Below are 72089 nucleotides of genomic sequence, written 5' to 3' on the forward strand. Positions count from 1 at the left end.
CATTTGATGCTCTAAACAGCCCTTGAGGAAGGGTTATTATCACCTTCATTGTCATGATGAAGAGAGAGAGATGAGAGCCTCCCCTTCCCAGCAGTTTGCAGACCACAGGAGAAGAACAAGGCCTTCTGGCTCACAGCCCAGGCCCAGGCCCATCCTAGATGCCTTCACCATTATATCACAGCTTCCTCCTCCTCCTCCTCCTCCTCCTCCTCCTCCTCCTCCTCCTTCCTAATGACACATACCATGATATAGTAACAACAGACATTTCTAAATTTCCCAGGAATTCATGAATAGCTAATATTTCAAAGTAATAGCAACATCTAAGAAAACACCCAAAGCTGTCAAAACCAGTTATCTCAATGAGGTTAAATATGTACTTTTGTTATTAACTGCTTGGGAAATATCAATCATCATCTCTAATCATCCTTTATTATAGGACACAAATGGTCCTCACTGTTTAGGGATTATAGTCATAGGAAATGATCCATTGGTAAATTGTGAATTAATAAGGTTTCAAAGCAACCTCCAGACAACTGAGTCACAAAGTTTTTAGAAGTATGTGTCACACACTTGATTCTCTGTTCTTTGGCAATATTAACACAAATTATTAAAGAAGTTATTTTAGTGACTTACTGCTAGAAATCATCAGTTTCCTAAATCTATGTGGCACCTGTTGTAAGGATGTTTTGGAAACATAAAACTATTAAACCAATATGTGTGTGTGTGTGTGTACATAAACACATATTTATTTATTTGACATATATGTATATGTGGGGTTTTTTTTGTGTGTGTGTGTGGGGGGGGGTACTTGGGATTGAACCCAGTGGCACTTAACCACTGATCCACATCCCTAGCCCGTTTTTTTATATTTTATTTAGAGAAAGGATCTCACAGAGTGGCTTAGGGCCTTGTTAAGTTGCTGAGGCTGGCTTTGAACTCACAATCCTCCTTCCTCAGCCTCATTAGCTACTGGGATTACAGGTGTGCCCCACCAAGCCCAGCTAAACTGACTTATATTTATTTCCCCAGTTAAACTTTGCTCCCTCCTGACTTCAGAATGGGGAGGCCTACTGCCCCTGAGGAAGGGGAGCTTGGGCCCTGCCTGGATCAAAGGGAATGAAAGAGCAAGAAGTCTCAGGGCATGCCTTGAGAGCCACATTTTGTTTACAGAGAAAGGGGTTCTTTAAATTCCATTGGCCCCATGTAGCACATGAAGACCCAGGCCTACTGGACTAGCTCTCAGGACAGTAGGTGAACTAAGGGAAGATGCTTAGAATGAAGCTGGTAGACTTGGAGCCTGAACTCCTCTCTCTGAGACTGGGGCGTAGACCAGAGGGGCTCTGAGAGACCCATCCAGAAAGCACATTTCCCAGTGACACTCATCCACCATGACAACACAGGACATGCTGGTGTTGGTTAGGGAGAGGGGCAGCGTCTGGCCTTTGAAACCTGCCTGTGCACAGAAGGCATTTAGAGATTTCCATAGCCAGGGGCGGGACTGTGGGAGGAGCCAACTGGGGTGACCAGCAGTCTTTCCAGGACATCAGGGAGAGGGACAGAAGCACCCTGCATCTGAGGGCTGCAGAGTGGCCTATTAGTCTAGACACAACAGGGGAGTGACAGCCACTTTAAGGGTAATGCAGTGCCCTTGGTTAAGCCAAGTGGTCAGTGGGGGCTACAAGCCTGAATCAAATCCAGTAAACTAGCCACATAACATCAGATATGTCCAGAGACCAGCTGGATAGGGACATCAGTGTGGAAATCAGAGGGGCCAGAAGGGCACAAGAACCTGCACAGGTAGATCCAGCACTCTTTCCCCTTTCAATTGCTATCTTGGTAAGGAGCAAAGGATTCTGAAAAACACTGAGTCATTCAACAGAGCCAGAGTTATCTCTCCAAAACTTGTTTAAATAATTGAATTGTCCCCACTAATTTGAGATGCCACAATTTTCAGCTAATAAAATCTAATATGTATTTGGGTCTGCTCCTGTTCTGTTCTTTTCATATTCCCACACCATAACCACTTTAATTTTTATAAAATCATGATATGTTTATTTTCTATTAAGAGTATCTTTCTCCATTCGTGATTATTTTTCTACAAAGTTCCTGGTTACTTTTGCTTATTTATTTCCCCACGTGAACTTGAGCCATCAACTTTCCCAAGATGTTAAAAAATTCCTGTGGGTAATTTTTTGGGATTACGTTGAATTTATAGTTTATTTTAGGGAGGGTGGATATGTTAATTCTTATACAAGAACATGATAGAGGCCTAGTTTTTTAAAAAATTCTGTTGCTACCATGACTCAGCTTGATTTTAGATTTGTAAATATTTGGTTTACCAAAGTATCTTGAAGCTGTTTTTGAAGGTTGTATATTCCTCTCTTGTCTTTAGGAGTTTGATTTTGTTTTTGTTTGCCCTTGTTACCAGTTGCTATATAACAATATCCCCCAAATAGTGGCCATAAACAACAACCAAATTGTTGTTTGCACACATTTCTGCAATGTGAGGTGAGCTTAGTTGGTCCTGTTTCCTTGATTTTTGGTCTGTTGGACTTAATGGTGGTCACCCATGTGGCTGCATGCAGTTGAGGTGGCTGGAAGTTGGGTTCTGCAGGGACCAGGGGATGGCTAAGCTTCCCTTCCTTTCTCTTTGCCTCAGGGCCTCTCCCCTTCCACCTGATTTCTTCAGCAGAGTAGCTGGACACCATGCACGATAGCTCAGGGATTTCAAAATGGCAAAAGCAGAACCTGCCAGGCCTCTTGTCTTAAGCTTGAACTTGGTACGTTGCTTCTACTATATACTTTTAATTCAGCAGATTGCAGCCAGCTCAAATTCAAGCAGGGCTGGGTAGGGGACATGCAAAGGACATGAATACTTAGAGGAATTGATGGGTCTACCACACAATTCCCAGTGCACTTTCAATGGGACGATATCTCCAGTACCTACCTAACACAATGTTTGGCTCATACGAGGGATGGGGGGGGGGGTCCCAGCAAACATTTGTTGACTGAATATTACTGAAGCATCTGGCTAATGCTGCCCATATAAAAAGCACCAGTGGAAATGTAGACGTTCAGGTTCTGAAGTCAAAGTTGAAGCAACTACCTGCAATGTCACACTTAGAGTGGCAGTCTTTGCTTCTCTGATATGATGGGTTCTTTCCATATCAAAGTAGATGCCATCCTACTTCTCAGAAGTCAACACCTAAAATCTTTTTTTTTTTTGAGAGTCTATTCAAAACACATATTGAACGAATAAATTGCAGAATTTATAAGAAATTCTCTGAGGGGAGTGGTTAGTGTGGAGGGAGGTCCTCTTGCAGTCTTCCTCTTCCAGAAGAGGCCGTTTCAGGAAACCTTTGAAAGATGGGAGAAGACAATGGTTGACTGGGAGTGCCATGGGCAAGCATTATGAGCTTTAAAAAATGTCAGAGGCACAAAAGGCAGATGAATGAGATGGGGGGGGGGGACAAAGAAAGGAGGGCCAATCTGGGCCAGTGTTTGAATGAGTAGCCCAGGCACTTCCTGCAAAAGTTTGGCAGTGCCTCTGCCAAGGTTGAGCCTTTGATGAGGAGCCTGAGCTCAGAAGAGCATTTCGGCACTGTCACTCCATGCCTAGGGTTCCCTCCCGCTCTGAGGCTTTCGGGTTAGGTTGAGTTTGAGGCATGGGGAGAACATGGCTGTATCTCTTAGGTTCCTGGGTACTCTGGTGCAACCGTGCACCATCTCAATGCCACCACATTTAAAAGTGGCTTCCTTGGGAAGAAACAAGGAAATGGGTAGCAATTTGGGTGATCCCCTACTACCTAGAGCTACCCAGTGGAGTAAAAGCAGTGCCTAAGAAGCCGAGTTCCTTGAAGTACACAGTCCCCAGGACGTATCCCACATAGGAGAACATACTGCCAGGGGCACTGGGCCCCTCATGCTGTTCTTTGTGGCCACCCCTTTCAAGATGTATGTGGGGAGAAGTGGATGGGAAATGGGCAGGAAGCCTCCATTCCTTTCCCCACTTGATCCACCACCACTGAGTAACAAGCAAATTCCTGGAACTGTCCTTACTGATTTTTTGTGGCTCTTATTAGGAACCCACTCTTGAGTCATACAACCAGTAAAGCTCACTAGATATTTGCCAAGTGCAGAATCCTAAGCCAGGTCCAGAGAGGAGGAACATCAAGTTCAGACCTGAAAGGAAGTCCCCCAAGCCAATCCGACTCAGCTCCTGGCTTTCAGGGAGATGGACTTTAAATAACCAAGGAAACTAGTTGTTAGGAAATAGGCCTTGCTCTCAGCCTCAAGGGCCGCTGGAAAAGGATGAAACAACTGGAAAATGAGAATTGAAGGCCAAGATAGACGCTCGGTTGACTGGCCCCTGGGAAGAGTGGGTTGAGATACACTGGTTCTGTAGGCGGAGGTGAGAGGCCACCGCTTCTTTGCCTCTGCTGGAGAGAGAATAAGAGGAAATGGGTTTGAAGAACAGCATGTGGGACCAAAAATAAACACAAAGAACTGCTGACCATCAGCACTATTAAGTTTGGAAAGCTGAAGGCATCTCAGAGTCTTTAACAAAACAAAAGTATCAGGTACGGTCCTGCCTAAACTCAGCATAAAAAGAGCAATCTCTCCAAAATCTCTCTGTAGGATCAGCAGTTATCTCTGGGTAAAGAGATTATGGGTGGTTACAGTGTATTTTAACTATTTGTTAATTGAATGTATCATAAATTGTTAATTATCAAGAATTATTATCATGGCTGCACGTGGTGGCACATGCCTGTAATCCTAGCAGATTGGGAGGCTAAGGCAGGAGGATTGCAAGTTCAAAGCCAGCCTTAGCAACTTAGTAAGACCTTGTCTCAAAATTTAAAAATAAAAATAAAAAGGGCTGGGGATGTGGCTCAGTGATTAAGTTCCCCTGGGTTTAATCCTCAGTGCCACTATATATATATATATATATATATATATATATATATATATATGGCTATTTTCTGTAGCTTTTTCTAATTTCCTATAATGCATTTAATTTAATTTATTTATTTATTTGGGTGCGGATACAGCGGATTGAACTCAGGGGCACTTGACCACTGAGCCACATCCCAGCCCTAGTTTGTGCTTTATTTAGAGACAGGGTCTCACTGAGTTGCTTAGCACCTCACTTTTGCTGAGATTGGCTTTGAACTTGCAGTCCTACTGCCTCAGCCTCCCAATCCACTGGGATTTCAGGCACGTGCCCTGCTGTGTTTCATTTTAATAGTAATTTAAGAATATTTATTTTTAAAACTCCCTTCTAGTCTTATACGGCTTCAAAATTTATAGTTCAGTTTTTAATCAAGTCATGCATCCATCACCTGCTTTCATAGTTAAGGATAATCACTTCCAGTGGGATAATCAAGAAAGCCTCCACAAAAGGGAGCATTTGAGACACATTTAGCACAAATAGGATTTTGGTTGACAAAGAGCATTTTAGGTAGAAGGTGTGTCATGGCCCAAAGTGTACAGGCAAGAACTGCTTAGCTGGGAAATAGCCAGGCACTGACATGGATGGATTCAGTCAATCAGAAGAATCCCAGTGAGGCCTTGAATGTTATGTTAAATTTTTAAAATTTTATGTGTCAGAAAATGAAGAGTAATTGAAGTTTTTGACCTCCTAAGTGTGTGTCTAATTGCTTGTGGCCCTGTGTCATGTGGAGATATACAAGGAGAATTATGCAGAGACATACCATGACTTCTCTATTCAGATGAATCAACAGAGGTCATCACATATGTGGAAATGAGAACAAAAACAAAACAAAAACAGAAACAAGAAAAAAAACTAAATTAGGGACTGGGGTTGTGGTTCAGTGGTAGAGCGCTTGCCTCGCACGTGCAAGGCCCTGGGTTCAATCCTCAGCACCACATATAAATAATAAATAAATAAATAAAATTTAAAAGGAAAAAAACTAAATTAGATGCCGGGTACAGTGGTGCATGCTTGTAACCCCAGGGACTTGGGAGGCTGAGGCAAGAGGATGGAGAGTTCAAAACCAGCCCAAGCAACTTCTCAAGGCCCTAAGGAATTAGCAAGATTCTGTTGCAAAATAAACAAATAAATAAATAAGAAGGACTGGGGATGTGGCTCAGTGGTTAAGTACCCCTGAGTTCAAACCCCAGCAGCAAAAACAACAGCGGCAACAACAAAAACCCCAAAACATTAGATTTGAATATTTGATAATGATTCAACTACAAGTTTTAAAACGTACAATTAGAGAGGAAAGAAAACATTTGATATGATGATTAATTTCACTAGAACTCAGGAAAATGCAAAGAGTAGGCTGACATTTTACACGTACTCTACTAGCAAAAATGAACATATCTCACAATGATAGAACAACTAGGCAAAAAGGCAGTGAGAATATAGAACTCAACACCATTAACTGACAGGATCAAGTCGATTTTACAGAACACTATACTCAGCAACAAAGGAACACACATTCATTTCAAGTGGCTGTGGAACATAAATTAAGATAGACTATATCCTGGGCTATAAAATAAACCTTAACAAGTTAAAAAGAATTAGAATTATCCCAATCATATTCTCTGATCACAATGGAATCATAATGAAATCAAATCAGTAACAGAAAGATAGCAGGAAAATCTCCAAACACTTAGACTAAGCACTCTTCTAAACAATTCATGGATAATATAGGTTTCAAGGAAAATTAAACAAACAAACAAACAAACAAACAAACAAAAAACCTTGAACAGAAAGTCTGGAAATAAAAACATAGTATGACTACATAGAAAATCCCAAGGAATCTACAAAAAAATCTCTTAGAACTAGTGAGTGCAGTAAGCTCACAGAATACAAGATAAACCTACAAAAATCAATTACATCTTTAGATGAAACACTGAAATTAAAAATAAAACACCGTTTGTAATCAGTGGAAAAAAATGATTAGTTGTGGGGCTGAGGTTGTGGCTCAGTTATAGAGTGAGCGCCTACTATGCTTGAGGCACTGAGTTCGATCCTCAGCACCATATAAATATAAAATAAAGACATTGTGTCCACTTAAAACTAAAAAAAAAAATAGTTGTAAACCTAATAAAATGAGAGTAGGACTTGTATGCTAAAAGCTATACAATGCTGACAAAGGAAATAAAAGAAATAAATAGAGACATCTATTGTGTTCATGAATTCGAAGACTCAACCTGGTCAGTTCTTCCCAGATTTATATACAGTCTGCATTGCTTAATGATCAGGGTATGTTCTGAGAAATTCAGTATTAAGTAATTTCATCATTGTGCAAACATCACAGAATGTACTTACACACACTTAGGAGGTCTAGCCTACTACACACATAGGGTACTTTATACACACACACACACACACACACACACACACACACACACACACCTCAAAGATCAAATAGCACATACACATGATTAAATCAACCATAACAGAAAATAATGTGATCAATACAAGATGTATAAGGCTGCTACTGTTAACACAGCACACTGTTATACTGTAAACTTTTTTAATAACTGGAAGAAATGCACTCTAAAATAATGATCAAAAAGTATAGTGTTCCCAGACATCCCACTCCTTGGTATTTTTCCCAACCATCTAACATCGGCATATTATAGCGGCACAGCCGTATCAGTGTTTATAGCAGCACAGTTCACAACAGCTAGATCATGGGATCAACCCAGATGCCGGTCAATACATCTATGGATTAAGAAATTGCGGTATATTCATACAATGAAGTTCTGCTCAGCCATTAAAGAGAAATGATGGCATTTGCTGGTAAATGAATGGAAATGGAGAATGTCACCATAAATGAAATTAGCCACACTCAGAAACTCAAAGGTCAAATGTTTTCTCTCATGAGCAGAAGCTAGAGAAAAACAAAGGAAGGAGGAAGAGAAGATAAGATAACATAAAGAACCAATCAAATGCAGATTAAATTAATTAATGCAAACTAATTAATAGGTCAAAAGGAAGTCTAGTAGAGTAGGGGAAGGAAAACGGGAGGGGGAAGGAGGACAGGAAGAAAAGAGGGAGAGAAAACGGGGGGGGGGGGGGAATCACAAACTAAAATCTATTTCCATGCATTTATGAGTTTGCCAGGATGAACCCAACTACTATGTATAACTATAAAGCTCTAATAATATCAATAGTATAGTGTTACCAAAACATGGCCATTTATTATCAAACATTATGTGCTACATATAATTGTATGTTGTACTTTTATACAACTAGAAGCACACTAGGTTTGTTTATACCAGATCAACACAGACACATGAGTAATGTCATATGCTGCCATATGATGGCCACAACTCAATAGGCGATCTTCTTATGCTAATTTCATTTTAATCTTAATATCTACATTTGAACGAGTTTTATTAAAGAAGGTCTCCCCGTGATATCATTCCTTATAATCTTACAGGACCACTGTCATATAATGCAGTCTGTTGTTGATCAAAACATCACTAAGTGGGCTGGAGATGTGGCTCAGCGGTAGCGCGCTCGCCTGGCATGCGTGCGACCCGGGTTCTATCCTCAGCACCACATACCAACAAAGATGTTGTGTCCGCCGAGAACTAAAAAATAAATGTTAAAAATTCTCTCTCTCTCTCTCTCTCCTCTCTCACTCTCTCTTAAAAAAAAAAAAAAAAAAAAAAACATCACTAAGTGGTACATGACTATCCATGTTAAACAAAATTCCTGTTAAAATCCCAGAAATATTTTCTGTAGGTATACACGATTGTCCTAAAATTTATATGAAAAGGCAAAGGAACTAGAAAAGCTAAAATAATCTTTTAAAAAGAAGAAATCAGACTATCCAATTTAAGCACATTATACAGCTATTGTAATAGAGATTGTAGAGTCTTGGCAGAGAAACAGGCACATCAATCAATCAATGAAACAGAATAGAAAACTCAGACTCCCACAAATTTGGACAACCTGGTTTTTGACAGTAGTGCCAAAGCAACTCAACAGAGGAAAATAGCCTTTCAACAAATGGTGCTTGAGTAATTTGACATTTATATGTAAAAGAAATAAACATCAACCTAATTACCCAGTTATAGAAAAATAAACTTAAAATGGACCTCACATTTAAGTATAAAGGGCAAAAATATAAACCTTTTAGAAGAAAAAAGGAACACACAAGATTTTGGCTTCAATTCCCAGCATCATTGGAAAAAACATCTTCAGGGTATAGTGCTAAGCAAAGAGTTCTTAGATTTGGTACCAAAAGTATAATCCATAAAAGGAAAAACTGATAAATTGTACTTCATCAAAATTAAAAATTTTACTCCATGAGAGACTTTGTTGAAAGGGTGAAAAGGGATGTTACAGAATGGGAAAAGGGCTGGGTTGTGGCTCAGCGGTAGAGCGCTCGCCTAGTACGTATGAGGCCCTGGGTTCAATCCTCAGCATCACATATAAATGAATATATAAAATAAAGGTATTGTGTCCACTACAACTAAAAAAAATTTTTTTAAAAACACAATGGGAGAAAATATTTGCAAACCATACATCTGACAAAGGACTGGTTCCTAGAATATATAAAGTACTCCTGAAACTCAATAATGAAACAACAACAACAAAAAAACCCCAACTACAAAATGTACAAAAGACAGAAGCATTTCATGAAAGAGCATATATGGATGGCAAAGATGAAAAGATATTCAACATCATTAACCACTTGGGAAATGCAAATTAAAACCTTGATGAGATATCACTAAACACCTATCAGAGTGACTAAAACTTTTTTTAAAAAGTGATAACATCAAATATTTGAGTGCATTCAGAGAAATGGAAATCACTCATACATTGCTGGTGAGAATTTAAACAGAGCCTGGAAAACGTGTTGGCAGTTTCTTTAAAAACTATACATTCAACTATTCTATGACCTAGACATTGCACTCCCAGGCATTTATTTCAGAGAAATAAATACTTATGTTTACACAAAATCCTGTATTACGAATGTTTGTAGCAGTTTTATTTGAAGTAGCCAAGAACTGGGAAACCATCCAAATGTCCTTAACAATAAATGATAAACTTTGTTACATTTATTGTATGGAGAAGTATTCTGAGTGTAAAGAAGCCAATCTCAAAAGGTGATTACATTTTATATGCAACATTTTTTTTTAAGAGAGAGTGAGAGAGGAGAGAGAGAGAGAGAGAGAGAGAGAGAGAGAGAGAGAGAATTTTTAATATTTATTTTTTAGTTCTCGGCGGACACAACATCTTTGTTTGTATGTGGTGCTGAGGGTCGAACCCGGGTCGCACGCATGCCAGGTGAGCGCGCTACCGCTTGAGCCACATCCCCAGCCCCGCAACATTCTTTTTTAAAATATTTTTTTAATTGTAGTTGGACACAATACCTTTTTTTTTTTTTTAATTTTTATGTGGTGGTGAGGATGGAACCTAATGTCTCACATGTGCTAGGCGAGTGCTCTACTGCTAAGCCACATGCAGCATTCTTGAAATGACAAAATTACAGAAAGGGAGCAACAGATTGGTGATTGCCCAGGGTTGAGGAATGGGTAGGGCAAGTATGGTTGGAAGTGGTTTTGCCTATTAGAGGGCCACATGAGTGCTCCTTAGGTGATGGAAGGTTCTGTATTTTCACTGTCGATATTCTTCCCAGTTTTGATACCAGGCTATAATATTGCAAGATTTTCTATTGGGGAAAAGTGAGTACAGGACTTACTATGTCTCAAGGCAAGAAAATCTATGGATATCCTAAAATCACAAAGTTTAATTTTTAAAAAGCAACAAAATGATAATGATGTAGATGTATATTTATTTTCGTTGGAAAGATATTTATGATGCTTTTAAGTGAAAAAGTAAGTTTGAGTATGATTCCATGCACATAAATACACACACATATGCACATGTGCATAGAAAAATGTGAGAAAGCAAGAAATGCCAAAAGATAAGTATTAACCTACTTATCTCTGTGTGGGTGATTGGATTATGGGAGTCTTTTTCTCCTATAATCTTTTCAATTGATTCTAAATACTATTATATATGACCAAATATCAAAAATATTAAAAATTATAAAATTAACTGACTAGTCAGCTAGCTAGCTATTGCCTTAAATGTCACTGACTGTTGAATAACAGGGATGGAATTATTTTTTTTTATTCTAAAAAAAAAGCCACAACAAATTACAAATTTTAAAAGATGGCAAGTCCCCCAAATTAAGAAAATTCTATATTATTATTAATTTCCATAATACTTTTCCTTGCATTTCTGAGCTACTTTTAGATCCTCTCTTTCTAGAAAGACTAAAAAGATAGACTTTTCACATAGTGAATGAAAATTAGAGTTTAAAAAATATTTGAGGGGACTGGGGTTGTGGCTCAGAGGTAGAGCTTGCCTTAGCATGCCTGAGGCAATGGGTTCAATCCTTAGCACCAAATAAATATAAAATAAAGACATTGTTTCCACCTATAACTAAAAATATATATATATGAGGGATGGAAATGTAGCTTAGTGGTAGAGTGCTTGCATGCATGAGGCCCTGATTTCAATCCCTAACCAATGCAAAAAAAAAAAAAATTCAGATAATTTTTTTCAGCCTTACTACATGTTATTTATTAGTAATATCATGTAATTTTCTTAGAGTTGTCAAATTTGGGGAAATCTATTATTTATTTATTTATTTATTTACTTACTTACTTACTTATATGTGGTGCTGAGGATCGAATCTAGTAGTGCCTTACATGTGCTAGGCAAGCACTCTACCACTAAGCCACAACCTCAGCCCCAAAATCTATTAACTTTTAAAAATACATGAGTTGGCATTTTTCAGGGCATTTTATGTCTTCTTTTCCAATAATTCATCTTAAATCTTATAAATGATAAAACTCATTAAACAATTTGTCACTGATACCCTCATTATAGTGGCTTATTATGAGCTTGGCATTATTGTTACCAATGTCAGTATTTATTTGTGCTTGTACAACCTCATTATTGGATCATCAAACCATTCAAACACCTGTGCACTGCTTCCAATTGATGTTTATCTTTTCCTCTGAATGAACTATTGCTTCAGGTATAGTCTGGGAAATTTGTTATTATAATTTGCCTATGAATGTCAGAAAACTTTCTCATTATTTCAATTGCTTATCCTTATCTGCTTTTCATATTTACTGAATTCTGTATATTTTTTTCAGTTCTTTGAATTTACAAATAAATATAGAGATAATAAAAAATGGTGTTATTCATCTGTGAACAAGTCTGTAATTCTATCTTGTTTATTGAGATGCTCTACAACATATTTTCAAATGGTAAAGTGTCAAATTCAAGCTTTATGAAATGTATCACTCCTGTTAACAAGAAAGAAAAAAATCCCTAAGTTACATTCATAATTGTATAAGCTGTATTGTTGATTTCATTCCTGAAAGAAGAGAATTCTGTTTTGATTAGATGTAAACAAGAACCGAATTCTCTGCTTACAATCCTACATGTGTGATGATGTGAAGAATTTCAAATGTACACCTGCTGGGACTGCACATTTCAAATGTGGTTTCTCCTTCACCACTCACATATTTCTGGCAGTATAGGATATTTTTATGTCTTAGTACAAAATATATTGTTGGCTGGGTGTGGTAGCGCATGCCTGTAATCCCAGCAACTGGGGAGGCTGAGGCAAGAGACCAGTCTGAGCAGTTGATTGGTGCCCTAAGCAACCTAGTGAAATGCTATCTCGAAATAAAAAATTTCTGAGGCTGGGGATATATAGCTCAGTTGGTAGAGTGCTTGCCTCACATGCACAAGGCCCTGGGTTCAATCCCCAGCACCACACACACACACACACAAAAGTGGGGAGGTGGATCGGGATGTGGCTCAGTGATTAAGTGCCCCTGAGTTCAATTCTCGGTACAAACAAATATATATATATATATATATATATATATATATATATATATATATATATATATATAGTGTTGGGTGGTTTAGCACGGTGAGTGGTGGGAATATTCCTGGAGGTCATATAACTAGCAAAAATGTGACTTCAGATAGACGGTACTGGAACCACATGCATATACCCTAATGTGCAAATATGTCTGATTAGCTCTCCTATGCAGGGTCCCCCAAATACCTATAGTGACTCCTACTGAGGAGACTGAGTGAGTGATGAGGTGAAAACAAACAGTAACCATAACCATGAAGGTTTAAATATCCCATTTTTGCAAATTTTATTAAAATTCATTACCCTGTGCACACATTGCTAGTTCCCTTCTGGGCCATGACAAGGACCTGTCCAAGTGAGACATCGTGAAACTGAAGCTCACTAACTTCCAGCAAATTTGCCTCAGCCTCTGCTCTTGCCAATATCGTCCGAACTTCATCCCCAGTCTCCTGGATTACTGCCATCACCTCCTGTGTCTTCCTTGCCCCTTTCAGTCTATTAACACTTAAACCAGATCATGTTATATGTCTGCTCAAAAGCCTCCAGTGTTTCTCATCTCACTCTAAGTAAAAGCCACGCAATCCAGAAGGCTCTGCATGACCTTGCCTCTTATTGTCATTCTGACCTCATTTCTTGGTATCCACACCTTCCTCGATCCACTGCAGACACATGAACCATGAACCTCCTGCAGTTTCCTGAATGGCCAGGCATGCTTCCACTGGGCTTTTGCATTTGCTGTAGGTGCAGCCTGGCCCACTTCTCCCTGATGTTCACCCTACCCCTAACCCCTAGTTCTTGTTCTGGTTTCATATTTCTCCATAAAACATATTTCCCAACCACCTAACACACTACATTTTTTTTTTTTTGGTCTGTATCCCTCTTCTACAATGTGGGCCTCCCGAAGCATGACTCTTTTCTTCACTATCATATTTTGGCACCTAGAACCACGGCCAACACACAGTGGCTGGCTTCTTTTCTAGTAAACACAGTGATCTCTGCCTTCAACTCTTATTCCTTAGCCACACCAGGAGCCGACAAGACCATCTTCTGAGAAAGACCAGTGAGAGTACAATTACCAAAAGGTCAATTTCCCTAAGAGAAAAGCAAAAGTGAACTAGTGACAGAATTTTCTAGCATATGAGTGACTTGCTTTCATAAAGAGCTGACTTCTTGTGAAGTGACTCACCACCAGTGGTATTGACCACTGAACTATAAACCTCCTGTACCTCCTTCTCCTGTCCCCAAAGATGTAATCCAGGGTCATTGTGGTATTAATAGAAAATTGCCAAATTGTATCATTTCTCTTCTAAGTGTAAGAAAAGAAATATAAATAAAAAAAGAAGTAAAAGAGACATTTGAATTTTTTTTCTTGTTTCTCTTTTCTTCTTTGTTTTCATTTTTCTTTCTCCTTCTGACTTAAGAGGGATGAAATGAACGAGAAAATATTGCAGAAAGGCAGGAAAACAGACTGGTAGGACATACTCTTCTTGATCAGAGAAGTGCTGGCATTCCCATGTGGTGAATGAGCGTAGTATCAGGGAAGGGAATAATATGAACATATGTGTATTACTTATGAATATGAAATGTTTGAAGAATGTGAACACAAAACAGTTTTCCAAAAAAGTTTAAAAGACATTACTTACTATTTCAAGAAGAATTCAAAAGAAATTACTTAATATTTCACTATCACAAGAAAAATGCTACCACCTTGGTATAGTTTCTTCCAATCTTTTTTCATATGCATAGATTTTTATACATATGAAAATTTATAAAAATGCTAGGTAAGTGCTCTACCACTGAGTCACAACTTCAGCCCCTTTCTGATTTTTGGTATCTTCATTTTTCCCCCTCTCTTTACCTCACTTCAAATGAATCTTCCATATAACAAATTTGTCTGCATTCTTGTAACTTTTAAGGGTATATTCTATACTGTGAGATAATTTGGTAAGCTATTCAACTATAATTGGACATTCATATTACTTACAAAATTTCACTCTTAAAATGTTATGAACTTTTAGTGAATAGAGTATTTTTCTCCTGAGTATATTCAATGATCTTCCTGGGATGATTTTACAGAAGTGGGAAAAGTGAGTCAAATGATGACTTTTATAGTTCTTAAAAGTTATCATACAATTGCTTTCTAATAGATTTGCACTGATTTATAATGATGCTGGCAACTATTTACTAATTTCTAGTAGGTGTTTTGCCAATTTAATATTTTAAAAGGATTCTTATTTTCACATGCATTTTCTTCTCTATTTTCCTTGATTATTTTCTCTGTTGGGAAATGCCAGTTCATTGTCACTGGTGCAATTTACCTTTGTGGGATTGTCTCAGTATTTTTCTGATTCCTTTTCTTTTTTTATTATTAAATGATGGGAATGACTGAGTATAAAGGCTTTTTTTTTTTAAGTCGTCAATGAACATTTATTTATTTATTTATGGTGCTGAGGATCGAACTCAGATGCCTCACACATGCTAGGCAATTGCTCTACCACTGAGCCACAACTTTAGCCCCTTTCTGATTTCTTTTTATGGGCTATATTTAATAGTTTAATCCTTGATCATAAGCACTATATGTTTCCAATTTGTTTTAAATTTCTAATTATGCTGCCACTGAAAACAGATTAACACTTTACATAGTTTAGATCTTACCAATGTTATTTCTCTATCAAGCATAGTTTTAGAAAATCCTCTCCTTGTCCTAATCCCAGGACATTAATATGGACTTATTTCTCCCTGATTTTTATTTCTATATCTATTTAATCCACTAATCCTGATGTATGATATGTATATCAAATTGATCTCTTCCATTAAGCATAACATAAGGAGTACCCTAATCCTATATGAAGAGTTCTTTTGTGCTGGGACATAGTCCCAGGAACCAGGGGGAGAGACATGGGAAGGAGTGGCTCCAAAGAACTTAGAATGTGGTGTTATTCAGCCGGAACAGAAAAGGTAATGGAATGAAGCATGGAAGTTCACTTAAATGTCCAATGGGTTTTTACCTTGCCCTTTCCTTTCATAACCAACACTGGGGAATGAAAGCACTTCTGAACATTATGAAATCTGCAACAGAGGTTTTCTTGTTTTTTTAGAGTCCTTTGAATTTTTCAAGAAAGGCGACTCTCAGTTGACTACTGCAAGCGCTTGTGTGCAGAGCGATGTGCTAGATACATTGTGTGTTCTGAGTGAGATGTAAAAGTAATATCCCAAGGCAACCGTGAGTTAAGTTCAGTGATGAAATAAAACGGAGATGAGAAAAGAAACCTAGGCAGAAAACCCGGGGTACAATGGCTCAGCCCTGCAACCTTGCTAGTGTTGTCTGCAGCACAATGTCTATAGTGCTGCGACCATTCTTTGTCCTCCCTCTGCCTCGCACCTCCTCCTCTGTCCTTGGTTGGCCGAAGCCCCTGTCAGAATCTCCACTAGCTTTCTTGCCAGCAGCCAAGCAGCCAAGTTCATGCAAGCTCCTCTGAAAGTTTTAGCAAAGGGAGGGTCTTAAATCCTGGCGGAGAGCCACGTACACTAGAAATCAGACAGGCCGCTCTACTATCCACACACTGCTGCTCCCAGGGCCAAAGTGACTACCACAGAAGGCACTTCTGAACTAGGTCCCACCGGTCCACCCAGATTCGAGGCTATCTTTATTTCCCGATGCTCACAGCAAGTAGAAGACAAACTTGTAACCACTAGTTTTCCTTTGCTGATTACAATCATCTTGGCTTCTTATTTTTAACAGGTAGGCAAGTGGAGGCAAACACTCCATACCTCTACCCGTGTCCAGTATGGCATGAGAGTGACATTCACACACCTAATCTTGCCACACCTGCCACCTTAATCTGAAAAAAAGATCTAGATCTAGTCCTTTCAAATTTAGCGTGGCGGGCCTACATCCCCGAATCTGTCAAGTGACGTCCAACGCGGCAGATTTGCTTTCAGAAAAGTCTGTCACCATTTCTGCCCCTGCTCACCCTCCACTCAGGGAATTCACCCAAGGTGCCGCCCCGCCGAGTTCTCTGGCCCAGTCGGGAGGGACGAGGTGAAAAAGGAGAGGTGCTCTCCGCAGAAAAGCCCTGGGACGCCCGTGGCTTTGGGGTGTGCAGTGGGACTCTGTGAAGCCGGCTGACCCCGCCTCCCGCCAGTGCCTCCCGGACTGCGGAAGGAGTGAGAGTGGCTCTCCCAGGTGACAGATCGCCCTGGAGAAAGTCCCCCCGAGGCTGTGACCCGCGCTAGGGGGTGGCGGGGAGGCGTGGCCCATGCGCAGGAAGATGTCGTGATGAGACTGGGGAAAAAAACCACCAACCCCAAATCCACCCACTTGAGTTTCCCAACTCGAGTTCCTCTAGAGCGTTCGAAGGACCCCAAAGGCTGCGCCGTGCCTCCCTGACCCCCACCCGCCCGGCGTCACCTCTTGTGGGTGGGCTTCGCGTTCCCCCCCTGGGTTTCAGAGCCACCACGTGACTTCCATGAAGCGAGGGGCCGCTGCGGAAAGCCGCGACAGGGGTGGGATTTGGGACCCCGAGGTGCCACAACTGGGCGGGGAGAGGAGGAAATCAGGCGGGGGTGGGAGACAGCGGGGGCGGGGCGGACTTGGGGACGGGAAGGACAGCCTGCTGGGCCTGGGGGAGGGGTGGGGTGGCCTCGCGATCGCGCGGTGCGCGGAGGAGCCGGGAGAGCGGGAAGCCGAGGGGGCGGGGCGGAGGGCCGACGGCCGGCAGGTGCCGGGGCGCGAGGATGCCGAGGGCGCGAGAGCACCGGTAGGCAGTGCCCCGCGTGCAGGGCGCCGCGGGCGGGGCGGGCGGCCGCTGCTCCGCCAGGCTGCTCCGCGGGGCGGGGCGGAGCAGAGGAGCGCCCGGCATGTCGCAAGGGCTCCTGACCGACAGTAGCGTCCTGCAGAGGAGCGTCGCGGCGCCTGGGAATCAGCCGCAGCCGCAGGTAGTGGACGAGGCGCGCAGGGAGGACCTCAGGGGCTCGAGGGCACTGATGCCTAGCTGGGCTAGGGGCGAGGGACGCCGCGGGGAAGCAGGAGGTGGGTGCTGGAGTTTCCGGGTGGTGACCGCTAAGGTGCGGGGGTGTAGGCGCATCCCCTAGCACCGGACAACCGAGAGTGGGGCGGGAGGTGGGGGAGGACTCTGGGGCCCCCGGATGTGTCCGGTCGCCCAACTCCAGCTCGGTGTCCGCGGCGCCTAGGATAGCTTCAGTGCCTCCGACCGTGAAGACCTGAGGGCGCCTATACCTACATGGGCCCGGCCACCTGCGCTCACCCGCACGTGGGGCATCTGGCGCAGCTCGGGGTCCTGCGTGGCGATCAGCTCCCACTCCACTTTTCACGTGCTTGGCTCTCACCGGTGGCTCCAGGAATGAGCTAGAGCGCCAGGTGGGGGAATTCGGTCCAAAGACTGAATTTGCGGTTCGTCCCCACGTCCCCACGTCTCCACGTCCCCACATCCAACCTCCTTGTTGCCGCGCATATGGGGAACAGGATGGTTCAGCTAGCAGTATGCGATAGGGACCCCTCCGAGAGCAGGTTTCACCCCAGAGCTGGTGAAAACCCCTTACGCCCATCTAGTCAGTCCTCTGCGTTGTCCCCAGCAACTTTTACAACTGCGCCAGACAGGAAACTGAAATCATGTTTCCCGCCGAGATGGCCATTAGGAGGCATTGCACCCAGCTGCTTTAGGATCTGGATAGAGTCTTTCATTCTTATGGCTGCCCCCTCCCAAGCACCTAGTGTCATCGAGTGACACTGGAATGTCACAGAGATCTGAGTTTGGGTCTCACCTTGGCCACTCAGGCTCAGTAATCTTGATAATTTGATGATTCCAAGCCACAGTTAACCCACCTATAAAAAATATAACAACATCTCAGGGTTTTTATGAGGTCTAAATGAGATATTGTTAACTTCCTGACTTTGCAAACCTTTCTGCCTTAATTAAATGTTCCTGTCAGGTTGGCAGGTGTGACCACATATGATAGGTGAGGGTTACCAGTTTAGAGGGTTAGCTCCCAGAGGGTAGGATGCATGTCAATCCTGTGTGTCCTATGCCTTTTTTTTATTATGGAGAATAGAAAGACATGATTTAGTGACAAGCACTGTCGGAGATTCAATTAAAAATAGCAACCTCAACAAAGACTAGTAACTGCTGGAGAGCATACTGTGTATAGGGAGTTTTAGGACAAAGTCTAATTGCATGGTACACTAGCCCCAAACCTCAGGCCTTTTGGCAGAAAGCAGCAGAGGTCAATGACCTGTTGTTCTGGGCTTGTATTTCTAGTGCCTAGGAGAATGCCTGGCACATGGTAGATGCTCAGTTATATTTATTGAAAGAATGAATGTATCACACTTAATGAGAAAATTGGAAATTCAGAAAATTTAAACCATTTACCCAAGGTCTTATTGATAATACAAAATTAGGATCAGTGAGATTGTAAAGTTTATGCTAAAGTTCCATATTCTACACCACATGTCCCTGCCCTGTGATTTTTACACCATCTCTGTACCCTGCAGCATTGTCTCCAGGCCACTTCTATTTATTATGTATGTTGTTTATTCTTCTCCTTTTATTTTTGCATATATTGGAAATTCTTACCTTCAGTAATTGGAGAGATGGTGTGTCTTATTCAGAATATAAGACTAAATAAAATGATAACTGAAAATATCATTATTAGGTGTTTTTGATATTTGCTTTCATTAATAGTAATAATTGAGGAGCTTTCTTTGATCTGTACCCCATTCACCTCTTGTTTTTTAAAACCCTTAAGGGTAATATTTTTTTTTCTCCCTTGATATCTTCTCATGGGGTTCTGGAAAGCAAATATTGCTGTTCTTTTTCGTGTTTCCTATAATGAATGAAGTGTCTTTACCATGGTAAGTGTGTTATTCTGCCTGCCTGTTTCACAGTACCTCTTGAAGGATTTGACTCCATTTGGCTGAATCTCATTGATAGCAAGGCTTTCAGGACATATCATGGATTTGATTTTTTATTTACTCTGACCTCCAAAGCAAAATATCAGTCAGGCATTGTTCAAATGAGCACATTGTTAGGGGTGTGCATTGGTAGAGTTATATAGTTGCAATCAGTTACAAGTATGTAACCATGATTTACCCATAGTATCAAAAGTACCTGCTAGTGTGTGATGGTGTAAGAGCTGACACATAGCAAGTTCCAGAGAGCAGATGGCCTCCAGTTTTCCCAGGCTCAGATGAGCAACACTTACACCACAACTCTTCCAGGCCTACGCCTTTGTGGGATAGAGGTTTGTGAACGTTGGTTTGGAGACCAACAGACCTGAGTTCCACTTCCCACTTACCCCCATACTAGCTGTGATACCTGGAGCAAGTTCCTTAACCTATCTGAGTTTCTTATTCCTCATCTTTCTTTTATAGAATCTAGGGCCTCACACATGCTAGGCAAGCCCTTTATTACTGAGCTACAGCTTCAGCCTGCAGCCCTTACCTTCCCCTACCCTAGTACTGAGGATTGAACCCGGGGCCTCACTCATGATAGCAAGCACTCTACCGCTGACCTGTATTCCTAACCTTTTGCAAATGTTATATTGAGACAGGATCTTGCTTAAATTGCCCAGGCTGGCCTTGAACTTGTAATCATCCTACTTCAGCCTTTCAGGTGTGCACCCCCACACTTAGCACCTCCAGCCCTCTTATTGCTCATCTTTTAAATGACAGCCACAGTACACATTTCTTAGGGCGGTCTTGGGGACTAACAGCTAAGCAGAGGCCCAGCATGCAGTGAGTGCCCCTTAAAAGCTATCATTAGCCCGCTGATGGAGCAACATCAGTAATAAAGGAAATGCTGGCGCTCGGTGAGTGACATTCAGAGTGAAGAAAGAGGGCAGAGAAAGGCAAGGCAAGGGGCATCGACATCATACTCCCCCCAAATGTCATCCCCCAGAGTCCTGAGGATGATGACAGGAAGGTCCGAAGGAGAGAAAAAAACCGAGTTGCTGCTCAGAGAAGTCGGAAGAAGCAGACCCAGAAGGCTGACAAACTCCACGAGGTGAGACTGTGTGGTGGGGCAGAACCACATGAGAGCCATGAGGAGGAGCCACGCTCTGCCCATAACACTGTCCTTGTCACTACTAAATTCTGCACACATCTGATTCTGCTGGGTCTTTCCAGCCCAGTGTTCTGATTCTTTGTTTGTGGACCTCTTCATCTCTCCCCAGTCCACTGGGTGCCTCTCACATTTAAGTTTCTTGCATTATAAAACAAGACAAAGTGCCCCCCCCCTTTTTTTAATATGTTGCTGAGGATTGAACCCAGGGCCTCTAACATGCCAGGCAAGTGCTCTACCACTGATCCACAACCCCAGCCCCCCAAAATTCCCCTTCTTGATTCTAATTGCCTTTCAAGTTCTTGCTCCATTTCTTTTCTTCCTTCACTTGTCTGTTTTTTTTTTTGGGGGGGGTTGTTTGTTTGTTTTTTTGGTACTGGGGATTGAACCAGGAGCACTCAACCACTGAGCCACATCCCAGCCCTATTTTGTATTTCATTTAGAGACAGGGTCTCACTGAGTTGCTCAGTGCCTCACTTTTGCTGAGGCTGGCTTTGAACTTGCAATCTTGCTGTCTCAGTCTCCTGAGCCGCTGGGATTACAGGTGTATGCCACCGCACCAAGCACACCTCTTCTTCTTAAAAACAGTATCCACTTTTAGCTGTGGGTGTAGATCAGTGGTAGAATGGGTAGAGTGCCTACTTCACACACATGCAAGTTCCTGGGTGCCATCTACAGTACTGAAGAAAAAAAAAAAAGAATAGCTTATGCTTGCTGTCTCTGTGCCTTTGGTTTCTATTGATTCCTCTTCTATGATTTCATTCCTGCTTCTCCTTTCTCTACCTAATGCATGTAGACACATATACCCCTGCAGAAGTTGCTGTCCTGGAGGCCAACAGGAGCTTCATCCTGTTTTTATCCTCCTTGATCTTGCTGAAACTTTTGACACCTTTCACTCATTCCTTCTTGAAGCTTTCTCCTCTTGCCTCTAATAGACTGCATTTCGTAGTTATCCTGATCCTCTTCATCTTTTTTTAAAAATTTCTTTGTTAACTTTTCTGTCTTTTTTTTCTTAAATGATGGTGTTGATCAGGGCTTCAGACCCTGCTGTTTCTTAATCTCACACTGGAAGATTCATTTATTTATCTACTAATCTGTTCTTCAGAACATCAGCTTCAAACATTAATAAATGCCCTAGACCCAAACCAGACCATTTGCTTAGATGTCTCCAGAGGGTCTGCTGCAGGCTCCTGGGATGAACCACATTCATAATGGAGTGCCAAGTCTGTTCACTCTGAGACTGTCTTCACAGGATCTTCACATTATAGTTAACCAGCTACTTTTCTTATCATTCATATCAGAAGCCTGGTTTCTGAGTCTGTTTTCTGTTGCTATAACTGACTGCCACAGGTTGGGTAATTTATAAAGAATAGTTTATTTGGCTCAAGTTCTAGAGTCTGGGATGTTCAAAAAGCAAGATGCCATCATTGCTTTGCATCTAGTGAGGGCCTTCTTGCTGCATTAAAACATGGCAGAGGGTATCACATGATGACAGGGCAAACAAACCAAAAGAATTTGTTTTATAAAAAGCCATTCTCATGATAACCCATTAAAAGATTAATCTTTTCACAGAAGCAAAACCTTCATGATCCTATCACTTCCCAAAGGTCTTACCTCCTAACACTACTGCATATAGGACCAAGTTTCCAATACATGACTTTTCAGTGGGCACATGCAGACCCCAGACTGGGATTTATCTTCAACTATTTCGTTTTCCTCAATCCTTAAGCATAAACCCATGGAATCCCATGGCTGGGAATGACAACTGTGCATACCAGGAACTGACCTCAGAAGCACTTGAGATCTATCCAAGGAATTTCCTGGCAGTCTCTGCATGGAGTAGATGTGCTTAATTAAAGATTTTAGTTTCATTATTTCCTGCCAAGCTTTCTCATCATAGATTGATTCAGCAAGAACATTCTGGAACATTGACAGCACAGACACTCATGTATAATTGAGAAGGAGAAGAAAATTTCTGAAAAAGTCTTCTAGCAGTGCACAGAGAACAAATTCTGAATGCACATATCCCAGAGAGACAAGACACACCAATGTAAATTTACAGTGTGGCAAAGTTATAGATGTCAGATTCTTTCCTGAGTAGGATAGCTGGCCCTATAAAGAGACTAGAGTGTCCAGACTAGAGTCAGGGAAGGCCTTTCCATCCTTTATTCTGTAAAATTTTTACAGAAGAATTGCAATACCCTTTGCCTCCTTTCTTCCTTCCCCCTTGCTCCTGAGACAATTGTGGTTCTAGCTTCTTGTTACCAAATATCCCCCAGAGGGGGCTTGTGGCTCACAGTTAGTGCATGGTCCTTCATTCAGACCATGTGTACTGGTCTTAACAGCTGGACAAGAGCCTTTGAGAAGTTTCTAGTCCAAGTCAGATGCATTATCAATTGTAAGTCCTGAGTGATTATGTATACAGTGGTGGCTAAGTGTCTTGAACAAGATCTTTCAGGGAGTAGATCAAGTAGATCTAGTCTACAAATATTTATTAAGCACTCCTGTGGGCAAAACATTACTTTTGGGTCACAAAAAGAAGAAGTTCTCATTCCTCTCCTTGGGAATCGCAAGATTTCCCACTGAAAGCATGTTAATTTTTTTACTGTTGCTGTAACAAATCCTTACAAATGTGGTGACTTAAAACAACAAATTTACTATCTTAGAGTTTTGGCAGTTGGACCTTTTGAGATGCCTGTCCCTGAGCTAAAAGCCAGATGTCATCAGGGCTGCATTCTTTCTGGAAGCTCTGGTGAAGATCTGTTTCCTTGCTTTTTCCAGCTTCTAGAGGCTTCCATGATCCTCAGGTTGTGATCCCCTTCCATCTTCAACTTTGACCCTCGTGATCACATGATACCTGCCTAGGTAATCCAGGACAATCTCTCACTTTACTCTGCTTAATTGCATCTGCAAAGTCCCCTCTGCTATGTGAGGCGACACAGACACAGGTTCCAGAGATCCAGATATGGACATCTTTGAGGGGCCATTATTCCATCTACCATAGAAGGTAGAATGAATATTCATAAAGCTTATTGGCTGGAGATGTAGCTCAGTGGTAGGACACTTGCCTAGCATTTGAGAGGCCCGGGTTCCATCTCCAGCACTGAAAAAAAGAAAGAAGAATATTCATTTGGCTCTATTACATTGTCAAAAAAAAGACCCCCCGATGAAGCACGGGCTCTCTCTCAATCTCTAACATTGTTGGATTTGATAATCAAGTGAACCAGGTGCCTGGGAACCACATTTACCCCTTTATATTCCCTCTTTTTTTAGTTCTTTAATTTAATTTTCTTATTTGTTTTAATTAGTTACACAGGACAGGAGAATGCCTTTATGCACTTTGATATATCATACATACATGGGATATAATTTCTCATTTTTCTGAGTGTACGTGTTGCAGAAGCATATTGGTCATGCATTCACATTTACACATAAAGTAATAATGTCTGTTTTATTCTACAATCCTTCTGTCCCCACATCCCCTCCCATCACTTCCCTCTACCTAATCTAAGGTAACTCTATTCTTTTCTAGTGCCACCCCATTGTGAATTAGCATCTTCATATTAGAGAAGACATTTGGCCTTTGGTTTTTTGGTATTGGCTTATTTCACTTAGCATAATATTTTCCAACTCCATCCATTTACTGGCAAATACCATAATTTTCATTCTTCTTTAAAGCTGAATAATCTTCCATTGAGTATATATACCACATTTTCTTTATCCATTCATCTACTGAAGGACACCTAGGTTGATTCCATAGTTTAGCTATTGTGAATTGAGCTGCTATTTTCTGGTCCCTCTTGAACCATGAGGCCTTCCATGGGCCCCCTTGCCTGTCCTCTTACCCAAAGACTCTGTTGCCTCACAGTATTGCTTCTGTCCTTTCCAGAACTGGTGTGGCTTGATCTGGAGCCCAGTCCCTACAGGAAAGAACACCCCCTTCTCCTCTTCCTCAGTGTGGCCGGAGGCATACGTCAGAATATACACCACTGGCCCATCACCTCAGCAAGGCAGCCCTGTTGAGAAACGCAGTGTCAAAGTCAGGACAGTGGCTCCCTCTATATACAGACCCCCAAACTACCCCTCACCTTACCTCAGTAGCTACACACAAAGAAGGTATCAGGGGGTAAGCAACTGGCTTAGGAAAGTAAAAATGCATCCCAAACTTTTTACAGAATGAGAGGAACATCACCTCTGGACCAACAGGTTCCTCATGAAAAAAAATCCCTTCCCTGAGGATTCCCGGCCTCCTACCAGGAAGGCTTCATGATTACAGGAATCTCTTTTCTGTACGGCCAGCAGTTTAGTGGTAGGACGGTAAATGACTAAATCTATATACTAGAGGTGCAGATGACTGTAGAAAGAATGTGGTAAAGAATTACTACGCTCCAGTGACCTGAGGGCAGAACACTTAGCACACTTCTGTGGGTCACAGCCGAAAGCCCCTGGAGACACCTGGGGCTCCCAGGTCACATCCAGGAAGGAGTCAATGAGAGCAAAACCCACCAGATCACTGGGAGGTTTTCAGGGGCTCAGGAAGCTGCTTGGTCCCTGCTAAAGATAGTAGTCCCGCAAAAGGACTTTCCTCATTGGCTCCCCTATCCCAGCACTGGGTGGAATTCCTAATGTCAAAGTAGCTCAGACTCTTCCCTTGCCTTTCTTGAATACCTCCACGGGTAATGATCAGAGCCTGCTTTGTTTAAAATTCCCACTTTTCTCTTCTGTTCACCTTACTCACACACCCAGTTATTTTTGAGCCCCTGTCACCTCTAGCCACCTGAAAACATTCCTTCGGCTTCCACTGTTTTGAGTTTCTTGGCCATTTCCCTCTGCTTCCAGTTCTCCATCTTGAAAGCCAGATGATTCCATCAAAGTGAGATAGGCCAGGGGAGCCCGGGGAGAGAAGAGTTGGGCTCACTTCTCAGAGTGTCCCCCAGGCCATGGGTCAGTGGCTGGCAGTTGGACTGTGGCAATGAGAAGCAGTTCCCAGCAGGTGTCTGTGACCCTCCCTGTTCACCGTTTTCAAATCATCCCTTCACGGCGCTTACGCCTCTCGTGGGCTTTTGACCTCCATGCATCTCTGAACATCTGGCGCACACCGGAATCCACATTCACAAGTGGAACCCAAGTGATGGGCCAGGCTCTCTGAGAGGAGCTGGAAGATGGCTCAGAAATGGGTCAGATTGGTTTGACCAGGCACCCAAACATGTCAGACTGAGAAAGGATTTTGAGTCAGAAAAGGAAGGCAGCAATGCCATCCTCAAGAGCCCTAAATGTCACAAAACTGACAAAGTACTTGGGCAATACCGTTGTGGTATGTGTTGCCATGGTTTTTTCAGACATTGCATGTTTTAAGAGAATGTTTCATGTCAGTACCCAGTTGGTTCAGAAACTGATTATGACACTAATTTGTACAGTCCTTGCTGATGACACAGCATCTGCTGGGAAGTGCATCAGCTTAAGGCTTGGAAAGGGGTAAATTGTAAAGTCCTGAAATCTCATGGCCTTTTACTTCTGGTAACCACCACAGGGGAATTCAGGCCCAGCTGCTGCCAACCAAGAGCAAAATTGCTGATGCTGCCTGAGAGTTGCAGTTGACCTGGACATAGGCATCTGATCCCAAGTCTATGTGACCTTGGACATGTCACTGTGCCTTGCAGAGCTTCAGTTGGCTCACTTATGAAAACTGGGTTTGTGTTTGGCTGTATCCTCCTGGTGGTCTTTTCCTACCCCTCCTTTCTTTCACACCAGAATTATCATCTTTGGTCCATGGTACTCACATCAGCTTCTCTACCAATCTCAATTCCATCTTCTTCCTTAGAAGACGGAACCCTGGCAACCCCCAGACAGTTCCCCACTCGACCTCTTTGAATGTTTTTCAGCCTCAATACTGTGGACATTTGGAGATAGACAATTTCTTGTTTGGGGGGCTGTCCTGTGCACCGTAGGACACGGAGCAACATCTGCCTCAACCCACTGGATGCATATCACCTCCCTCCCCTATCTGTGAAAAAACAAAACTGTCTGCAGACATCAGCAAATTTTCTCAGATGTCCTCAACTGGGGACTGCCAAAATTGCCCCAGCTGAGAACCACTGCCTTAGGCAGCTTAATTTCTGAGGCAGAACTGGGATTTGCAGTGATTTCACTGCCTCTAATTTTAGGTCTCTGCTCTGAAGCTATGACCTGGCAAATTCCCAGGGTGGCAGCACAGTGACCACAGGTCACCAGGATTCAAGCTAGACGGATCATCCCTTTGGAAATCACATGAGTTCAATGTTTTCTTCTCATTCCTTATTTATGTTAAATCTAGTCATCTCTTCTTTGCTGAAGCGGGTTTTCATTCTTTCCCTTTTCTTTCCGTTCAGTCTTCTCGGCCCCTTCTTCCTCCCTTTCTCAGCTTCTCTTCATTTTTATAGAACTGGTCTCACCTGAAGATTTTCACTGCTTCTCTCCTTATTCCCTCAGCTCCGTAAAAGTCCCTCAGCAGATTTATGAGTAAAACCTAAATCCCAGAAGAGAAAGTCCCTGTGGAGAAGGCAGACGAGGGGCCTGCTTGGTGGCTTGTGACAGGCAGCTCTGAAGACTTTCCGAGCAGAGGTTTGGGGAACGTAGTAGTGGTACCTCAGGAAGGTGTTAGGCCTCAGGGCTTCTTGTGGCTTCCAGAGACAAAGCTCAGAAACTCAGAGAAAAAAAAAATAACCGTAAAATGGCAGTTTTGAGATATTCTGCCTGAGGAAGAAAACTACCTGTTCTTTGGAATCTAGTTAAAATGTTATCTCATTGGAACCATTCAGATCTACCATCAACTTTACTTGAAGGTGAAGGGCAGTTCCAGTCACAGAGTAGAGTGTGTGTGACCTGTGTGTGTGTGAGTGTGTGGCATGTGTGTGTGTGTGAGTGTGTGGCATGTGTGTGTGTGTGTGTGTGTGGCATGTGTGTGTGTGTGTGTGTGTGTGTGTGTGTGTGTATGGGCATGTGCAACCTCTTTCATCTCTCTGATGCATGCAAGCTCCCCGTGATGCCACAGTCTCTGTTCCTGTCTTTTCATCCAGACCCTCCCCTTGCCCATGAAGGGCTTGTTGCTGAGTTTATAGACTGAATTCTGACTCCAGGTCTGGAGCTGGTCAGAGGTCAGAAAAGATCACAAAGAACTGGGGATGGTGGGCAAGGAGAGGGACTGAAGGCAGAATGGGCCCAATGTGCTAGTAAAGCCAAACTGACTCTGAGAAGCCTGGTTCAGGAGCAGGGAGAATGAAGCCTGCTGTCCTGGGCAGTATTTTGGAACACCCTACCAACCTTTCCATAATGGGCAGGAGGTGGAGGAGTGGCTGAGATGATCTCTGTGTGCCACTCTTCTGGGGCCCTGGTTCTGAAAGGGAGGCAGGTACTCAGTGGGGAGGAAGGGAGGGAAGGGCAAGAGAAGACAGAGGATAAGGTTTAAGGAGTTGCTGAGCTTCTAGATGCTGGCTCTGTGGTGCATGGAGTGGAGGTAGAGAAGAGGGTAGCAGAAGATCCTAGGTGTTAAGTATTTCTGATCTTTGAGGAGAGATTTTATTTACTATAAGAGAGATTGAAGATGATACCAGACCTGAATAGAACTCATAATAAAAGATGTAGGTTTTATAGAAGCTGCAATTAGAGAAACCTTCCTGGAGGTAGTGGGCCTCTATGGGAAAAAGAGGAAGGTGGTCCACTTGAGGAGAACCTCATGAGCAAAGGGGCAGGGATGAGAACTTGCAGGTTTCTTTAGGGGCTATCAGATAAGACTTCCTTAGTGATACTTTTCTTAAAGATCACTATCAAGAAAGAAGTGTGATGGGTAATAAGAGGGGGTCCCCAGCTCAGGATCTGCCTGGGGCAACAAAGCCTAATCATACAAATCAAGCTACATGTGAATGAAAACTACTTTGTAGCAAAATTTAAATACAGTTGTCAGCCTTGAGATAGTTGCTGTTAGCATGCTGGAGGGTTCTGTCATGAGTTGGTGTTGGAGAACTTATTGATGACTGGGATGAAGAAAAGAAAGAACTGCTTATCAAGTTATTGGATGGCTTAAAGTGGTCCACGAGATGAAACAATTATGATTCCAATAGATTTTGCTTGGCTCAAAGAAGCTCAAATGCACAGAATGAAATTCAGCGGAGAAAGATGTAAAGCTGTACCCTTCAGGTCCAGAATATCAATCATCACCCAAGTAGAGACAGAAAAACAGCACATGCTGACGGAGCTCTCTGCAAGCTCATGGAGAATCCCCATCATCTTAGGTCTGGTGCACAGGAGGCCTCTGCCAGGAATTTTCCCTTTGCATGATCCCCAGAATCATGCACTGCATTCAAGGAGTGATGTTTTCTCAGAGATTCTGGCAACTTGGAATGTGTGTCAGGGATGATGTCCAGGAGAGCAGAGGCATTGGTAGTCCTGCCACAAGAAACTCAGAGAACCTGAGACAGTTGGGCTCAGAGAATACCTAAGGGGAAGTGGTGTGGGGCTGTCCCTACCATTTCAAGAACTGCGATGTTGAAAAAAAGTATTAGATTTACTCTATGTGGTTCCATTAGGTGGAACCCAGCCCAATAGGTGGGTTTGAAGAAGAGGGAGATTTGGGATTGCTACAACAAACAGCTTTTTCTAATAGAGCTGCTCAGAAATGACAAGGGCTATCCTTTGAAGGTGGGACTGCCCAGCCCAAGATAGATGCTGGGGCTAGTTACCTATGGAAGGTTTCTACATTGTGTGGGTTGGTGCAAAGGGTACTCTTTGATTCCCTGCAGTTCTAAGCCTCTGTGAACTCTGATATGGTGGAAACAACAGAATAGTGCCGGAGCAAAGCCACATGCATTCATGCTTTGATTTGGGCAATCAGCAAACATTTGCTACCTTCTGAGTCGGTTCTGGGTGCTGGGGGTAGGTGCTGGGGGTGTAGTGCGAATCCAGCAAAGACCTTCAGAAAGCAGATCAGCCAGCCTTGGAGGGGACTGACACAAAAGGATCTAAGGGAACTTTCTGAAGTGGTGGAAATGTGTTATTGATCAACATGGGCATATACATTTGTCAACACTCATTGAAATACACCTTTAAAATAGATGCATTTTATTTTTTATGTTTCTTTGATGGGACTCAGTAGCTCCCCCTACAGTTCCAGTTATTCAGGAGGCCGAGGCAGGAGGATCGCTTGAGCCCAGGAGTTCACTACGGGCATCAGCAACAAGTTCCGCAGTGGAATCACCAGGTTGCCTAAGAAGGGGAGAACCCCTGCAGGTCAGGAGCAGAGCAAGCCAAATCTCCTTAACGGAGGAGTAGTGGGATGCTGGAACAACCCCGGCAACATAGTGAAACCCCTCTCTCAAAAACATGAAATAAAAAAATAACATAGTTAATTGATTGATTAAATGAATTATTCCTCACTAGAGTTGCTTGGAAAAAAAAAAAAAAGCTCTGATCCTTTCATCCTAGTAGGAGGAGAAGAAAACATAAGCCAACACACCGTAAGCCAATAAATGCGAGCGGTGGAGGGGACAGGGGTCCAGGATAAGGCTTTCTCCGGCAGGAGGTGAGCTTCGCGGTGCGCTTTAGAGCTGCTGGGAGGCCGGAGGAAGGGAATGCAGTCTCAGAACCCTGTTGCCTATTGCCTTTCCTCCACAGGAGTACGAGTGCCTGGAGCAGGAAAACACCATGCTGCGGAAGGAGATCGGGAAGCTGACGGAGGAGCTGCGGCACCTGAGCGAGGCGCTGAAGGAGCACGAGAAGATGTGCCCGCTGCTGCTCTGCCCCATGAACTTTGTGCAGGTGCCTCGGCCGGACCCAGTGGCCAGCTGTCTACCGCGATGAAGCCCGAGGACGCTCCTCCTCTGCTGGGCGAGGAGCCTTGATCATTTCCACACCTGGGGGAAGAGGTTCCCTCTGCGTCTGTGTGCAGGGTCACCTGTGGCCAGAAGCTCCAGGGCCAGTCGTGGCCTCCGCAGCCAGGCTCAGGGTGGCAACCTGTAGGCACCTGACTCTTCGTCCTGGAGCAGCAAGCAGAAAGGCCACCAGCTGAAAGTCCACCCTCAGGAGCCACTTCTCTGCTTTGGAGCCACTACTGCTTTGGCAGCTAGTAGGTTTCCGCAGGATCATTTCCTCTAGAATTGGGATAATAATAAAGTTGGATATAGTTTCTCCTTTCTCCAAGTTGTTGGAATTTAGGAGCACAGTACAATTCCTCTTTCTGGGGTGGTCATCTTCCCCGTGGCCTTTCATAGCTCATGGGTCTTGTTTCCCTCTCCCGTTCATCTCCTCCAAAGCCACATCCATGATAATTGGCCGAGGCACCCTTGTGGGGGCTGTGGCAAAGCATAAATGGGCAGGATTTCGCTGCACCCCTGCGTCTTCAGAAGTCATTGACCCAGCTGGCCCTACATCTTGACCAGCTCACACCCATGCTAGACTGTCATGTAAGATTTTCTATTCCAGGACTTTTTTTTCCCAACTGCTGTGTCTATTCCCAGGTCACCTTTCCCTTCTGTAAGTAGGTATAGGATCAGAGGACAAACTTACTTTATATTAGCCTGAATCCCTGGAAAAGGAAATCTGTCTCCTTATTTATGATGGGGAGGAATTTATGATGGGAGATGAGAAGAGGAATATTTTTTTTCTTTTTGATACTGGGGATTGAATCCAGGAGCACTTTACTACTGAGCAATCTCCTTAGTCCTTTTTTTTTTTTTTTTTTTTTTTTTTTAAATTTTGAGACAGAGTCTTGCTAAGTTGCTGAGTCTAACCTCATGTGATCCTCTGCCTCAGCCTCCTGGAGGAGCTGGGATTCCAGGAGTGTGCTACCATGCCAGGCAAGGAACAATTTTCTCTCATAAGTTCTGTCCAACTCTATTCTCTTAGGAAAGGTTAGAACCAAGCCAACCCAGAAAATCTGGGAAGGTGGTCCCCAACCTTCTTCAAGGGGGATGTGGAGGGTGGAGCTATCCTGTCATAACCAGAACAAGAAATGAGAACAGAAAGGAAAATGCTTTGTTATAAATGTAGGTGGTTACAAAAGTAGAAAGGGAGAAAAACACCTTGCAGACCCTCCCAAGGTAAAGGACTTGCTAGCTCCAGACATAGAGGTTATCAACACCCCCTCCTCTCCTGGGAGGCTCCCCCTTCTGGTGGAGGTCTGCCTGGTCGCCTTTAACTTGCATAAGCTCAAGGCTGCAAAATCCCCTCTTCAGGCATTGGAAGGCTGGTGCCAGAGAACAGGGCTAATGCTTACTGGAAGCACCAACCAAAACTTCCTGAATTCGACTGTTTCAGGTGCATGGTGCATGTTTTTAGTACAAGAGACACGAAAGTCATCCAGTCTATCCCTTCACTCTGCAGATGAGGGATTCAGGTGCATCGAGGGAAAGGGATTTGCTTAAGGCTGTTCGTGGAGAGCTGCAGAACCAGGCTGAGAACACCAGTGGTCTGATTGCTGAGCTAATAGAGTCAGGCTGAGTTGTGCAAAAAGGATGTGAGTCAGGGCGGATCCTGTTCTGCTGGTGTTCAAATGTGGCATGTGTTGGCTCAAGGCTGGCCAGGACCGTACAGTCCAGGTGAACGACCCATCTGGGTAGAGTGGACTCAGCCGGGTCCCCAGGGGCCAATGTGGCTGTGAGAATGGACACATAAAGCTAGCATTGTGCAGCAAGCATTTTGCTACTGCTGTTCCAACTCCAGCACTTGCAGGCCCTGCAGGAAGCACTGGCTGTCAACTTTGGTTGGTAGGATTTGCCTGTTCTTGAGGATCCCTCTAGCTGACCTGATTTCTAAAACTCATCTGTTCTGACTGCTGACCTGCTCTGATCCCTTCTGTCACTGCTGTTCGACTGGCTACTCTCCCACTTCACAGCTAACCCCAGGTGTCCATGCTCCCATGGGACTGATTTTTCTTGAGCCCTGTGACCTGTGTCCCCAAGACCTTGGAGTCTCCCCCCCAGCTCTTATATTTTGACTGGAGATTTAGGGAGGAGAGTGTGCACAGAGGATGGGTGAGGGCTGCATCCTGGAGGTGACAGTGCATGATTCTCCTCCCATGGCCACCACAGTCCACTGGCCAGAACTCAGTCACATGGAGTTTGGCTAAGTGTTAGGGGGCTGGGGGAAGGAACTGGTTTGGGTGATTCTCAGTCTCTGGCATAAGATCTAGCCTTCACTTCCACCATTTCCCAGAGATTCCCCACTTGGAGGTCACCAGTAAGCTCCGATTTCTAAGCCTAATGGCCATATCTCAACCTTTATCTCCTTCACTTCCCAACAGCCAATATGCTAGCCCGTCCTTCCTCTTTCTCCCCCTACTTCTTCTCAGGATAAAGGGGCTCCTTTTCTTTTACCCTCAGTCACTATCCCTATGCTGCTAACTGCTACCTCTGTACCCAGAACCCAGGTCTTTCTCCTAAGGACAGACTGTACATCCAGATCCCCAGGAAGTGCCTCTCACAGAATGTCTCACAGTGTGTCCTGCTCAGCATGTTCTAAGCTCTGACAGGGATTCACCATCTTCCCTTCAAAGATGCTTCTCAGGTTGTTTTTATATAACACAAGCCTCCTTCATCCAGCTGCTCAGAAATTGATTTATTCCTTCAGTCTCCAAATTAATCTACAAGCCCTGTCAATATCCCCCAAATCCACCCACTTAGCTCTAATATGCTAATTGCTTTGTCTGCTCTCAAGAACTTTACTCAAATTAGCTGCTGAACTTCGGTGACTTCCTCCCTCTCTGGCTGTGTTTTCATTGAAGTTGAACTTGAATTTAGGAAGGACCAAGACTGCCTCCACTTTTGATGTTAGAAGCGTACATTGAGAAGCAGTGAACCAAAAATAGATTAACCTAGGGTACTGGGGGTCAAGTGCCCTCCAAGATAACTGGAGATGGACAGACGTTTCAAAACCCAAATGTTCCCTGAAAAAGTAACAATTCCATATACACCTGAGAAACTATTTTCTAGGAGAGACAAGAGATGTGGACAAGTTGAAGGGAGGGAAGAAGGTAGTGGGGGACCCTTGTGCTGAGGGTTGTATTTTCTTGGTTCTATGCACACTGCTGCTTGTTCCAAACATCTGAATGAAGCCCCAGAGTGTCTGTCTGCTGTGCTGGGGTGAGGGGAGGCACTGAGACAGGTCCTCTCAGCATAGAAAGTGTCGCAGAGGGAGGAAGCCCCTCCTTCACGCCCACACAGCCACACCACTTCCTGTCCGCTGTCCTGCCCCGTTTTGCACCAGCCTAGCCTTGAAGCTTGGGGTTTCCATTACTAAACTGGGGCCCCAGATTTTGACCCCAAACCTTGGTTAAGAATGATGACTCTAACAGACTGGAAAACGAGAGACTGAAAGCCCCTCTCTTCTTTCCCATCACTGCTGGGGTCTCCACAAACCCATGTATATTTACTGACACCAGGCTGTGGGCTTTGCCCCAGAAAGAGCTAGAAGAAAAGGGGCAGCCCTAACTCTCACTGACAGGCCTTCCCTCCCTCAGTACCCAGGAAGTCCTGTCAGAGTCATCCCTTGTGCAAGAAGGAGGCTTGTAAGAGAGACCCAGGGAGCAAAAGCAAGAAGGGAGAATGGAAAGGAGGAAGGAAGGGTAACAGAAAGAGAAGATGGTAGTGGGGACCCTTGTGCTCTGAACCTCATCATCCCTTCTCCTGAAGATGTTATGCTGAATCAGGGGCGCTGTGTCGTAGGAAGCCCCCCAGTAATGAACTTTTCTAGATTGCCCATCCTGATGAAATTGTCCCACCCTATCTCTCTAGGTGGGGAGACGGGTGTGGTCACCACTGCCATCACAAACATCATCATCATTAGCGTGGCCCATACCAAACGTCTGCACTGAGCAGGTGGTGGTGTGCTTGGTGTGGACTCGCTTGACTGGCTCATACCCTGAGTCCTGGCTGTGTTCAGGAAAGCCTCTGCCCCTTGAGACAGTTCACCAGCACTTTGGGGTGTTCTAGCATGACCCTTTCTGGTACAATATTCTTCAGAAGATCAGAAATGTCATCACAGATCAGAACTGAAGACTACTAACCCAGAATTTTGACCACAGCCCTGAGGGAAAGTGCGAGGGAGAGTCCAGTGTTTGCATCCTGAAAGACCAGACATGCTCTTGGAAGTTCCCTGATTTCCCTGAACAATCTGCTACCTAATCTATCCATACGTTATCAAGATTTCTGGAACAGGTTTTGCAATTGCCTTGGATAGGGTCTATAACCTTCTCTGCTCTGAATTTGCCTGGTACCATCTGATCTGGGGAAGACTAGTTCTTGAGCACTGGAGCACTGGTTGCCCAGAAGCCTAGAAAGCAGGATCCGAATTTGTGAGAATTCACAGAGCTTCATAGAAGTCTTTCCTCCAGGCCAGTGGCAAGGCAAAAAAGAACCTTCCAGAATGTCGCAAACCCGCAGAAGCCTCAATTCACCAGGCAGTACTTTTTGAAATTGAGAAAGCAAGTAAGTTTGAGAAACACCGGTGATGGCCAGTGTCCTGAGGTTAGAGAATAGGAAGAACAAGTGAATGTACTTCACCCACAGCTCTTCAACGGTCCCAGCAAATACGTGAATGAACTATTAGTTAATGTCTAATAATCTTTATGGGCAACGCCCCATTCTAATAATTAATTTCTTAGGCAAAAAAAATGAATAGATTTTCATAAAAATAAATACTAAAATAACATTTCTAGATATAAACAAAATTAACTATTACTTATTTATAATTTTCAAATTAACTACCGGTCAAACAACTAGTGGTTAAATACCTATTGTGAGGAGGGGAGGGAGTAAGATCAGAAAGGGAAAAACACCCCCCCCCACACACACACACACCTTAAGGAGTCCCTTAGCAGAGAACTTCTGAACTCTCCACCCCCAGGTCTGTCTCAGTCTGAGCAGAGGAAATCTAATGATTTACTGTTAATGATTTACATGGTCCATTGTTCCTACCGTCCTTCATATGGGTCGGTGTGCCTGTTGTAAATTAGGAATTCCCATAAATCAGCGGTAAAGTTGCTTAAGAAAGGCCTCGTCGTCATCGTAATGATGAATGTGAAAATAGATCCTTCATGACGAAGGAGACGTGAGACCAAAAAATACAGGACACAAATCTCTACAGTTGTATTTTGAATTCCACTGAAATATTGTAAATACCGTTGCCACATTTTTATTTGTTCAACAACGATTACTATTTACATCTTTAATATTTACTTAGAACTACCTGATTTATTGTGTACACACAGAGGTGTTGGATACACAAATCATCAGTAGTCCTGGTCAGGGCAGGAATGGATGGACTTCAGAGAATTTGGTAGGTTGGCCTTGCAGGGGACAAGTTCAAGGGGAAACTCTGCTTGTCCAGAACACAGGTTATCTGATCATAGACTTTCAGTGTCCTTTAGCTATTGGATAACTCTGTAATTGCAACTGATTGATAACAATACAAAATAATTCTTATCTGTATACATGCAAATGATGTACTGCCCATAAACAGGTCAATTTACTCTCTTCCCTTCACCTTTCCCAGAAAAACCTACTTGTCTCCCTTTGCCCATTCATTTCTGCATACTAAGTGTGTAAATGTGCCTGTCCCTCAGATTCTCTTTTGAACTGGTTATAACTGCCTGGTTCCCTTGTTGATGAATGATCTTCAATAAATAAAAACATGGATACCTACACATTTTCTATCTGAAAAGAGCCAAGATTTTGCCTCCTTTTTTTCTTAAATTTATTTTTAAACCATGTCAAAATGATCTCAGTGACATTAGTAGATCATAATTTACTCCCATGTATAAAGAAACACCCAGAAAAAAAAAACACAGGCAGTGTTATTTTTATTTTTTTTTTTAAATTTTTTTGAGTACTAGGGATTGAACTCAGGGGCACTCAACCACTGAGCCACATCCCCAGCCCTATTTTGTATTTTATTTAGAGACAGGGTCTCACTGAGTTGCTTGGTGCCTCACTGTTGCTGAGGCTGGCTTTGAACTCTGTGATCCTCCTGCCTCAGCCTCCGAAGCTGCTGGGATTACAGGTGTGCAACACCTGGCTCAGGCAGTGTTATTGATGATGAGTGACATTTCCATGAGCAGAGGTCTCGGGGACAACTTACCTGTTCTGCTCTCCTGGGGAATGGTACCTTGAATCAGGTCCTCAAATGTGCTGTTCATCCCCCTCATTTTCTCTCCAACTCCTAAGTGTCCTTCAGGTCACAGGTTAAATGTTACTTTCACCAAAGGCTTCTTATCCCCTGGCAAATCTGATGAGAAGCTTTCCCCCTGTGCTTCCCACGACTCTGCCTGTGAGTCATGATGTGCATCCTATGTCATCCTATCCATTGTCATTGCTCATGAAAATGAATGCATACCAAAATAACTGGAGGGCCGGGGTTATGGCTCCGTGGTAGAGCGCTCGCCTAACACGTGTGAGGCACTGGGTTTGATCCTCAGCACCACATTAAAAACAAGTGAACAAAATAAAGGTTCGGTGTCCACCTACAACTAAAAAAGTGAAAGAAAGAAAATGACAGGCTCCCCATGTGGAAGATTCCATAGTACCTTGGGGCACCTGCTCTGTGGTCTGCTTCAGAAAACTTGGACTTAAAGGAAATCTTTGTGCAAATGTTTCCCTTTCTTCTTCTCCCAGGGACATAACACCTGTTCTCCTTATTATATATATTCCTTCTCACTAACCCCTGTCTCACCTTTTCTTTTTCTTAATTTTCTCTTTGTCTTGTTTCCCTCCTTTATTCTATCCTCTTTAATCAACTGCAGAACACATAACCGACCAGTATTCATGAACAAATCCTTCGAAGGCAGCAAGATCCCAACCTTTGGCTGCTTTTCCAGTGACCAGAGAGGATGCATGGCCCTCAAAAGGGAGCCAACAACTCCCAGAGGCCAACCTGAGGGTGACCCTGAAGCCAATGGGCATGCATCTTCTCTCCTCCAATGAAGATGGGCGTTTGCACTCTGCTGAGTCATCTGACCCCCCACAGAAAATTCAGAAAGTAAAAGCACAAGAGGTGCTCGGGGGCCCAGAGCAGACTGAGCAAATCTGTGCACTTACCCAGGCCAATTCTCTACATTTATAAGAAGAAAGATGATATATATCAGAAGTATCGGGACCCCCCTTTCAAACCTGGATTTCAGAATGGCTCTGCGGTACACCTCCCTTTCACCCCAGGTCCCTGCAAATGCGGTTGGTGGTTACTGACGGCCCTTTGCCTCCAGCTCATGGGGTGAGAAAATATGGAATCCTGTGTCTTTAAGAACTGAAACCATCTAGAAACAGGATTTGATACCCTGTAGGAGACAGGAGACTTCCCTTTTGCTGTTCAAGTTTCATCTTCAGTTATCAGGAACTGAGCGGGGGGCAACGGGACTCGGAGCTGCAGCAGTGCAGGCCTGCGAAGCTGCTGCTCTCTGGAGATGAATACACTCTTCTTTCTCTTTGAATGTACCTCACCACAGTGAAAAATACGTTTAAGAAAGTCCCTGGTTGACTCTGCACGTCCCATGGGTTCGCTAGAAGAGGGGAGCACCAGGTCTCATCCCAGATGCCTGCCCGTCCCGTCAATCTCTGGAGCTCCCCGTATCTGGAGCACCCTCTGTGTGCCTGGGGCCCAGTCCCAGTCTGTGCTGGGTGAGGGCAAGCTCACCGACGGCACAGTCGAGGACCCTCTATTGGAAGGATTTGCATTTCACATGGTTCAAGCTGTTCCTTTTATAGCTGGAGCAGTTGGGACCCAAGATGCCAGAGGTATGCCCCTCTGGACAGTCACTGTGCACAGGCTCAGGGATCCCAGGACCCTGACTGCCTGTGCTGTGGTTTTTCCTGCCATTCCATGCAGTCGCCCCAGGCACAGCTTGACACCAGGTGTTCCAGATGTGGTCCTGCTGGAGACCACACCCATCGTCCATTCTCTACCCTTCTCTTCCCATGTGCCTGCCCCTGATGGCTGGATTCCAAATGGCATTTGTGGGAGGCACCTGCAGGAGACTAGGAGGTGGAAGGAGGGAGCGGTCTGTAGGGTGTTTCTTGCTTTCCTTTCCCTGCCTGGCAGCGGCCACATTCTTCCAGGACCACGGCTTCTCCTGGAGCCCAGCCCGTTTCCATCGGCCCCAGGAATCCCATCCTCGCCCTCCGCCCCTCCAGGCCCACATGTGGTAATAGCTCCCGGCTGTTGACAGCCTCCTGTTCTCCACATCCCTTGTTGGGTCCCTAACTGGCCCACATCTCTCTAAATCATCCCTTCATCAAAACCTCTATCGTCCCCAGGTTCCCTGAGTACCACTGATGTTGACCTTCATCGGATCTTATTGGGAATACCTTCTTCCCTGGCCTCTCTCACCCTCTGGTCTCTCCACCCACCTCCAGATTATCTGTCTAGAAGTCAAATCTGATTGTGTCTCTCCCCTGCTTAAAAATCTTCTGTGGCTGTGGTGCTAAAAACCAACCCTGCCTGGCCAAAGAACCCCATCTGGTTCTAGTCTATCCTATTCTCCCAGCACAAATCTGGAAGACCAAGGGAATGAAGCCAACCGTGGGAGGAGACAAGACAGGATGGAGGCGTAAGGGGATGGGCATTCAGGATGTAGGGGTTCCTGCCGCTGAGTCCAGGAGGGGAGACTGACAATGCAAGCCCTCCTGGCCCAGGACCTGTGAGGTCCCACCCAGGGCTTCCATGAGACTCTCTCCTGAGCAGTTCCACAGGCAGGGACCTCGTCTGACTAAGTGGGATGTATTTTAGTTCCTTGTGATCAGCGAAGCCTGAGCAGTCAATCTCTTTCCTCAACATCTCCATCTGGTAAGTTCTTAGTCATCTTTGAACTTCCAGCTCAGACATTATCTCCTTTGAGGAGCTTCCCATGAGTCACCCAATCACAGCTCTCCTTTCTCCCTCTGTGTGTTGTAGAACCCTGTGTCTCTGTCACGGGCGTGGTCTCATTGTATTCTATTTTAGATTTACTGTACTCTTTCAAAAGTTCTACATAAATTTCACGTAGCTTGTCAACATCTAAAAATCCCTCTTTTTTAAAAACAGGATTACTTCTACAGATGAACTTGGGGAGAGATGATTATCTTGATGGGACTGAGTCTTCTGATCCAAGAACGTGATACCTCTGTTCATTTACTGAAATATTCTTTAGTTTGTTCAGTCATATTTTATAATACACAGAGTAGAGGTTTTCACAGATTTCATGAAATGTGTCCTTCAGTGTGTTATGCTTTTCTTGATGTTGTTGTAAATGGGATTTATAAAGTTTTAATTTTTCGCCTGTTCTTTGCTGGTATGTTTGTTGGTATTTGTCTATTTTCTGTTGCTATAACAAAGTACCTGACGCTAGGTACTTGATAGAGAAAAAAAAGATTTGGACTGGGTTGTAGCTCAGTGATAGAGTGTGTACTTAGCATGTGCAAGGTCCTAGGTTCAATCTCCAGCACCAAAAATGAAAAAGAGAGAGAGCCAGGCATGGCGGCACATGCTTATAATCCTAGTGGCTTGGGAGGCTGAGGAAGGAAGATCACAAGTTCAAAGCCAGTCTCAACAAGTTAGTGAGGCTCTCAGCAACCCAGTGAAACCCTGTGTCAAAATAAAACACAGGGGCTGGGGTTATGGCTCAGCAGTAGAGCCCTCGCCTCACACATGCAAGGTCCTGGGTTCATGGCACAGGCATCTGCTCTGACCAGAGCCCCCTGGCCCATGGCATGACAGTGGCAGGAGCACATGTAAGAGCAATCTCATGGCAAGATAAGAAGCTAGAGAGACTGAGGTGGGACCAGTATTGCTCTATTTTATAGCAACCCATTCTTGAGGGACCTAACTAGGGTCCTTCAAGATTTAGGCTGATTTCTTCCCAGGGCAGTTCCGCAGTGACCCAGTCACCTTTCCCCAGGCTCCCACTCTTCAGGGTCCTGCACCTCCCAGCATGGTCACTCTGAGGACCAGGCTTCCAACACAAGCCCTGGAGAGACACCTGCAAACCATGTCCTAATCAGAGCATTTTGTAGATGGGCCTCCTGTCCTTGAACCTGGCTAAAGTCACTTGTCAATGCTAGCAGGTCTGGGGTTCTTTCGTTCGTTTCTTAGATTCCATACGACTTTCTGTGTACAAAATGATGCTGCCTCGAGACAGAAAAAAAAGGTTTGCTTTTTTATTTCCAAACTGGAAGCATTTTATTTCCTTGTCTTGCCTCATATGTGGCTGGGTTCCAGTATAATATTTAGTAGATGGGCTGCTCTCTATCTTACAACGAAAAGCATCTGGTCGCTCACTGTTGATAACGTGCTTGATTATAGTTTTTTCCAGCATCACCTTTTATTGGTTGAAGAAGTTTTCTTTTATTCTTAGTTTATTGAGAGTTTTTTTTTTATCATGAAAGGAACATTGAATTCTGTATTTATTGAGATGATTATTTGATTTTATCCTTTACTCTATTAATGGGATGAATTACATTGATTTTTGAATGCAGAATCAATCTTCCTTACCTAGGATAAACTCCATTTGGTCATGCACTGTGTATCATTCTCTTTGATATTGCTGGATTCAATTTACCATTTTTTAAAAAAAAAAATTTGTTACAAGAGATTGTACCCAGGTAAAATTAACATGTTCCCAGCTTGTTTTTATTTTGAGACAATATCTCACTAAATTGTTTAGGGCCTTGCTAAATTGCTGAGGCTGCCTTTGAACTTGTGATCCTCTTACCTCAGCCTTCTGAGTTGCTGGGATTACAGGAGTGTGCCACAGCACCTGGCTCAATTTGCCAATATTTTGCTAAGAATTTCCACATCTATATTCTTCAAATTTTGGCGTGAAGGTTTTTAAAAGCTAAACTGGGATTCTTTTTTTTTTTTTTTTCTGGTGCTGGGGATTGAACCCAGGGCCTTATGCATGCAAAGCAAGTACTCTACCAACTGAGCCCCTTAAACTAATTCTTAATTAAATATATACATAATATATATAGATAGTGCTAGAAAGCTTATGGAACAATTGGATAAGTTTCAGCTATAAACAACAAAAATCCTCCCCTAAATATTTGTACATAAAACAAGATATATAATTTTTCTTATAAAAGCAACCTAGGAGGTTGGAAGTCAAGCCGGCAGGGCCATTCCACTGTGTCATTAGAAACCAGACTCATTTTATTTTTCTGTTTATTCTTAAGGTCACCTCCTATTCCAGGATGACTGCTGGAGATCCACCCATTAGGTTTACATTCCAGGCCAACAGCAGGCAAAAGGAGAAGAAAAGAAAAAGGGTTATCTCTTCTTCACTTTTACAGAGGCTTTTCCAGAAAAGCCACATGAATTACCCTTGACTTGTATTTCATTGGCCATCATTTTATTATATGACCATCCATCCAGTTGCTAGGAAGAATTAACTAAGTATATTGCCTCGGATTCTGTTACTAAGGAGACAGAGAGGATGGCTGTAAATCTGCTGAGCAACAGAAACTGGGATCCCAAAAGAGCACATATAATATGATTTAATTTATATGAAATTTTAGAAAAACTAAATCTAATTTAGAGTGACAGAAAACACATCATTGTTTGCAGATCAGGATTTAATATGACGGGGAATAAATATTGTGCTTATATGGGAGGGCAAATTCGCCAAAATTCTTCCAAATGTACACTTAAAAAGGACATCTTTTTGTATTTAAGCTATCAAGTAGACCTCAATATAGTTGATTTCTGTAAGTACAGGAAGTCCCAGCACTATAATAAAACTACTTGAAATTTTTATTCATTTCCTTCAAGTCTTCTTTTATTTGCTTATCTTAGTTGAAATTGAAATGCATATACTGTTTGATTCTTGCTTTTTCACTTTACGTCATAAAAATTTTCCATCTTGCAAAAACCAAAAAAAAATTTTTTTTTCATCTTGCTTCATTAATCTTCATAATCATTTCAAAAGACTGTATAATTATTTGGGAATTTCAAATACAACATATAGATGCAGTTATAAAAAATTCCGAAGTTCTGAACAATATGCAGTAAAATTAATTCTCACCAGGCCCCCAATTCTAGCCTTTAAAGTTCCTTACTTAGAAGCAGTGAATAGTCCATTTTCTATTATATACAACTAGAAATATTATATGCACATAAAGAAATATATCTGAAGATCTTTTCCTCTCCTTTAGACACAGGAGATAATACTAGATACTTGCTTTTTCACATAACGCATTTTTAATATCCTCTACATTCACACATCCAGGCAGACATCGTTCTTTTTTACCTACTGCATAATATTTCATTGTATGGATGTACTGTAATTTATTGAACCAATACTGATAAACACAAAGAGTTTTCTTGGTTTCTTTTTTCCTAGTACATATTCTACAAGAAGTTATGCTGAATTTTTGACTCAGCTACCAGGTTAGTAAATGCTTGCATTCCAAAGGAAGTGCATGCAAAATTTACCTCAAAAGAGGCTGAGAGCTGGTTCCAGGGCGATTGGGATCTCTCAGCAACACTGAGAATCTAAAAGGGTACAGCCAGAGGAGTCTCTTAAAGGATTTGTGAGGGATTCCTCCTTCCCCTAAAGTCAGAAGAGAGGAATTCAACAGGACTCTCAGAACAGTACTCCCATGCTCTTCCCAACCTGGAGGCCAGCTGCCAAGGTCATGGTGGGTGCCCCTACCTGTGCCATGTGTCTCTGCAGGCCTCAGGTTGACCTGCCCCCAGCCTCCACCAGGTCCAGCAGTGGCTGCCCTCAGAACATGACTGCATGTTCAGAGAGAACCAGCCCCTGCGAGCATCCCTGAGAAGAAAGCAAAACTCGGAAAGTTAAGTTAGTCTCCATCCAACAGGTGCTTCTTGATTTTGATGCAAATGGAAGTGTGGAGGTCTGGCTGAACTGCAGTTCCTGGCCCAGAAGACCCCCAGCAGGAGGCTGTGCGATTCTGTAAGCCCCCAGTGATGTCAACGTTGCTGGCTGGGACCAGACTTTGAGGGCACAGGACTCAATACATTCCAAAGCCAAAGACATTGTTAAGAAGTGCTTCGTTGAGGTCATCTCATTAATATGCAACAACTGAGGTAGGGAGGGTGGTTTGAGTTTTTGAAAAAGTGAATTATTTAAATGTTGTAAAGCCCTAGGACTTCTATTTCTTTCAAGGATGTGTGTGATCAATGACAGGAGTGACAGTGATGGGGAGAGACAGATATGAGTGGTGGCAATAATAGGAGATATGAGGGAATAATCCTACAAAATGGGTCCATTCTGCTGACCCCCACCCCTGCTTTCTTTTCCAAGAAGCAATTTACCTGCAGCTCTGCTTGGCCTAAGTGGACAGGATATGTCACATTCCTCAGCAAACAACCTGTTTATCTGCAAGGGAAATGCAGACAGGAAATAGCATTGATAAGAGTTACCCTGAAGGGAGAGATTTTGTGAACTTTTTCATAGACCGGATCCCCACACTCAGGGAGATAAGGATAATTCCTCCTAACCATAAAATCTGCAAGAATTTATGGCTAAGAATCCAATTAGAACCCATTAGCATGGGCCAGAGTCATGGCAGTGGGGACTTGAAAGTCTGACGTCACCCTGCTATCAGTCAAAAGTCAAGAGGTGGACTTAAGAGTGACTCTCTGCAAACTTCTCTGGGATCCCCAATAAAAGTGGGGTGCAGGAGAGGCACACTGTCCCTTGCTCTCTGAAAGGACCCACTCTCTCCCTTGAGAGTGTCCCCTTTCCCTTTTTGCTATCCCTTCAATAAACTCGTGCCTCTTACTCTCAGCAACATGTCTGAAACCTTTCCGACTGATTGCAAGAATCAGAGTTTGAAGGAGGGGGATCTTCCCGCTGCCTCCGTTTCCCAGAAGGTGCCATCCCTGTTACAACAGAAGGTTGACAGGAAGAGGATCCCAGGAATCTGCTTCAATCAAGAATAAGACTTATTGAGAGTTCCAGTCTGCTTCTCCGCTAAAAGTTAAGGCCCCCCCAAAACTTGGAAATGCCCGACTCTCTCCCAGGCTCTTCTAGACACCCATGTGGGCCATTTTTAGGATTTTTTTCCCCCTAGCTCTTCTTCAGTGTGTTCTCATGTATACATTGAATAATGGAGCAAATCATTGAATCTGTTTGCTTACAAATTCGTCCCCTCGTAGGTGTACACAAGTCAACTTCTGCCCCATCTCTAAGTTGTCAAAAGTCTGCGAGTTATCCCGACAGGGACACCTCCCCAAGTCTTAAGCCAGGCTCCTCACAAGTTTCCTTCGGAGACCCCTCAGGCCCAAGGATTTCCTGGGTTGGATGTGTGTTGAGCAATCATTCTCTCTGCCCTGCAAGGGCAGCCTGAGTATTATCACCTTCCCGGTCTGGGCTGAGTGGGGGTGGAGCGCAGGAAGATTGGCAGAGAAGGCTGAGAAGCTGCCTTTGGAAGCCGCTGGGTGAATTACTGCCTGGTTTCTCCCTGAGTCATCAGGCAGGGGTGAGGCTGCAGGAGCGGGGTTTTCCTGCCAGGGTTTGGGCTCTCTGTGGGTGTGAGAGGACTCACAGGGCTCTGGCAACCAGTCCCACAGCTCCCATCCTATGTGCATGATGATTTACATGGCTGCGTCTTAGTGGCCCCTGGGCAGGCATTTTTCTGGGGTGTTAGGCAGATCCATGCCCTCTGGACGCGTATTCAGTGAGGGATTTGGGGGGAATGACGAAGGAGCAGGGACCATATCTGGGACTGTTCCCTCGTCTCTGCATTTCCACCAGGTTTGCCAGTTGTTGAAGGCAGCCCTGAGTGTGAAGCTGGAGCAGCTAGCTAGGGTCCACCTACAGTCGACTTCAGGTGGGGCCTGGCCTTGGGAGGGGGAGGATGTAATGAGAAACAGTGAACACAGGCTTGGTTTTCAAGGAAGCAACAGTTTGAGACAGAGACAGAAGCAAAGGACGATTCTCTGTTAATCTGTGCCAAAGAGCTTCAGGGGCACAAGGGCACATGGATGGTGGCCATGTAGAAAGCAGGGGTGCTATGGCCCTGTGGGGGCTCAGAGAGAAACCAGCCATACTCTCAGGGCCCCAATTTCTTCCTTGTATAGTGAGACTGATACCTACCCTGCATGTCAACTTGAGGATTAGATGAGAATGTAGATGAGGAGAATGTAGAAAGCCTAGAATAGGCATAAATAATTATTATTGCTAATAATATGAAACTATGGACCAGCCAAGATGCTACCTAGAATATTTAGCTTCCTGCCTATGTTTTCGTTTAATATTTTCAATATTAATATTTAATATTAATAATTTAATATTAATAATTTTAATATTAATTTTAATATTTTAATTTTTTAGTTGTAGTTGCACACAATGCCTTTATTTTATTTATTTATTTTTATGTGGTACTGAGGATTGAACCCAGGGCCTCGATCCTGCTAGGCAAACGCTCTACTGCTAAGCCACAACCCCAGCCCATTCCTGGCCATGTTTTCTACTGTGAGGAAGACTTGTCCTAAGCTTCCTCACTCCTTCAAGCCTTGGATTTTCTTTGGGACCCATAACATCAATGAGTGCCTGGACAAAGTGCAAGGTGCCACTTGTGACCCCCAGGAGGGGACAGTAGGCTGTAGCTGTAGAGCTCAAGGTAAAACCTGGACTTCAGCCTCTGGAGCTGAATGTCTCATCCCCCAGCTAGAAGGCTGTAAGGTTAACAACTGGGTCTACTTTGCAAAGTAGAGGGAGCACAGAGCCAAACTGAGTTCAGATTTCAGTTCTTCCCCCAGATGTATGACCTTGAGAACAATATTTAATCTCTGTATGCTCCCGTGTCTTGATCTGTCAATTGCAGGTAATAATAGTATTTGCATTGTTGGGTGGTTTGAGAATCCAAGGAGTCAACACACATACAATACTTGGGACAGTGCCTGGCAGAGTTAACATGAGGCAAATGTTAACTATTCTTATTTAGTAGAGATCTTTGGCTGTGAAATTTTGAGTTTTAGCTCGCTTTCTCTCTCTCTTTTTTTTGGGGGGGGGGCGGTACTGAAGATTGAACCCAGGGGCACTTAACCACTGAGCCACATTCCCAGCCCTTTTTGTATTTTATTTTGAGACAGAGCCTCAGTAAGTTGCTGAGGCTGGCTTTGAACTTGTGCTTCTCCCTCCTCAGCCTCCTGAGCCAGTGGGATTACAGGTGTGCACCACCGCACCTAGAGGTTGTTATCTCTTTTTGATAGGTTTTTGAAGGGAAGTGGCTGGAATGTGTAGGGTGAGAGGAGAAGATGTGTGACCCGAGATGTGTGACCTGAGGATGGCTGGTGTTGGGGACAGGCAGAGACTACACTTCCTGTGGAAAGCAAAGAATAAACATGGTGGCAGGATGCTGGTCCAAAGTCAAGCAATTCCTCCAAATTACTCACATTAAATTTCTAGAAGCATCCACAGAGAGCTCAAGGCCCCGTCCAGAACATCATCTCATTCCTCAGATGGAAGATAGATGTGTCTACATGACCCTCCTGTGAACTGTGCCCACAAGCTGCGGCCTGGGCCTCCTAACCCAGTTCCCCCTTGTGCGTCTTGGTACATGAATCTCACCCAGGGGATGTCTGACTTTTCCTAAGACTGTTTTTCATTCCATCTGTTTCTTGTTTTGTTTATTTTTGTTTTTTAATTTTGCTGCAGCATGTGTTTTTGTAGTCAACCTAAAGTTATTCCTGGAATAGACAGAGAACAAATAAGTAAACTAGTCTCTCCAGTGATTGACTCTTCTTGAAGTTTTTTTTTTTATGACAAAAGTTAAAAATTAATTTTTGTCAGAGGGGCCCCTTTTCCTTCTGGCCTCTTGAGACGTCTCATCAAGCTGTAGTTCTGTGGAGCTATCAGTATTTGTAAACTATCAGTCCTCCCCATGGCAACCACACTGTGATGCTTGGTGGATTGTTTTGATGTGAGAATAAGGAAGTGAGAGGGTTTCTTTTGACCTTTCGGACCATTTCCTTGTCACTGGTGGACATTAATGGCTCAAGAATGGATAGGAGTTAATCACTAACAGGAAAGAACAATGAACAAAAACAAAAGTCCCATTTACCCTTGGATGATATAAGACAATCATTTGTGAGCTTAAGTAAGAGTTGGGCTTTCATGGCTACTGAGGGAATGAAAACAAGCAATAGTTAAATGTGGGTCTTTGGAGGGAAATTAGAAGAATAAAGTTCAAAAGTAATTTTGAAATGGAATGTTAATAATCTTCCCCCCGCCATACAGTAAATTCCCTGTTCCTTGAATTGTTTCCCCTTTCTCATCTCCTTCCTCTGTGTTGAACCCTCTTTCTCTGCAAACCCCAGCTCCTTCATGAAGCCTCCTGTGACCTACCTAGTCCACACCCTGTGACACTTTATTAAACACAGTGTGCTCAATCTTAGGGCAGAGGTCTGGCTCCCTCTGAGGGGCTGACGTGGAGTCCAAGCCACGTTGCAGACTGTGGTATCCCTCCACAAGGGACCCGATACTTGCTGTTGCTGTTCTCTTTCTACCCAGAGCCCTCTTCTAAAAAAAATTTTTAAATTTATATGGCTGTGTTGCTGGAAAGGCAAATATATTAGTATTATATATCAAAATAGTTTCTTTTAACCTAAAATTTATTTTTTTATGGTTTTTAAAAGAAATTAAAATATTTCCATAAGCTCCTTAAAGTATTATGAACCCTTAGCACTATGCACACCTATAAGGATACCACTATACGATACTATATATGTGGACTTGGGCAATTTACTTAATTTTTCTGGGTTTAATTTTCTAATTTTTAACATGGGTATAATAAAAGAGCCCAATTCACAGGATTAAATGTCAGTTATTACTTGTTTGTATTGCAAAGTTAAAAATAGGAAAACTCAAAGGATTAAAATCTTAATTTCTTCTTATGCTCTGATCCAACATCACTCTAGATTTTTTTTTCTTTTTCTTTCAGGTTTATTTTTGGCAAAAACAGACTTTCTATTTCAAAGGGAAAGCACTACAAAAAAAAATCAAATTAAATCAAGAGTTCTTCCAAGACCTCCAAGGACTCTTGCCAAACATCAGCTTGACAAATTCACAGCAAATGAATCAGACACATTTGGTTTAGATTTCCTTCTCCAAGTCCCGAAAGAGAAGAATCCTGTGCTAGCCCCACTCTGCCAGCTAAGCAAGAGGCTAGGGTGTCCCCTGGCCCTTCCATCCTTTCCTCTGGGCTCAACTCATATTTCTCATTTTTTACTCTGTCCTCTCCCAGAGCATAGAAGTCACTAAGGGTCCCTGATTGGAAACCAGATAGTCATCAGGGCTCCCTGTCTTGGTGTTGCTTATCTCTTACTCCTTGACCTCCGTTCTATTCATACCCAGCTGTAGGCAGGTAGAATTTCTAAGAAAGATTTCGGGGTGGAGGTGGTAGATTTGTTTTCTGTGGATAATGTTTTCCAGGAACTTAGTTTGTTTCCTGAGAGATGTCACACATTGGAATGGTCCCCGTGTGGCTGCCAGGGGAACTCTGGAATGACTCAAGTGAGGACCTGAACCAGGAAAGGGTGGGTTAGAGCCTAAAATCACACCCTCCTCCCACTCGGTCTCGGTCACACTGCATCCGTTTCTTCAGTGCCAGCTTGGGCAGCCCCACCCCCACCACCAGGAAGCCTTCCTAGATGAACCAGAAGCACTTTCTACCCTATGCTGGCCTCACACCTCCCATACACTCATTTGCATATGTGGTTAGCTTTTTAATGATATCTGAGTGATCTGTGCACAGCTTCAGCAGGGCCCTCTGATGAAAGTTAATGAGTTGGATGGCAGCTTCCTGAAAGATTGAGATTCAACATGAGTAAGTGCCCCTGAGCCATTATGTCAGGGTGTCAAGTCAACATACATCCCATGATTGTGCACTTACCACAAAGCCTTCCTAGACACTGGGGTCATACGAGAGAGAGATGTTGAGGAAAGACCTGACTCTTATAAATGGAAAAGTTAGAAAAGACATGAATAAAATCCCTTAAGAAACCCTTCAACTCTAAAACCGATTTGTTCACCTGTGGGGTCAGACGTACCCTGTTAACCTGGGTCAGGATAAGGTTCTAGAGCCAGGTTCTCCTCTGCCCAAGTAGGCCTCAGCATGGATCAGTCTCTCGTATCCTGAGTGAAAATAAAACATATTGCTAGAGTATCAACCCCCTCTACCATATCCCTGCCCCCCGCCTCCCAAAGCTGCTCCTTGACCTAGAGAAGAACAAAGCCACTCACAGCTCTAGCCATTCAAAACTAGGCACCACCTGCTTGATGCAGAGAAGCAGAAGGGTTCACTTAACAATTGCATTATCAGGTCTGTGCAAGAACCACCACTGGAGGAAAGACAAGATGAAAGCAGAATTGCAACCCGAGGTTTGGGGTCAGATACTACAACCGACTCATTACCACATACCAGTCCAGGGCCTGTGGTGGGTGCGTTAGTGTACAAACATTCCAGAGACTTCTCCTATATGAGAAGTCAGCCACCAACAAACACAAGGCTGTCCTATTAAGTGCCAAATGACTGATACACCCCATGTCAGAGAAAAAGAAATAATAACAGTAATATTTATTGAGCACTTGCTATGTATCAAAGCGCCATTTTAAGGTATTTAAAGGTATTTCACTTATTTAACTTGAAGGTATTTAGTTTCTCCAACAATCCAAGGGATTGTATTAGTATTAGTCCCATTTGATGGAGAGAAATGTGAGACTCAAAGAGGTTGAAGAACTTGCTCGGTGTCTCACACCTTTAATGGTAAATCCAGAAGTTGAACTTGAATCTTTGCTGTTTAGTTGGGCCATACCTAAAGTGGTGAGCGTGCTCAAATTGTACAGTGATAGAGAGCAGAGGGCTGGGACTGGCTGGCTGGGCTGGGGAGGAGCCACGGGAAAAGAGGAAGGGAGGGCCGGGCAGGGAGAAGCAGCTCTCCCCGGCTGCCTGGGAGCCGCCCCGGGCTCCAGCGCTCCTTGTTGCTGCGTCCTCCACCATGAGCGGGGCCACTGGTGGAGCACCCGCAGAGAGCGGAGACAAGTCCTTGGGGAGTGGGGAGCGCCCTCAGCAACTGTGGTCGGAGTCCTCGGATCGGCTCTTTTGAAAGGTTGCAGGGTCCGGATGCGCTCCGGGGTCCTGGTCCTGGGTCCCGGGAGAGGGTGTCGGCAGGACCGGGAGTCGCTTGGATCACAGCGCCATCTTGTGGCCACTGACTGGCCTCTCAGCGCTTTCTACTCAGGGCTTGGGGCGCAGACCCCACCTGCGTGTGGGTTCCGTGAGCATTCTCCTGCGGTAGGGAGCCCAGAGGAGAAGAAGCATGGATGCTGGATCTCAGGTCAGGATCAGATTTACCTAGTTTAGGAAACTCTGTTCCCCCATGCCCTCCTGGCTTCTCACGGGATAGCTTAAAAGGAGCAATCATCCTCAGAGCCCACTTGCTTAGAAGCATTCGTCCCTAAGTCTCTTTAGGCATCAATGTTCTTATCTGTGTGGAATATGCTGCAAATTCTCTAGAACAATACCTTCAAGTAATAGGAACTCAGCCACACATCGATGATGCATCATCATGGTCAGGAAATAGGACGGGCCTCTGGGCTGCTGAAATTCCTGCTTGGCAGATGGCAGGTGCCCTGGGAATATGGCAAACTACTAATGCCTTCTGAGCTGCAGTTCAACAGGGTGACAGTCCCAGTGCTAAATAGTTTTCTATTTTCATAAATGATAATACTCCAGCTGGTCTCACAAACCATGGAATAATTGCTGGCTGTTCCACCAACAGAGGAGAATGCTCCATTATCACCAGCAACCCTTGCCTGCCACTTCTGTCCTTCTTGGAACAAATCCCCCCAACACCTGGGAGGCATCAGTAAGGGTGAAAGGGCAGCAGTGCAGGACTGCACAGGCCTGGGGTTCCCTTACCAGGTGAGGAGCTGGGGGCAGCCACTCACTTCTCCACAGTCCATGTTTCTCTTCTGTAAATCAGGGACATTAATCTCACCTCCTTAGGCCTTTATAGAATTGATGCGGTTTTTCATGTAAAATGCTCTGCACAGTGGTTTTCGTGTGCATCTGCATAATTTGGTCACTTCTTCAAATACTAGTTGCTGGGCTTCACCCTGAATTTCTGAATCAGTTCGTCTGGAGTGGAGCTGAAGGATTTGCATTTCTAATTTGCATCTTAGGAGATGATGATATTGATACAATCTGTCCAGGGAGGAAACTTTGAGAAGAACTAATCTAGCACCTACTAGATTTTCAACTAACATTTATTGTCATTCCCCAGCCACCCAAGTCAAAAAGAAAAAGGAGACGTTAGGGAGTATATATCCCCAAATTCAGTCAAATGAAAGCTGCGAACCTAACATCCAGCCAGTCACACCAACAGTCCAATATTAATAAATGTTAATTAAATGTCTTCTTTCCATTTCTTCCATACGCTGCATTGAACAGAACTTCATTCAAACACACCATTAGATGCTCAGAATAATCTTGTGACATGTATAATGACCCCTAGCTTACAAATGAGAAAGACACTTTCAGAAAAGTAAGTGACCCCAGGACCCAGGGCATAGACTCAGTTGGAGTCTCCTGACTGACCAGGGCCCTTTCAAGCTGCCTCTCAGATACTGAGTATGCTGTGGAGGCTGGTAGGTGCTGTGAATCAGCCTCGGGCCCTACCTTCTTCAGGCTTCTATCTTAACCAATTTCTTGTCTGAGCACATTCTCTTAACCCATTCAACTGACTTTGGGGTCAACGACAGGCTGGTCTTTCCCTCCCAGGCTTTCTGACTGCCTCTCTTCTCATCCAGGAGACACTTGGTCCTTTTAGAGTCTAGTTATATCCAGACCTCTAGCTGTTTGTCTGGGCCCCAAAGTCCACAGCAAAGGACAAGATTCTCAGGGTCTGGAATAGCATGAGGAGGCCCACCCTTCACAAGCAGATTCGACTCAGGCCGTCTAGACCTCAGAAGAATGCTCCCTTCCCCAACCCCAGCATGTAAGAGGCCACACAGAGACCCAGACTTAGCCATGCCTTAATGGTGAGCTAGAAGAAACTGCCTCCCTTCCTGCCCAGAGCTCACCTTCTGCCCTTCCTGGGTAGGGAGAGGGGAAGAACACTAACTCTGGGTGGGCTCTGAAACTCCAGGGTTCCCTTCCTTGGGTCCTTCCTTCAGACCCCAGGTCTATTTGGGTTTTTATGGTTGGTGGAACAAAAACAGGGCCTTTAGAACAAAAAGACCTGATACGAAAAACCACACCATGTTTGGGCTACCAGAATATTTCATGATCTTTAGGAAGTCTTCTAACTTCTCTGTGTTACTTTATCAGCAAAATCAGCACAGGAGGACCTGCCTTCCAGACTGCTATTTGGCTTGAGTGACATCTATGTTTTAAAAATAGGTACACTCTTGAGCAGTGTCTTAGACCATTTGGGCTGCTAGAACAAAATACTACAGACTGTAGGCTTAGAAACAACAGAAAGTTATTTCTTATAGGTCTAGAGAATAGGAAATCCAAGATCATAATGCTGGCAGATTCAGAGTCTCGTGAGGACTGCCCTCTCCCTGTGACTTCTCACAATGAAGGCCTGAGGAGTCTCTGATCTGTTTTATAAGGGCATGGATTTCATTTCCTAATCTCCTCCACCTTCTCATACCACCAAGGTTAGGATTTCAACATACAGAGGGGAATAGACATTCATACCATAACAAAGTTTTTTAAAACTCCATTTTCCTTCCTTTGACATTTACCAGGCAACTACTACTATGAACTTGTCCCTGGGGGGGTACCCAGGTGGGTAAGTCAAAGTCCCTAGGATAGGAGCTTCCACTCCATGCCTTGCCCTACTTGGACAGAGGAAGGCCGAAGACTGTCTGGTTTCGGGAGCTGGGACAGAAGGCGAGGCTGCTGGTCTAAGGGACGGGTGCCCAGTGTGTGAACTCTGCAGCCAGGGTGACTAAAACTTGCCCCATGCCAGCTGGGCTTGAGTCAGAGCTAATGGTTTTTGTAGCTTTGCCTTGGAGGTGCAGAGAGCCCCATGACTCACCGAGGTGCTGGCCAGAGAGGCTGGAGTCTCCTGCACCCAACAGCCTCCCTGATCTCAGCACCTTTCCTTATAGGTCCCTTCATTCTCCACTCTATAAACACTGGCCAGGAACCCAGGGTGTGCTGGGCTCTGGGAATAGAGGCCTGCAGGGAGGGAAAAAAGACTTGAAGGGGGAGAGACTTAAGAAGCGGTGCCCTCTGCCCACCTTCTGAGATCTAGAGGGCCTGAGTCGAGTCTGCTTGTGAAGGGTGGGCCTCCTCATGTATTCCAGACCCTGACAACCTTGTCCTTTGCTGTGGACTTTGGGGCCCAGGCAAACAGCTAGAGGTCAGGATATAACTCTGGGGCCTAAATGGAGTGGGAGGAGGGGAGAAAGGGCTTTCCTGCAAGTTCCCAAGACTCATTGCTCTTCTGGGATCACAGGAAAGAATAGTGAGGAAGTTCCTGAGGTTGGCCAGGCTGGACAGGGTTCCTGAAGGGATGTGGGATGAAGGAGGAGGAGGCACCACCCCTGGGGGACCAGAGAGAGGGCTCCTCAGACAGAGCTGGCCTGCAGGGGAGAGCACTGAATTGGTTTTATTTTAAGTGTTTTTGTTTAGGAGATAAAAAGAGAATCAAGAAGCACAGGTTGGGGGGTTGGTGGATAAAAGTGAGGACTGGGAAAGTGTGGGAGGCCCCTGGGCCCCTTCCTCAGGCCTTTATTTCTCACTTCTTTGCCTCCACCTCCTGTCTCTTCTCCTCCATCATCTCCTCGAGGGTTCCCCTTCTCAGACTCTTGTCCAAAGCACCTGGGGAATAACTGAAAAGTACAGTTACCCCTGGACCTGTTTCTTCCACCTTCCATCCCACCTCTCTGTCCACTGTCCAGATTTTGTTGTGACATCCTGCCTCATGACTTACAACCCGAAAAGAAGTCCTGATGGGGGCGGGGAGCAGAGCCTGGGCTTAGAGGGTAAGGAGGAGCAAGTGGTCTCCTTCACACTCAGGGAAGGGTCACCCTGCACTGCCTAGTGAGTGAGCCACTGTGGTGGGTTGTCAACCCCAACTCGGAACCCCGCAGATCCCATGGAATAGGGGAACTGCTCTGAGCAGCCTGCTGAAAGGCTGACGCGAGGTGACAATTTGGTGACTTGCCTAAGGATACTCAGCAAAGATTAGTACTTCTCTGCCCTTTCTCCTTATCCAAAGTTCCTTGGGGGCAGTCCCAGCCACTCTAAAAGATTCTACTTTGTCATCTCTGTCTTACTTTGGGTTGTGTCACTTTCCTCTTTGGGTACCTCCAGTGGTCATTACTACTACAATGACTATACACTGCTCTCTGGGTGCTCCAGATCCTCCACAGTATGACCTGACACACCTGGCTGCTCTCTTCTCTGGCCTTTCCCTCACCCTACTTTTCTTTCTGGAAGGGACATAACTGTCCCCACTACCCTCTTGCAAGAACAGACTTGCAGGGTCTACTCTGGATTAAAAAAAAAAATGTATTTGCTGCTGCCTTCAACCCACCTGGTCCTTTCTCCTCTGATTTCTCTTAATGTCAGCCCTCTCAAAAGGATCATTAAAAATCCACCTTAAACCAGGTGCTGTGGCGCACGCCTGTAATCCCGGCACCGGCACCTCGGGAGACTAAGACAGGAGGATCATGAGTTCAAAGCCAGTCTCAGCAACAGCGAGGTGCTAAGCAACTCAGTGAGACCCTGTCTCTACATAAAATACAAAATAGGGCTGGGGATGTGGCTCAGTGGTCAAGTGACCCTGAGTTCAATTCCCAGTACCTTTCCCCCCCAAAAAAAAATTCACCTTAAAGAGCATACGAGGAGTTTTGTCTCCCAGGAGTATTTACATTGCATCTCCAATTGTGGAATTTGGAGCACTGACTTCCGGTAAAGGAATTGTGATTTGGGGCAGGAAGCACTATCCTGAAGAAATCAAAGCACACTGACACCTCTGCAGCCAGCTGCTGTCCTTGACCACAGTTCTCACTGGGTTTGGTTCACTCTTTTGAAGTTTTGTAAAGCACTACAGTTCATTGCCAGTCTTTCCCCAAGCTCATTTTGACTCAGGCACAGCTGCAAGAAAAACTGTGAAAAAAAAAAAAAAAAACTAAGAAAGAAAAAAGAAAAACTGTGAAGTGGCATAAAAAAGAACAGGACATGAAACCAACCAGAAACAACCAGGAGTATTCACCCATGAGAGGAGGAGGCACTTGCCCTCAGTGGGGACACTGGAGATTCCAGAGACCCTGGGAGGCTGTGAATGGAGCCCAGGGTAAAGGTGCTGATTTGTTCTTTCGTCCATGATTCTCAGGGGCCAGGCTCCAGGCTCCATCCACATGGCTTCCCACCAGTGCCCCCTGCCTTGGGCGTTCAGATTTTCCAGATCTCTTTCTCCAACAATATAATTAAGTTTGGAAAACTGTGAAATTCAACAATCAATTTATCAGAATGTTTCAGCTACAAACAATAAACTACTTAGCATAAGATAACTAAACGACAAGGGCTAACTCAGCACAGAAAACCCGCAGATCAGAGGGAGGTGATTCCAGGATTGGTACGGTGGTTCCGAGAGATCACTGAGGGCATGAGCATGTCCATAATCTCTTTCCGCCTTCTTCAAGGCTGCCCCTGTCTTCCCTCTTGGTAGCAAAATGGCTACAATGGCTCCAAGTTCCACGTGGCAATATCTCAAGCAGAAGGAAAAGGAGCAGAGACACAATCTGTGAGGAAAATATTTTCCAGAAGCTTCCAGCAGCTTCCCCTCAGGTCTCTTTGGCCAAAATTGGATCACAGGCCAAACTTTAGATCCATTACTAGACCAGGGGAGGGGACTGGTGAACAGACATGATTCACATACTGTGCCAGGTAGATATTTGAACAAATGAAAATGTGGGGTTCTGTAAGCAAGAAAGGGAAAGGGAAGCCACTCTTGGGTGGGTTACCCACAGTGCCTGTCTCAGCCAGGGAGAATGCTTTCAGAAGCAAGAAACTAACACTGTGTCCGGTTGTTGTAAACAGGAAGGAAGTTTATTGAAAGGGACATATGGAGTGAGTCTGGAGGAAACAGGCAGGAAGACACAGGAAGCACAATAAATACCTCTGGGCCAGAACAGCCAGCTTGAATTCTTCATTACCCAGAAGAATTCTGGTGCCTCTGGGCTGTGACACTTGTTCAAGATTAAAGTCCTGACAGAAGTGTGGTAGTGGCCCAGGGTGGGATTCACACCTATAACCTGGATACCTGGGTGCAGAGAGAAGGACTTGGCCTTTTCAGACCCCAAGGTGGCCACCAACCAAGACCTCATACCACAGGAGATCCCCCTCCACTAGGAAAGAGCAGCTGGAGCCAGCACAGCTGAAACAGAGCCAGGCAACAAAGCCAGGCCGGCGAATATCGGGGATTTTTTTTTTTTTTTATTTAAGCTGGGGACTGAATCTAGGGATGCTCTACCACTGAGCTACATCCTCAGTCCTTTTTACTTTTTTTTCAAACAAAGTCTTGCTAAATTTCCCAGGCTGACCTTAAACTTGTGATCCTTCTGCTTCATCCTCCCCCCACACCCAGGCACTGGGATTACAGCTGTGTGCTACCTTATGTGGCTACTATCCAGAAATTTGAAAAGCCTTTTTTAAGCCTGTGGCTTGGAAAAAACAAACAAACAAACACACACACACAAACAGTATTTGGGGAGGCAGTGGTTGAGCTTATCTGTGTCCCCATGCTTAATTACCAGGAAGCAAAAGCAAGGTCATGCCTCTCTGCTTCATATCATTTTGCAAGTCTATTAACTTGTATAAATTTAACTTGATTACAACAGGAACATTTGTTTTATCAGCCAAATTTGCGGTGCGTTGAGCTGTTTACAACTTCAAGAAATTTTAATAGATTTTTTTTTTAAAGACAACATCAGAGGGAACATTGTCTCCAAAAGCTACCTCCTAGGGGTGGTCCTTGAGGGAGGCCCCCAGAAAGACACTGATGGGAGCAGAGTCAGATTTGGATATGGTTGAATGGGCTGGGCAAGGAGAAGACAGTGTCTTGGATTCTGCAAGTTGTTTTATTCAAGCAAAACTTGAAAAAAAAAACTTACCTGGTCATATACACCACTTCTGATTAAAATGAATCGAACGTATATTCACACATCAGTCCCATCAGCCTCGAACCCAGGGACCTATGGTGGGGCGGGTCCAGGGTGGTAGCTATAGGGATGAGGTAGTGCAGCTCATGGCCAGTTGTGCGCATGCGCACACACAGGGCACGCAGCGCAGGTGTACAAGGCTACCCTCTAGGCAACGTGAGGGGAGACCCAAGCTGGTGCCAGGCCAGTGAGCCTTGAAAGCTCTAAGCTAGCTGCTCCTGACTTTAGAAAGAATAAAGACACAGTTTCTGTTGAGGTGGACTTTTAAAAAGCTTTATTTATTTTTATATGGTGCTGAGAATCCAACCCAGTGCTCACACATACTAGGCAAGCGCTCCACTGCTGAGCCACAACCCCAGACCTTGAGGTGGATTTTAATTGGCCCTAAGTGACGTCTATGATGGAGACTTCAGGGTAGAGCTCAAATCTTACACTTATTGACAGCAAAAGTTCCCACCCTGAACCTCGAAGGAGCCATCATGTGAGAAATGTCAACTCCTCGCCTACAACTGTTAAAATTCAAGCAGGTCATATATGTAAGTTCCTTCCTTTGGTACACACCGAACAGTGGCAAAGAACCCAATAATGGCAATTATTGCACTGCCTAAAAAATATCTGTTAGATACAGCATCCACATAGTTTAATATTCACTATTTTAAATGAACAATGCATGAGAGGAATGCAGTGTCAATACCTGGCCTATTTTTAAACTAGTGTAAACCCTAGTCATACCTTCCAATATTTGCTTTTTAAACCAAGCAGCAGTTGTTTTGGCCCTTGCATTTCAAGAGATCCTGGTCTTTATTTTCAATTGTCTGTTAGGTCAATTCTGTTTACTAGGTGAGTGTTAATAAAAACTATATGAGCCTGAAAGAATTTTCAACCAGATTTAGTCTTGGAAAGGAAGAATTTGCCTTAATAAAATGTTTACTCAACTGAAACACTGAGTTGTCAAATCTCCAGACTGGAAACTTCTCAAGGAAAGAACCTTATCTTCTTCCTGTCATGTAAACTTTCTAAGGTGCTTGGCAGCACTCTGTACCCTGTAGAGTACTGAGTCACTTTTTGTTTGATGTTGCTGATGAGACCTAAAAAAAAAAAAAAAAAAAAAAAACTCCCTAAAATTCTACTATTAAAATGTAGAAAAACTGAAAAAAATTCTCTTATGAATTAAACTCATTCTTGAATAGTCACATCCAGTCACTATGAAATTTTAATCATCTTCTTTAAAACAACAACAAATTTTCCCATGTTATCAGGTCCACTTAATAACCCCCTAAGCCATTCCTGGAGGAATCTTCAGAGGCTCCTCCTTCCAAAAGAGGAATTGACCTTTGGTGATCAGACCACCAGGCTGGAGACAGCTCTGGAGCCTTGGACATGATGAAAAGGAAGTAGGAGGATGGGGAGGAGGCTGCCCTCTCCTTTCTGCCATCTAGTCCCTCTGTACCTCAGTCTCCTTCAGCCCAAATCTTCCTGCTGATCTCATACACCTTCACTCAGTGTGCTCACTGCATCCTCCCTCTTCCTCCCTGGCCAGATCACAGACTCTTCCTTGCCCAGGTGTGACAGCTGTGTTCATCTGCCTGCCAAACCCAGCCTGGCCTCTGGAGCACCGTGCTCTGGATAACCTTTCCTGACAATCTGCCCCATTAGACCTTGAGCCCCATCTCTCTGTCCCACCATCATGGAGGCAAGGTGTTCCTTGCCCCTCAATCAATCCCCATTCTTCTTCCCTTGGTGGTTTCTTTCTCCCAGCTCAAGGTTCACACTAGCTGCTTGTGTGATTTCAGGTGTGGTGTGTGGGGCACATGGAAGGGTTGGGAAGGTAAAAGTGGTCTATGCTCCATGCGTGACATCCCTTCCACTGCTGAGATGATGACGCACCTCCTACCGAAATAACTGCCTTAATCCATTCAGGAGGGCGCAGAACCCTCACAGCCTACTCACCTCCTACAGGTCCCACCTCTAAATATGGCTCCATTGGTGTTGATATTGGTGCATTTGCTGCAGAAATATGTGTTTGATTATGAGGTGCTGCTGCAGACCACCCTCGGGTGTTTATAGGCAAGCAAATGGGCATACCCACTCACACTCACACACCTCCCCCCCCCTCTCACCACCCCTACACACAAATAGTATTGCCTTTATAAAATCCAAAGAAATCTGAATTTGAATCATATTTGGCCCCAGGGTTTTGGATGAACATGGAGATCATATATCCTAGTTTGCTTAGGATTTATCCTTCAGTTTTTTGTTTTTGGGTTTTTTGGGGGGGTTACTGGGGATTGAACTCAGGGGCACTCAACCACTGAGCCACATCCCCAGCCCTATCTTTTGTATTTTATTTAGAGACAGGGTCTCACTGAGTTGTTTAGTGCCTCGATTTTTGCTGAGGCTGACTTTGAACTTGTGATCCTCCTGTCTCAGTCTCCCAGGCCCCTGGGATTACAGGCGAGCGCCACCGCGCCCCACTACCCTTCAGTTTTGGTGAAATTACTGATAACCCTCCACCCACTTTCACTTTCAAAATTGACAGTTTAGATGATAAATTGTATGGTGAAAGTGGACAAGGGATTGTCCCCTTTGGTTCCTGTGGCTGAGCAATGACCCCCCGCCCCGTCCACCTTGACTCTGTTCTTCATGAAGCAGCAGCTTCATTCCAGCTGCGCTAGGTGGTCACGGGAAGCAGTGAGCACTAAATCAACCGGGGCTGTTGCTCTGAAACAGGAAAATGACTAACACGTTCTGAAAGATGACAGGCTTACAGGCTTTTCCTTCTTTATTTCTGGTGAATTTAAAAATAATTCTGGGGCTGGGGCTGGGGCTCAGCGGTAGAGTCCTCGCCTAGCACGTGCGAGGCCCTGGGTTCGATCCTCAGCACCACATAAAAATAAACAAATAAAATAAAGGTATTGTGTCCAACTACAACTAAAAAATAAATATAAAAATTAAAAATAGTTCTGGCTGATGCCTCTTTGCAGCCAAATCCCATCTGTCCCCTGTCCCTTTTCCATAGTAGAAGTAAGTATAAGGAAACAGCAGATGAGAACAAAGGCTTGGTCCTTCCTCCTTTCCTTCCTTCCTTTGTTCCTTCCTTCCTTCAATGGGACCTTGCTGTTGTCCAGGCTGGCCTCAAGCTCATGGACTCCTGAAATCCAACTGCCTCCACCTCCCAAGTAGCAGACTTTGCAGGTGCATCACCATGCCTGGCTGATTTGAGGCTTCTTCATATTCCATAGTCGGGGTCTCAACTCCTCAGAAATAGGTGCCAGTGTTTGCTAGAACAGGGCCAACCCTAAGCAACACTGTAGAAGGCCCCTTTCTGTTATCCCTGCCCCCTCTTATTCCCTCAGCATCCTTGCTTGATTTACCCTCTTCCTCTTTCCCACCAATCAGCAAACTGGTGTCCCAAACATGGATCATCACCACTTGAGAAAACACATTGCTGAGCTCTGACCCTAGGAGAGTGATTCAGGAGTCTGCAGCCAGATCCAGGTATCTGTATTTTTAACTACCCTGTTGATCCCCAGGAGCCAACTAGTTTTTGAAATACTGGCAGAGTGCAGTGGGCAAAGGCTTTGCAATCACACAAAGCTGAGTTCAGATCTAACTTCTGCTGATGGGACCATGACCTATTCTAAGCTTCTCTGAGCCTCAACTTGCCCATCTGTAAAATGTAATCATTGAATACAGTGGCAGAGCCGGGGTTAACTCCTGTAATCCCAGAGGCTCAGGAGGCTGAGGCAGGAGGATTGTGAGTTCAGAGCTAGCCTAAGGAACTCAACAAGATCTTGTCTTTAAATAAAATACAAAAAAGGCTGAGGGTGCGGATCAGTGATTAAGCACTCCTTGGTTCACTCCCTGGTACAAAAACAAATTGCATAAAATAATGTATTGAAATATGTGAAAACTGTGATTGGCAGATAGTAAGGACTCAATAAATGAGTTTCCATCAAGTCCTACAGCACAATAATGTACAATTGATTAGTAAGAGTTGTGATTACCCTTCCAGAGAGCTCAGCAGTTACAAAGTGTCAAGGCCAATAGCTAACTATCTAGCATAGAACCTCTGTGGAAAAGTTTGGTGAGAAAAGAAGAGAGCTTCCTAGCTCCTGAAAATTATTCTGGTAAGATAGTCCTAACTCGGGCTGGGGATGTGGCTCAAGCGGTAGTGCGCTCGCCTGGCATGCATGCGGCCCGGGTTCGATCCTCAGCACCACATGCCAAAAAAGATGTTGTGTCCGCCGAGAACTAGAAAATAAATATTAAAAAAATTCTCTCTCTCTCTCTCCTCTCTCACTCTCTCTTTAAAAAAAAAAAAAAGATTTCCTAACTCAATAGAAAATTTTACAAGCCTTTAGGTAACTCTTCCTTCTTTCTTCCTATCAATAATTCTTTGTCTCCTCTTCTAAAAAATGACGTTGAGCTATTTCTGCCATGCTTAAACTATGGTCAATTTTAGTTTATATTTGGTAGAATGGCAGTCATGTGACTGTGAAGGAATGACTTTAACTCTCAGCATTAGTTTCCTCATTTGTATGATGGGAATAATGCATATTGATGGGATCATTGTGAAACTGAAAAGAGATAGTATTCAAAATGTGCTTGAGATGCCATGTGTACTTCCCATTTAAATGAACAGAGGAACACAATTTCCTTCCTGTGGGCAACCCTACATATTGACTAGATGAAACTTGGCCCTTGGCAACCTTTCTCTTTGGTTAGGGGAACACAAATTAGTACCTACAAGGACCCATCACCTGGGAGTAGAGGGTTCAGGGGAGTGAGGATGTGGTCCCTGCACCTTGGAGGAATTCATCTTCAGGTCTTTTCACAGCATGTGTTAAGGGTTTTCTGTTTTACCTAAATGGCCAGGAGCAGCTCTTCTCTAGTTACCTGAAGGAAAGTACCAGAATAAAATGATTTCCTTTGTAGAACCAAGAATTTAGGTTAATACAAGTAAAAACATTCTGATGGAACTAGAAGTCTCTTTCTTGGAAAAAATTTTGGAAGAATCTTTCCTTCCCTTGAGATCTTTAAGAAAAGATTAGTTTCTGCCTTTTGGGGTTATTCAGCCCATCTATCTCTGTTTGGGGTCAGAAGAAAGGACTGTGGCTTCTAGGGTCACCTTATTCTCTTTTTTTCTTTTTGGAGAGGTCTTTTTCTCCCTGCTTCAGGAAATAAGATGCCTAACTCATGGTGCCCGAGTGGCTATGCCCCAGAGCTATCCTTGAGGTCTTCCTTATAAGAATATCCAGATCTCCTAGCCACCAGGCCTGGGGCCAGAACATTCTGTTCCTTTGATCAACCCTACCCAAGAGGGCTGAATGCCGACATGGGAAATGGGATGTAAATAAAATGCTAGTTTCCAAAAAGGCAGTAACGCTGGGTACTGAGCTCTTCAGCATGTTCCACTGGGTGATTTTGACAGGACTTGGAGATGAACCAGAGCTCAGAGCTAGGAGAGGAGACGGGGGAACTTTGGCAACCAGATGCTCAGAGATGGACATGGAACCCCAGCAGTGGGCCTTCCTCTAATGACTTCCAGCCACATCTCCCACGCCAGCTGAAGGCCACTCTATTTTAAAATTTCTCTTGGGAAGTAGATTCCAAAATTTCCCCAAGTCTTCCCATCAGGGGAGCCTCTGATTTCCAGTAAATCCAGGGTCACATAGTTTTCTATATTCATTTGCATTTAGTTTGAATACATTAGCATGCCACCCAGTCCTGGCCTCTGAGTCAAGGCAAGCCAGGGAGTGAATGCAAATAAGCTCAAGTCTTTGTGCCCCTGGGAAGTGACAGAGGGAGGCAGGCCCAGTCCCAGAGAGAGCCACAGCTCTGACTTTTTGGCAAGAGATTTTTGTCATCCCCTTAGCCTGCAGATCCACTAGTGGATCAGGGGGTCCTCTGTTTTCTGGACTCTAGGAACCTAGGAGAGGGATTAGAATCACATGATGGGTGTGGAAATTGTGCTTGGGGAGACAGAAGTTGGGGTGAGGAGGGATCCTGAGGTCTGAGTAGAGAATAGAAGGGAGAAAGGAAAGAGTCAAGGAATTGGAGTAGACAGTGGGAAAAAGGGAAAGAGCTGGGGGTGAGGGTGGAGCAGATATGGAAGGCGAGGGGTTGAGTATCTGACTAGAGATCAAGGCAGTCCATGGGAAGAGGAGGCCCGGAGAAGGAAAAGAAAAGAGATGGGAGAGGGAAGAGGAGCAAAAGCCGGGGGTAAGAAGAGGCAAGTTGATGGGTAAGCATTGCCAGGCTGCCAGAGAACAGAGAGGGGTGTGGTTATAGAGGAAGTTAATGATCAAAGTTAGAGAGTGGGTGGCCAGCTGGGGTGCCCAGGGCCAGGCAGGTATTAGACTGGGGTTTCTTGCTGGGACTTAGTCACCCCATGGGTCTGTCCTGGGACTGTCTAGAGTGTCACCAAAAAGTTTGAAAATGCAGATCATTGATTTAAAAGGGACTTCAGGGGCAATAGATAGATAGTAAGATGGGATTCTGGGTTGATTTTCCAGAAGAGGGAACAACTGCTATATTCATATAAGCAGCTCATTCTCCCAGTGGCCAAGACACTATATTTGTAGGCCTGAGAGAAAGGTGGTGCTAGGGCAGAAGTGAGGTAGTCCCCACAGCCTGAGGACAGGGTGGTTATCTATTGCAGCACCCCATGCTCTGAGACATGGAGTTTACTGACTACTGACTGTAGACTGGCCATGTACCACAGTGTAGGCCAGACAACTCCTAAGGCCACGCTCTCTACAGAGTTAGCCAGTGATGGGGACAGGAGTATGGACTCCAGTGTAAATCCCTTTGGATTTAATTTTGGCTTCACCAAGGAGGGCCTAGGATAAGTTCTAATTCTTCTGTGCCTCTGTTTCCTCATCTGTAAAATGGGAATAATAATGCCTATTTCTCAGTTGTAGCGCAAGAACAAAACACCAGAATCCCTATGGAGTTTTTAGAACAGTAGCCAGCAGAGAGGAAGCACTCAGCGGATACTACTAATGTTAGACATCGTGGCCCCAAACAAGAGGCATTGAAAAGCTCGCAGAGGTCGGAGAGAAACACAGATGGGCTCCCAACTTCTTGGCTCTGTGCCCAGTGTAGCAGCTGCTCTTATAATTTCAACTCAAGTTGCTGCAGCCACAGCAGCGGGCTATGTGGATGAGGGCCAGGCATGGGTGCTGGCCAACCACAGACTGGGAAATGGCAGCATAAACCGATGATGTTTCTTCCGGTTCAATAATTTTTTTTTCCCCTTTTCAGAATCCACCTTCCCCAAAAAGAGGAGTCTAAGGAAAAGAAACCGCCCCTCTCTTTCCTTGGCAGAAGGGAATACAGGGTTGCAGGCAGGGGCCCAGCAAGAAGAAAGGCATGGGACCCTTCATAGTTTGTTCTGTCATTCTCCGAAGGCAGCTCCTTCAGTAGGGTCTGTTAGTCTTGAATTTGTGGATAGGAAGGACTAAATGTCATTAGTGGTGTCTCTCCCTGTTCTGAGCCTCCCACTCAGACAGTGCGGGGCTGCTGGAGAGAGTCCTGGAGAAGAGGATGTATGGACGGATCGAATGCCACAGGATGGATCAGTCACAGTACTGCCCGGCTGCACCATACTTGTCTTAAACATTTCTGGAGCCCCCAATATTTGCCAAGCCCTCAACCTTCCAGGGACCCAGAAACAATAAGACATGGCCGCCCTCCTGCAGGAGGTTACAGCCATACCAATTAAAATGATGCTTGCCAGCCTTTCTTATCCACAGAGTCCTCTGTGTCACACTCGGCCTATTTGCACAGCTGCTATCTTGTGGCTGGAAGGAACGAACTGGTGAATTTTAAAAAGTTCTGAAAGACTCCTTCATGGATCATTCTCTGTGTTATTAACTATTCAGACCCCACGGTAATGTGCCCAGTTGTTCCTCCTGCCCTTGCTCTTTCCTTTACCATCCAGCTGTTGATGCTGTGGGACATTTGGTGGCTCAGCTTGGGATCCTTACTCTGGGCCCTAGTTTCCTCGTGTTTGGAGGTGTTATCCCAAGAAATAAATTTTAGTAATAATAGAGTTTCTGTCTCTTGGGATCAGTCATAGAATTATGTCTTGTTGGCTCCTATGATCCCAGGTTTATCCTCAGTCTGACTTCAGTGGTCGTCGGCTAAATTCACCCTCCCTGGATGCTTGGATATTTCAAAACTGGTCTATAAGCTGCATGTTGATGTCAGAATTCAGCAAATCCTTGGACTTCAGGATCATTAAAAAAAAAAAAAAGTAGCCACATCTGAGATCAGTGGTGTGGCCAGAGGGGCACTGTTCCTCTCTACTTGCTCCATCCACAAGCCACTCATCCATCTCTGAAGAATGGCACTGGGGCCAGAGATGGGACAGGCCTCTCTGTCATGGAGGCCTGCCAGCCTTGGTTTTTGCCCTTTGACCAAGAGTCCTAAGGACACTGAGATGGTGAGGTGATGAATTGAAAACAGAGAAACAAGCAGCTTTAGTTTCAGGCAGACAGAAATGGAAAGGAAGCTGTGGATATTCTTTAAGACGCTATAGGTTATGATTTATGCTCTGCTAACTAGAACTCTGCTATTTACTTGAAGTAGGACTTTGGGAAAGTCCCTCCTCTTGGCCTCAACTTCCTCATATGTAAAGTACATCTGGGATCAGTCAACACCCTTCAACAACCAGGCTTGACGTGCTAGAGTCTAGGTGTCCCAAGAATCTCTCTAACTCCCAGGGATCAAAGAGTTTGACAACAGGTGGGAAGAGGTGGGGAGGAGGGGACTAAGAAACATCCAGTGGGAGTCCTTGTGAATTTAGTTACCTGACAGCATGGGACAAAGAGGGGAAAGAGAAAATAAAGTGAAGAGTGAAGTGAATGAAGTGAAGCTTGTAGGACAGAGAGAGAGAAGGACAGAGAGAGATAAGGACAGGGAAAGTGTAAATCATAGAGGTGGCTGACCTGGCTTAGTGCTCTGTCCACCACGGCCAAGATTACTTTGTTAGGTAGGGGATGGGTAGTGGGTGTGTGGCAAACTGTATTTTCCAAAGAGAGTCATGATCATATTATCTTTTACGTGTTATTTTTTTTTAATGTGATCTTTCTATTTCCCTATCAAGAGGAATGCAGTCCAACCTTATGACTCTTACGACTTAAAGAACTCAGGAAATGTGACGGAAATTATTCCAGGTGAATTTGAGGCTTGGACAGAAGCAGCATCCCCTTGGTTATCTTGGGACTACCTGAGACCATTGTGCTGGAGAGGCTGAGTCTCCCTTCTAGGCCTTTCCCTTAAGGGTCCAGAAATGAATGATGCAGACCAGCCCATGATCCAACTAAGAACTACTGAGCAACCTCACTTTATACTCCATGGAGAAGAAGAATCATCCCGCTGAGCCCTGCCCAAATTCCTGATGTAGAAGAATCCTTGAGATATAAGAAAACAATTGTTGCTGTAAGTCACAAAGTTTTGGAGTAAAATTTACAGCACCATTAGTAACCATTTTAGGATTCATTATTGCCATAGAACTAAACTCAATAACTCTCTACCTTAAAATTAAAATGTACTCAAAGGCATCAAAATTTTCAAACCTTCTAGGTTATTTCCCTACTGTTATCCACCGCTCAAACCCCTACCTCAACCTCATCATAAGTCAAAAACTTTCATCGACCCTACTAGACCTAGTTTGATTAGAAAAAGCTATCCCCAGGCTTACTGCTAACCTCCATTCTACAGCCTCTATTAAAACCTCAAACCAAAAAGGCCTCATCAAACTATGTTTTCATATCATTCCTAACCTCAACACTTCTAGCAATCATAACCGTACTCTATTTCCACGTGTAATTTCAATTACAATGAAAATACTAACAAACAATGATCAACCAGCCACAACCATTAATCAACTTCCATAACTATATATAGCTGCCACTCCCATTGAATCCTCACGAATTAACCCTAACTCATCCCCTTCAAACATCATTCGGTTCTCTGAGTCCTCAAACTCAATTACAACCTCTACCTCATAATACAGTACTATAAAATATAACAATTAAGAACTCCACTAAAAATCCTAATAGTAAAACCCCTCAAATCACTACATTTGATCCTCACGTCTCTGGATTTTCTTCCGTTGCTATAGCCGTAGTATAACCAAACACCACTAATATACCTCCTAAGTAAATTAAAAATACTAATAAATCTAAAAAAGACCCTCCAAAATATAGTACAACCCCACACTCAATTCCTCCACTAACAATCAATCCTAACCCTCCATAAATGGTTTGTTATCAAATAAAATGTATCAGAACAGGATAGTAGAAGTTTAAAAAAACAAAGAAAAAAACTATTGTTTCAAATAGTGATAAAAATTGTTTAGAATATATGTGATATTTTGAAACTAGTTTGGAAGCCAACTTTTAATTTTGTCCATAAGGGGCATTATAACAAAATTGCCATACTCTATAGGTACGCACACATGTGCACACACATTGGTATTGGTGCTGGGAATTGAACTTAGGGTCTTGAGCGTCGTATATTTTGAAAAACACATTTCATCATCATAAGAAGATAAAAGCCATTATCTTCAACCTTGTAGCTCAGTGGCAGAGCACAGTCCTAGGTTTGGACAAAAAAGAAGGAGGAAGAGGAGGAGGAGAAAAGAAAGAAAAATGCAAGCCATTATCTTCCCCCATAAAGACCAAAATGCAAGAGATAAACAACATCGAGTGTCAGAAAGGATGTGGAACAACCAGAAAGAACACTTGTTCGTTCCTTGTAGGAGTGTAAATGGCATATGTAAAAATAGTTTTGCAGTATCTTCTGAAGCTGAAAGTACACGTATCATTAATTCCTTTCCTAAGTATATACCCAATAGGTATTAATGAACATTTTTCCATTTTATAAAAATGTTCATAGCAGTACAATTTCTTTTAGTTGTTGATGAACCTTTATTTATTCATTTATTTATATATGATGCTGAGGATTGAACCCAGTGCCTCATACATGTGAGCAAGCAACTGTACCCCTGAGCCACAACCCCAGCCTGCAGTAATATTCTTAATAGCTCCAAACTGGAAACCAAACAAAAATATCCATCAACGATAGAATGAATAGAAGAATTGTAGTACTCTCACATAATCGATAGAACTTTCCAGAAAAATCATGGATACCTCTCCTAAACATGATGTTGAGGGAAACCAGAGTCAAAAGCATACTTTACTTTGTAATTTCATTTATATAAAGTTGAAAAGAAAGTGAAATTGGGGCTGGGGTTGTGACTCAGGGATAGCGCCCTTGCCTAGCACGTGTGAGGCCCTGGGTTCGATTCTCAGCACCACATAAAAATAAGTAAACAAAATAAAGGTATTGTGTCCAACTACAACTAAAAAATAAATATTAAAAAAAAAGAAGAAAGCAAAATTAAACTATGGTGTTAGAAGTTAGGACACTGGTTGTCCTTAGGGGTAGAGATTGAAGGAGAATGGTAGGGGGAGTTTGGATGTTCTGATTTTTTTTTTTTTAACCAGAGGCTCATTTTGTGTTCATTTTTTGAAATAACACTGAGTGGTGTACTCAGGACTCATGCACTTTCCTGCATGTATGTTATGCTGCAAAATAAAACATTAAAGAACAAATTTAGCTTTATGAAGTTTTATGAAGAGTTTGTCCCTTTTTTTCTGACTTCTGCTAGAATCAGTGCACACTGCATTATGTCAGTGGGGGGAGAAAAGCAGAGTAGCACCGTCCTTATGTGTATGCCTGTCTGAAAAGATGCTTCCTAGCCTTTTAGAGACCATGGCACATGTAGAAAATGACAACATTGGAATGGCACATGTAGAAAATGACAACATTGGAATGGCACATTGGGGCACCGGATGAGGCTCCTGGCAATCAACACCTACTGACCTCATCCCTCAGCTGTCCCCAGGATGAAGGGTGCCAATACCTCGGCATACCTGTGGGATAGCTCCTACTTAGTGTGGGGGAAGACATGGCCTCCATCATGCATTTCAAATTCTCTAAATTGGCAAAGAGGAAGAGTCTGGGCTTCCTTTGCCCTTCTGCTCTGGAGAACCCAGCTGTGTAAACTCCTCACGCCTGGATTATAGTTCTCACGTATAGTATTGAAGATTGGGGGGTTCCGGAGAGGCATGCAGCATTCTGGGCCTCTCCTCTATGTCATGATCTTTTCTTCTATCCTTGTTTTCCACCAAAATTCATTCCCCTTCCCACTGCTCATACCCTGAGGACATTACACATTATTCCCAGGATCTGCTGCACTTGCCCCTCATCTACGAACATGCCCTAATCTCCCAAACCCTTTTCTTTGTCATGCCATTGTCTGTGCCAAGAGTGATCAGCCTGTCATCTCTCTGCTCAGACCTCCTCTTCCCCATGAAGCCTTCTTCTACACACTTCCCTGAGGGCCACCACTCCACCTTGGTTTGTATTACTCTGTGTGTGTGTGTTGGGGGGAGGCACTTGATAACTGTTTCTCAAATGACTTATAGGCTAACCTCATTCCCACCTCTGTTCTGGATGGTTACTCATTGTCCCCTTGAGTCAGAATCCCTGTCTTCTTAGGGGTCCTACCTGTCTTATGGTTCATCCATGTGCTGCCACCACACTGCCAGGGGGGAAGGACCTTGCTGCAAGCTGCATGCGACACATCCTCTTTACCAGCTCCCACCTCTGGCCATCTGATGCAGGCTAGGTTGTCCCTGAGGGATGGGCTGATGATCAGTGAATCAGCGTTAGGCAAATTGTGGTGTGACAAAGGGAAAGGATGACTGTGACTCAGTCTGGGTCCTGGCTCCCCTCATTCAAGCACCAACCTGCAGGAACAGAACATGGCCACAAGGGGCTCTACTGAGCAAATCATGCTCAGCAGAGAAGGGCCAGGTGGGAGAGCTTCAGGACAGCTCTTGGCACATGGACAAGGAAACCCACTTCCTGGGTCTCTCCTCTCAGAGATCTCCAATGCTAAAGCTCCGCAGACCCTCACCCTGCTCAGTCTGCTTAATCTTTGTTTTACCTCTTACCTGTCTGGAAGCTGTTGTTTTATACCCTAGCACATTTCCCCTCACTTTCCCCTGCCCCTCTTTTCTTGTTGTCCCCAAGACCAACAGTCATCCTAGGAGGAAGACACCTGTACTTGTGTTAGTTCTGCCTCCTTTAGAAGAGCACATGCCTACACCAGGAGCAACCTGTTTATTAGACATGGCAAGGACAGTTGTACTGTTTCATCTCTCTACACTCCTGACTCTGTCCCCTGGTCTCCTGGGTTCTGGGCTTCCTATCTCTGGACAGGATTCCTGAAGCATCCTCTGCCTCCAGATAATCCTTTGCCCATCAACAGTCCACCCTGGAGCCACAGAGATCTCACTCCCATCAGGCAGCCTTTAGTGGTTCCCAAAATTCTGGACATTTACACGGCCCAGGGCCCCCAAGACCCACTGCCTGATTCTCCAGCCTTTTATCTTTCCTCTCTCCTTGCCCTCCATCCAGAAAGGCTGAAATATTTGTAATTGCCCCAACTATCGTGATGTTTCAAGCCTTTGTACTTTGCACACATTCTTTTCTGTGGACTGATGATCTCGCCCCACCCCTCCCCTGACACCTCCTCCACCCTTACCCTTGCTCTTTATTTCTTACCTGGCAGAGAGCCCCATTCGTTCGTCAACACTTCCAGTTCCTCTGTGAAGCCTTTCCTGACCCATGACTCCATCTCAATCCCCAGAATCCCTCGGATGAATGGATCTTTCATTACACCTGTCACTCATTGTGTCTGTCAATCATTAAAATAGCGACTCACATGCCTGCCTCCCCCCTCTTTTATTTCCAGGACTGAGGACTGAACTGAGGGCCTTGCGCGTGCTAGACAAGTGTTCTGCCACTGAGCTAAATCCCCAACTCCTTGCCCTGTCTTTTTCACCGGTTCTTTACAGCTGTGTGGGACTCAGTATG

The 72089-nt window shown here is 44.2% G+C and overlaps 1 protein-coding gene across 1 annotated transcript; it reads left to right on the forward strand.

Moving 5' to 3' along the window:
- Positions 1 to 17663: 17663 nt before the first annotated feature.
- Positions 17664 to 31033, forward strand: Batf3 (basic leucine zipper ATF-like transcription factor 3). Its single transcript, XM_026387529.2, has 3 exons — positions 17664 to 17843; positions 20822 to 20926; positions 30629 to 31033. The coding sequence occupies exons 1-3, from the start codon at positions 17766 to 17768 to the stop codon at positions 30812 to 30814; spliced, it is 369 nt and encodes a 122-aa protein (XP_026243314.1). The 5' UTR covers positions 17664 to 17765; the 3' UTR covers positions 30815 to 31033.
- The last annotated feature ends 41056 nt before the right edge of the window (positions 31034 to 72089 follow it).

This window comes from Urocitellus parryii, chromosome 9 (assembly GCF_045843805.1).
Source record: "Urocitellus parryii isolate mUroPar1 chromosome 9, mUroPar1.hap1, whole genome shotgun sequence".
Classification (NCBI taxonomy): Eukaryota; Metazoa; Chordata; class Mammalia; order Rodentia; family Sciuridae; genus Urocitellus; species Urocitellus parryii.

What these genes read in the sequence shown, in the direction of transcription:
- Batf3 (XM_026387529.2), top strand. Translation starts at nt 17,766, where the DNA reads ATGTCGCAAGGGCTCCTGACCGACAGTAGCGTCCTGCAGAGGAGCGTC. An exon ending in GGAATCAGCCGCAGCCGCAG is followed by an intron (nt 17,844 to 20,821) that starts GTAGTGGACGAG and finishes GTCATCCCCCAG; the next exon opens with AGTCCTGAGGATGATGACAG. An exon ending in AGGCTGACAAACTCCACGAG is followed by an intron (nt 20,927 to 30,628) that starts GTGAGACTGTGT and finishes TTTCCTCCACAG; the next exon opens with GAGTACGAGTGCCTGGAGCA.